Here is a 60948-nt window from a genome sequence, read left to right on the forward strand (position 1 = left end):
TACTATATATATATTATTTATTTATAATATATTATTTATTATTACTTTTTTCACATAAGTTTAAATTTTTGTAAAAACCCAATAATAAATAAAAGTGAGCTTCTTTTTGAGAAACAAAACAATTTTTAGAATTCATATTCAAAGAATCAATAAAAGCGTCATGTAGCTTTGGCGACTGTAGACAAAGTCCCCCCCCCCCCCAAAAAAAAAGAGAAAAGAAAGTGTAGCCTATGCCTGTGCTTTAATGTTATGTAGCTGCAATTATTTACAGATCCCCGCAATGATCTACTACTACTTTGTTAGGTGTCATTAAAATAGCGGGTACAAAATAAAAATAATTAACAACAAATTGGGTTTTAGTGGGGCTCGGGTCCTTTCAACTTGCTGATTTTGGCACGCGTGGCAAAGTTTGGACCCCGCTGGTGTAGCGTGTCAGGAAGCGCGAGACAGTCGGAGGCGGACTCGGCGCGTGTCAGCTGAATGGAGCAGGCAGGAGGAAGTGGCCCCTGGTGCAGTTCCACACCTTTCCGTTGTAGCAGCAGCAGCAGTGCGGATAGCTCCAGTTAAAGGAGGAAGACAAGAGCCGAGACAATTTACCGACTCTGCGCGAAAGTAAAACAGGTAAGTAACTTAAACGGAACACGCCTCTCCTACCACTAAAGCGTGTCGCTTATGATATTTTTTATGGAAACAGACATTTGTTGCCCTGATTCGGTTAGTTCACTGCAGCTAACTCCTGTTAGCTACTTAGCATAGCGTGCTAGCTAACGAGCTAACTAGCCGTCTTAACAGACAGTCTAGCAGTAGCTTGCTAATTTTTTCCACGGCTGACCCTCCCCCTAAATCTCTTTTCAGCGTGGCCAGCGTTTCATGGACGGCGCGTTCCTGCCCGCGGACTAGCAGGGCTTCGTTTTCCGAAGTCGTTTCCCAAGCAGCGCGGCGAAGTTGCCCGGCGTGAGCCGACGTTAAGCCGCTGTTTCTCCGCCCTGCGAGCAGCGGGGAGAACAAGGGCGCACCCGGTGAGGAGGACCCGCCACATCCTAACAGCAGAGGAAATCATCTACAAGTATCGCGGCTTTTGTTGGAGGTCCTGGTCACCCACGAGGGGAGGGGACCTGTGCGGTTTCTAGTCGTCGCGGCCTGTGTTCACCTCGTATCTTTTTATCTTCCTTTTTATTTTTACTGAACAATGAACGACCTGCAACAGCTGCTGCCAAGTTCTTAGTCCGATCGTGTCATGTTGTGTGTAGGCCGAGAGGATATTATCTGAGCATAAATGCCCCTGCACCTAACAAGATCCAGACAGACTTTGAGGTAAAAAGTCAAGCATGTGTGTATATTTTTGACTTTATTCCCTTTAGAAATCAAAATATCCCCCCCCCTCCCTCACCACCATAGGGCTCCACCTGTAAGCCTGTCATAGACTGTGAGCTGCATTCCAAGTGAACATCAAGACGTTGTCACGTTTTCTTATTAGGAACAAAGTATTTATGCCCAAGAGTTCAAAATGGGGAAAATGCTGTCAAAGATCTTTGGCAACAAGGAGATGAGAATATTAATGCTCGGACTCGACGCCGCTGGGAAGACGACGATCCTTTACAAACTGAAACTGGGACAGTCGGTGACCACCATCCCCACGGTCGGCTTCAACGTGGAAACGGTCACCTACAAAAACGTCAAGTTCAACGTCTGGGACGTCGGAGGCCAGGACAAGATACGGCCCCTGTGGCGGCACTACTACACGGGGACCCAGGGCTTGATTTTTGTGGTGGATTGCGCCGACAGGGATCGCATCGACGAGGCGAGGCAGGAGCTCCACCGCATCATCAACGACCGCGAGATGAGGGATGCCATGATCTTGATATTTGCCAACAAGCAAGACCTCCCGGACGCCATGAAGCCGCACGAAATCCAAGAGAAGCTGGGGCTGACCCGGATCAGAGATAGGAATTGGTACGTTCAGCCCTCCTGTGCGACCACAGGTGACGGACTGTATGAGGGTCTGACATGGTTAACCTCGAATTACAAGTCTTAATGATTGAGTGCTGACTGTTTTAGGTCAAAGCTACAATGTCGCAAGTAACAATTTACTCTTCAAAATGAGAATGCTTAAAGAAAAAGTTGATTATCTCAGTTTATTTTTATTACCTTTTATCTTTTTGACTAATTTATCTTTAACTGGGTTTGCCGGCTTAAAGTTTGCTTGTGTTCTGTAGCAGGCATTTATCCCATTCTTTATTGCTTGGGCTTGTTTGGAGGACGAAAAAAAAAATGGAGTTAACTGGTTTGTGAGGTCAAAGCCACAGAGATCACCATCTTTGCCTGTTATTTTTCTTTCTATTTGAAATCTTTTTTTTTTTGTTTTGTTTCCTAAGGACATTCTTGGACTTGGGCTGTTTCAAAGTCCTTTTGATTCTGTTGGGTTGAACTTTGACAGTGAACTCTTTATTGTCATGTAGCCTACTTGAAGGACACAGTACTGTGATTTATAGTTTTCCTTCTCTGGTAATCAAAAGCTGGGGTAAATGCAAGAAAAGAAAACATTGCCCATCTTTACATGTCCGGTCTGATTAAAACAACACATCCCCCCCCCCCCCCCCACCTCAAATACAATAACTTGGGCTTTTCTAGTTACTGATGGACCTGGTTCATGTCTCACTATAATGTGGGGGTGTTAAACAAAAGGGCCACCAGTAGCCTCAGCGCGGGCCCCTCAGTCTGACACCACAGCTGATTGGTCTCAGTATTGGGACCTCATATGATAGCTTATATCTGTAGCATGACTACATACGTACATTAATCCTACATCAGAGCCCATGTGTTGGCACGGTCAGATCAGAGAGCTGTTGAGAAGTGAGATGTTGAAGCCTGTGGTGCAGCTCCTATTCCTTAATTGACTGGGGGAAACTATGTACAGAACAATGTCATTGTAATGTCTTATTAAAAAAGTGATTTTAAATTTTTTTACGCCTCTTTTTTTTTTTTCTTTTTCTCCAAGGCTTAGCCCATCATTAGTCGCACTTGCATTGAAGACATTCTTGTGATGCTATCCACTACAATGTCGCAAGGCTTCATAGCTGATGTTTGGCTTTCAATTGTTGGCTGAAACCTGTCCTGCAGTAAGTCGTCTGATGCTTACCGCGCACTTTTACAAGGTGCTGAAGTGTAAATTTGGTGGGAAGGCACTCTAATCACGCTAAAAATTAAAAACAAACATTGATTCGATGCAGTGACATTTACGTTTTATTGGGTTTTTCACCAGCAGATGTTTCCGAACATCCAAACGTGTTTGTCTTGTAGCTGCAGGGAATGGTGTAGTAGCAGCCTTCTTTGAGCCAGCTGACTGGCAGTGCACATCTATGTGTGGACAAGGGCGGCAGTGTTCATATATACTGCATTCAGCCAGAGAAAACAAAGCTTACCGTGACACTTTCTCTGGAATCCTATTAAAGGGAGTTTAAGCTGCAAGTTTTTGTTTTGTTAATTTTCCAGAGTTTTTGCTCAATTCTAACCCTAAAAATATCATAAACACATAAATGTCAGATCTTAAATTTCATTCAGATACATCTTAAATGTGTTTATTTTCTCATTAACTGCTTTTCCATCAACTTTTCTGCCTAACAGTAAGCTAATTTCCCATTAAACTGCTTTATTGATGCTTTAGAACAATTGAAATGAAAACACTGGTGTTATCCACTAATAAATAAAATGCACATCTAAGAAGGTTTAGAAACTGGGAGTAGTGAACTTAAACTTGGTTATGAGTAACCCTTGTTAAGATTACAATATACTGAAGTTGTGTAAAAGCAAAGAAATCTAGACTTTATTCAAAGAGGCTGAACATAATTTCTAAAGCTGTTAACATGTTTGTAATCCATGTAGTTCTTAGCTTAAAAAGTCGTGCGTTAGATTTAAAACTGCCAGAAACCCTGTTTTAATATGTGGTTTAAAGAAAACAATATTGAAAGTGAGCACTCATTGGTTAAAAAAAAAAAAACCCTGCCTCAACATCCTCTATTTTTTTGTGAATAGTTAACGATTCAAGCACGGATTGAAAGCTGGCCTCAGTTCCCGCCCCATTCAACAGTGAAAATGTGGCAAACAGGAAGTCCAGTCGCTGTTCAATTTTCAAAAAGACACACATTTGTTTGCAAGAAAAAGCTGGATGGGCCTCGCCGATGTTCAGCTGAACTGTGGATTCTTTTTTAACGTTTCACGCTGGTGCCGCCGAGCCACGCTAGGGTTGGTGCCGGGCTGTCAGCTGCAACTTCCTGAGTTTGCCTCAGCTTGAGACGTGGCCTCACAAAGCAAATCTGTTGCTCTTTAGCGTGTCGTGCAAGGCCGCTGTTTGGAGCGGATCGCTTTCACAATGTGATCCTCACAGTATGATGACCAGCAAATACAGCACAGCTGTTTTTAACTGGAAAAGTTTGAGCCCAAGTGTTTTAACAAGACACAGCAGCAGCAATTCCTTTTCTCCCTTTTTGTTATTGATAATGTTAAATAAGTTTTGTATTGCTCCATTCGTTTTACATAGACCTCTAGGCAATGACAGAATAAACGATGTTTAATGTGTAGATCATTAACCAGCTTATCTTAGATTGTTGGTGGATCTTTCTGCTCGAGCAGCCATCCTGCAGTCACAGCATGACAATTGTGGTTTTTAAACCGTTTTACCTTAAGCAGAGTGATGGCTGGCACTCCTTTACTTCTCACACCACTCCACGTCTTTTTATGTTACCAAAAATATAAGCTATCAGTCTGCAGTGACAGGCCAGGGAGGGTCTTTGCTGGACTAGTTTATGCTCCTTAAAGCCGTAGACAACTGACACATTTTCTAACATCTACTTAAAAGTACTTTAAACCAGCTTCCTCGTGCATGTTGAAGAAAAGCTTCCCCACAATATGACGCTGCCACGTCTTCCTGTTGGGACTGTTTGTTTTATGCATTTTGTATGAAGAGTTGTGTTCTGGTCTCATCTGTACAGTGGACCTGCCTCCCCTGGCTACACCACTTAAACTACAAACAGAGGATATTGTTGTTTTTCTTTTGGCAGTTCCTTTCTTCTTGTCACTTTTTTTCCTTAGTACCGGATCCGAGGGGCACAGCTAGCAAGTGTCCTGCTGACAGATTGGATATTTTTTAGCACTGAGTTACTCTGTGATTCAGATTCTTTTGCTGCCAAGGACTTTAAACCATAGGAACGGTGTGATTAAAACCTTCAGTGGTTTTAAAACCTTGACATTGGTAACCAGCTCATGCCTACAACTGATCTATAGTCGTTGTAGTTCAGTTAAAGGTTATGCGTTTGGATCAGAGCCAGTGAAACCATATTTTCTGTGCCCCTCTTAAAGTTCTCAATATTTTTTATAAGATTTGAATGTTTAATAAATGATACTAAGGGGAGAATTGATTGAATATAATTTTGCTATTTATATTCTTTGATGTTTTGATAGGCAAGCCATTTGCGTTAGAGCATCGGAGCAATCAGGGTATGACCTTGACTGACACTTTTGATTAATTATTCTGATTGGATGAAGAGTGACACAAAAGGTGTTGATTGGCCAGGAGCACAGAGAGCTCCATCTTTAACCAATTAGAGAACAGCATGAAGTCACATGGAAGCCAAACTTTTAGGACGTACGTATTCATCTAGTGTGGAAACATTAAAATTATGAGGCCTACACCAAAAATAATATGCTAATTTTAATTTCATAGTTTATATTTACCCTCTATGCCCTTTTTCTGTAATTTTGAAAAAAAAAATAAAGTTAGGTAAAAAATTACCGGCCCCAGAGGGTTTTGCTAGATAGCGTTGGCCAGTCCCAGTTATGCCAGTTTATTAATTAAAAAGTTGTGTTTTCTAAACCCCTCAGATTTATTATATCAGTTCTTGGGTTTAAAGTCCCGTTAATGAGATACCAAAGAAACAGGGTGTCTGGATTTTTAAGTAATGCGGCATTACCCCTCCCCTGCCTGTTGCTGCTTCGTACTGCTTTGTTTACAAGAAAGACAAACCCAGCCGTTGGGAAACATTTCCGGTCATTAAAAACAGAGTCATAGAGCCAAAGCAAAATTAGCCAACTGTACATGCTGTGGGAGTAGATAGCTTGGTATTTATCCAGCTGATTTCGGCTTGATAGGGTTTTTTTGTCTAGAAAGAGCAGGTCTGCTTCTCTATGTAATAAACATGATAATTCTATAGTCTTAATTATGTGTGAAATCAATACCATGAGATGTAGTACACAGCAAAACTGTTTTAATTATCTTATATTATTTTAGCGCTAGTAAGACTTAAGATAAAGCCACAAATAGCACATTATGCCTGACCGTTTCTCTGTAAGCACAATGAAACTAGAACTTTTTACTCTGTTCGGTGTTTTGTTGTGGGTTATAAAACAATTTTTACAAAGCATAATAAATACAATTTTCACGATTACATTTTAAGCTAAAAAATACATACAGTATATGTAAACTAAGAGGCAACTAGACGAGCGTTCATCATATGTGTCCCATTCAGGGACATGGGAGTTTTCAGGCATTGCGTTTGTTGTTCGTAAAATCTGCTGCCTTAGCAAGTTGCTCATGAGGCGTCAGGATGTTTGCTTTAGCACCACAGAGGTTTCTGTCAGGCAGGTCAGGTGACACAGATTTGACTTCTAAAGATGCAGAGATTTAAGACTTCCTTTGGAAAAATGGGGTGAACACGAATATAAGCGGCTGCGAGTCAAGCCTAATTCAACAATCTGGGTTTCCACCGTTTCATTACAACCGTGTGATCCCCAAAGCTTTATTGGCAACACTGGTGCCCGACGGCTGGGGACAAAAACTGTGAGTGACTTTTAATGACCTCCCCTCTGTAAAGATAAGACCTCCTGCCCTTCAGTGAACTCCCTCTCTGCTCTGCTGGAATCCCACACGCTTCCCGAGAGGAAAGGTTAGGAATGGCTTTTAGGTCAAAGTAAGAAGCTCAGTAATGAGGAGCGAGGCCGGTCGAGACTGAACTTCATTGCTGCAGCAAAAAAAAAAAAAAAATAGTTCTATAAGCATCTTGCCATTGGAATTAGCCAATGAATAGTTCAATGATTTCCTAATTCACAAACCAAGGGCTTAAGGTCTTTCTTAAGTTGCTTGCGTGAGAATTCGTGACTAATTTGTCTTAGGCAGCGAATCAGTGCTTGTTTGTTGGGGTTGTTCCTATGACGATATGCCAAAGGGATCCTCGCAGTTACGCCCGGGTGTCTTCGGTGTCACAAACGTTGCCGATTTCGGTGCTCCCAGCTTTCGCTGAGATGTTCTGTTCTACTTGGAAAGTGTTTGAAAGAGAACAGCCTCCAAATGCTGAGTCAACAGCGTGTTTTCCATTGTCCCGCGATGACGTCTTCTAACTTATTATTCAGCCGCAGGAAAAAAAAAAAAAAGTAAAACAGCTCCGCCGTAGATAAATAGGTGAGCTACTCCCACGATTACAGGCCAAACCTGAACTGTCTTTGGGGCTTTTGTGGGTGTGGTTTCTCCAACTCACTTGTCTTCGTTTCCTCTGAACTCCCTCTGCAGAGCAGCATTTCTGCAGGTTAGTTCCAGTATAATACTCCCAACATAGTCATTGTTGGCTTAATGTTAGCCTACAATTTAGCGGACACACCCTCCTGTGTAATCACTGTAGGATTTGGGATGCAGTTCCACGCAGACAGCAGTGTCCATAAAGGCCTGGCACCATTATTACAGCGGTTTATTTATTTGCTAAATGAATGGGGGGGAACTCCTACTCCAAACTGCTCTTGTTACAGCTTGATTCAGGGCCCGCTTATTCTTGAGGGCACTAGGTTTGTCCCTGGTTTGTGAAACGGTTGCCTCTGCGTCCTGCTTCCTGCGCGCCCCCTCTGCAGCCTCTTCGAATGCGTCGTTAATGATGAACTCACAGAGAGCTCGGTTTAAAGCAGGTGCGGAAGTGGCTAAAAGTAGCTTGATTTCCTGCTGAGGGCACAGTTCCCCTGATAAAAGTTGCCGTTAGACAGACGGCGTCACCGAAGTGCTCTCAGCCCCCTCTAACTTTACTAGATTTTATCAAATAAAAACCACAAAATGTGATGTATTGTGTTGGGATTTTAAATGCAAGAGCAACACTAGGTATTGCATAATCGTGAAGTGGAAGGAAACTTCTATTTTTTCAATTTTTACAAAAACTGGCATGCAGTACTATTCAGTGGAAGTATAAATTTGTCTGCAGAGACAGGCTGGTTTTAATTTAAGTAGAAATACAATTGTCCTCTGAAGGCCTCAGAGGCGTGTTGGAGAACATCAGTGACTAAAACAATATCAAGGAGATCAAGCAACACGGTATACAGTAGTGGAAACGTTTGCAGTCGGGTTACAGGATAAAATAATGTCCCATGCTTTTTAATATCGCCCAGAGAACTGATGAGGCTGTCATCTGAAGGCTGCAAACCTAACAAGACATGGCCGTCCAACTAAACTGACATGCAGCACTGAGGCCTGTGCCAACTGTAGAGATTCAGAGAGCAGATGGCTCAGGTCGTTTACTCCACATGTCTGACTTTTATGGGAAACTGGTAAGAAGAAAAGGTATTGTTGAAAGGAAAAGCTTTAGAAGTCCTGCTTGTAGTTTTCCTCAGAAGTAAGGGTCAGATGGAACCAAAACTGAGCCTTTAAGGCAACATCAAACTGCTAAGTGTGGTACAAACAGCACATGTCCCTGGAACAGATGGTCCTCACTGTGAAATCTAGTGGTGGCAGCATCATGCTGTGCTGATGCTTCTCCACAACAGAGACGGGGGTGTTGGTCAGAGCTGATGGCAAGATGGACTGAGCAAAATACAGTGGAAGGACACCAGTTAGTGGTTGCAAAGGCTTGAGACTGGGTCGGAGCTTCAGCCTCCAGCACAGCGACCCTAAACATGCAGCCACAGCCACAATGGAGTGATTTAGTCCCTTATTTGTGTGTTTAAAGAGGCTAGTAAATACAGACCTAAGTCTGACTGTGAAGCTGCGACAAGACTCCACACAACCAATCTGACAGAGCCTGAGCTATTCTGCAAAGGAAATGGAGAAAAACTTCTGTCTTAATAGTCGCAGAGCTTTGGAAACAGCTTTCGTAGCAAGTTTTAGTACGAAAAAAAAAGTTTAAAGAATTTTAAAAGCCATATATCTTTTTTTCTTTCACTTGTTTAATTTTGCACTGCTTTGTGTTGTCCGTTACACAAGATTAAAATAAATGACATGGAGGTTTGTCGTTGGAACATGATGTAATGTGAAAAGTGGGTGTGAATACTTTTGCAAAGCTCCGCTATGAAACATTTTCTTTTTGTCACGTCGGCGTAACCTGAGTTTGTGTGACTGCAGACCAGAATTTTCCCACAAATTTTTATTTCTTTCAAAAACGGTTAGGATATGAACCATGCTGTGGTGTATAGACAGGCCAAATAAGGGTGAGTGTGTGAGGACTGTGAAGTCCAAGGTACACCGGGCAGTCGTCCAAAACACATTCCACTCATATCTGCTGCTGAAGGTTGCTCGCTGTGGTGAAATTACTCGCTCAGGGAACCAGAAAATGATTATGAACTGTTGGAAGTCCACCTGACATTTTCAATTTGTGTGTAACCCGAGACGTTAAGTGCTCACGGAGGCATAAAGTGCACTATACATGCTACAAATTTTATTTAACTTGGCTATAATCATTAGTTTAAGTATCATTAAATGTCTTAGATATGTTCTTGGGGTGCTCCTAAAGATTTGCATATGTTTAGAAAAGATTTATGAGTCTAAACCAGTTTGTTCCTGCTATCAGACACCAAGAATGCAGCTTGCATTCAGGTGAGAGGAAGGCTTTACTTCGGGGAAAGGAGGGGAAGGTGTGATTAATAGTGCTGCAGTTTCCTGAGTCTCCCTAATGCAAGAACCCCAACTGCGTCTGTTTCGGGAGAAAAAAAATCTGTTGTGATTCCTCTGCGATAATCTGCTCGGGGGATAGAACTGGCCGGTGCTTGTTCAGGCAGCACAAAGCTCAGCAACCGTTTGTCATGGGGCATCTGCTTTTCACTGAAACCAGGGAGGGTGATGTTATCACCTACAGCAGCACCGCTACAAGTCATTCACCCCCACAGCTGCAGACACCAGCTCTCGCACGCTGGCCGAGGATCCATGTGATGCAACCTCAACCGCTTCCTTTGAGCAGTTCTCCTACATGCAGAGTCAGGGTTGTGACGCTGCGTCTGGGTTAAACTAACTATACACGTTACACGTGGGAGAAGAAGAAGAAAAGGACAAATCCATAACACTCAGTCGGTCAGTCTGGTGCTGCGGCTCACTTACGCTCAGAAAAGAAGTGACTCAGGGAAATGTTTCAAATGTACACTGGTTTGGAATCCAAAAACCTTATAAGCAAAGCAATTTCCAGAAGATTATACAAGTATGGGAACGATCCACTACTGATGCCTTGATAGGAACTGAACAGTGTGCATAATATCCTTACAGTGCTGGATTTTGGCCCCTCACGACTGCAACACAGCTGTCCTAACAGCACACTAGCAGAGAATTAGAGAGAGAGAGAGAGAAGAGAAGCGGCAATTTTCCATCTAAACAGCAGTTGTTTTACAGTATTACGTCGCCATTTCATGCAGCCCAATCCACTGGCTGCGTGCTACAAATGCTCAGTGTTGCTGCATTCCAAGAGGGGTTGGGGAAAGTGTGCCGAAAGATAACACGGGTCACATGCTCTGCTTTAAAAAGTGAGCCTCAAGTTCAGCGAACTTCTGTGAGATAGAAGTGGAATCCATGTGTGTGTGTGTGTGTGTGCAGGGAGAAACGTTTTGGGCACCTTTTCCTAGGATCAGAAGAGGCGACCATTTATGCAGCTCTTCTATTTTTAAACAGCCCAGTTTGATGTCTATTCTCGAGCCACTCCCTAAGAGTTAGCGAGAAAATTAGTCTTCCTTTTTTTGGGAGCAGTGTCTCTTGGCTCCAGGCAGTGTGATGATGATGATGATGATGATGGTGACACAAAGGATCCTCTGTGTCACTTTTGGTTGTGATGCAGCAGAGTGGAGCACGCCACACAGGGCGCTCCGGCCCTCACAGAGCATTTAGGCCGCACGTGGTCCAGGGAGGAATTCAGCTTATTTTATGCAGAGCAGCAGAAACCGTGTGCATACAAGAGACCAGATATTTTCATGTCGTCTCATGATTAATGAACAGCCTCGTGCAGAAAATACGTTTCTCAGGTAAGTTTGAGGAACTCAACAGCGCCATCTGTTCCTATAGGAAATGGCCTCATTGTGTCTTATCGCAACGAGGACCGACACAAACAGGTGTTATGGTAACTATAATCCACTGTTATGTATACATGATAAAAGCAACACCGTGCCTTTCTGTGGATTGTCCCCATTTACAGTGAGGAATCCTGCGTTGCCATCTGGTGCAAGCCTAATTAGCTCATTTTAAAATTACAACTTCGCTTTTTTTTAGAGAAGACCAAAGTTATTTGTTCTGACTGGGAAGACTTTAAGTGGATGAAAACAAGCGGGGTTTGGCGTTTGCCTCTATAATCCCTCTAGTAACTCTGTCTGGGACCTGTCCCGACCATACAGGGGGACTTAATCCTTATCTGTGATTCAAATTAATAAGAAGATCAAAGGTGAGAAAGTTCAGTCTCAAAACAGCCCAAGAGTTTAAGGTCAGAAAGTGAAAGGATAATGGAGTGAATGGTAGTAATTACATTAAATCGTAGCAATTAAAATTAAATCAGCGTGTGTGGTTGTAGCGCCAACACGTAACAAATATTTCAAGGAACATTACTAGACAAACAGGCCAGATTTGTTTTGTTAAGGAGGAATATAAATATAATCAAATCTACCAATTTCTAACTATTCATAAAGATGGATACAGATTCAGTAACATCCACCCGGGTTCGATTGTAGATATAAAACAATATAGAAAATAAGTTGATCGCATACTATCAGTTGGTAAAAAGGTTTCCCGTCTTAAAAAAGCCAGGCTGACTTAAAAAAAAAATCCTTCCTCACAAGCAAGCATTAGTCACAGCGTAGCCGTCCATTTCTGTCTCTTTTTTTTTTTTTTAACAGACGGATACCATTTCAGTGCAGGAACCACCTTTTAACCAATGGGACGTCTTTTTGTTTCCAGTTATGTAACAATCACTCCTTTAGTTGGTATATGGATTACTTTTCTTATGATTTGGTACGCAGCTGCATGTCAGTAAACCAGAATATCATCAAATGTTTATCTCACTCACTTCAAAATGTAAAACCTGTGTGTAGATTCCTTGCATACAACTAGATTTCAAGTGCTACTCTCTGGCCTGTTGGAAAGCATGTCCAGTACACGCACTCAATACGTGGTGCTTTTGCATGAATTACTGGATCAATGCAGCGTGGCATGGAGGCGATTTTAAGGAAGAGCAGGCTGCTTTAATAGCAGCCTTCAACTCTACATTGTTGGCTCTGGTGTCTCATCCTGCTTTTGATAATACTCCATGCAGTCTATGGAACCTGGATGTAGGTCAGTTTGCTGGAGTATCGAGCATCTCCATGGCTTACCCCCATTATGAAGGACTAAAGGACCTGTCTGCTGGACTACCATCAAGTCAGCAGTCTTCCCAGTGATTGTGTAGACAACATATCATTTGTGTATTAAAAAGTCTATTTATCAGTTTGGGATGGCGATGTCGACTTTCTAACAATTTTATCATATTTTTTTCAGTAACTATATGGATGTGATTGGATGTAATATCAGCCCCACAAATACAAATTCTGCTCCGGAAAAACATTTTTAGGTAGGCTTCCTTGGAACACCACCTACATAGAGGTTTTATTTTTATCACTGAATGGCACGAAGTGCAGTAACTGCAAAATTTTACATTTGGTAAATGGCACGACGACCCTAAAGCGCTTTACACTACCATCAGTCATTCACCCATTCACACCCTGACGGTGGTGAGCTATGTTAGGAGACACAGCGGCCCTGGGGCAGACTGACAGAGGTAAGGCTGCCATACATCAGAGCCAACGGGCCCTCTGACCACCGCCAGGCAATTTGGGCGATTGAACCAGCAACTCACCAACTGCAGGACAAACTCCCTAACTCCTGTGCCACCGTCGCCCCAATATTTAATCATATTTTGAAAGTTATCAACAATCTCAAGAAACCAACAGCAGAGAAAATAGTTAAAAAAGCAATCCTGACTATAAAGACAGATTTGAGGGTTTTCAAACATAATTTGTTGTAATTGATTGTTGTCACGATAAATACAAATTCTTAAAGTAAGTCTTGCTGTCAGAGAAACTGAACTTAGGTGTTCATGTTTCCCTTTTCTAACCAGATTTCTAACAAACTTTCTGATGATATTCCAATTTACAGGGAAAAAGAAATGAAATCACATTTGAAAACATCAATAAACACTGGGGGATAAAACACCTTCCTGCTGATAAACCTAATAGATTTCAAGCATTTTAATTGTGCCAGAGGCACAGAGGAAACTTTTTTTTTATAAAGCAGTTAGTGTATTTATTCAGACTTTTAAACCTCACTCTGGCAACTGCAAGCTTATTTTATTTATCCTGTGCACTGAAGGCCACCCATGCTCTTTATGCTACAGTTCCCACCGTGTAAACAAAGCAAGAAAGGCTGTCTGGGGCCCCTGCATGCCTGTGAGAGTGTGTGGAGCGTACTTCATGGTTTTATGCTTGAATAGGAGCCATAATCTTCTTAATCTGGAGCTCTGAATAGAATTCCTCTCATATGGGGGCAAAACTTGGCATAGCGTGTTCACTTTGCTTTTCAAAGCCATGTGCTTTATCTTTTAGGTTTCCTCTTCAAGTTATTTAATGCCACACATAAACTTATTCTTCATAAATTATTTATGAGCAGATTAAATAGTTTGCTTGAGTTGACAGAATTAAGTTACCTTAGTTCTTAAGTTTTCTGCTGTGGAGTACTTATCGCCCCCCAGTGTTCATGAAGGGTGATTCTGTTTCACAAACAAACCATCGTCTTCCTGTTGGCAGCAGGTGAATAACCACAACGGTCTCAGATCAAAACAGTGTTTTAGAATATTTTTTAAATTTTTTTACATGAAAACTTTTCATTTTTGTAATGTAAAATAGTTTTTTAACACACAGACTATGCAGGCTTTAAGTCTTTTGTATGTCATAATCTGATATCTTTCTGAAACGGGTTTATATCTTGATAGAAAAAAAACAGACATGCTATAAAATCAGTCTTTTCTTCGGATGTGCAGAATGTGGATGTCTGGGCTGCTGAACTCTGGGTCCTGTTTGTCAGACGGGATCTTCTCACAACTGAAATGTCGATTCAGCAACTGGAAAATAAAAAAGCGAGGCAGAAATTCCCAGTTAAAAGAATCTATATAAAAAGGTAAAAACAATAAAATAAAGAAGCAAAAACAGCTTCTGTTCATACCTCAAAAAACTTCCTTTCCACTTCTGGATTAACGCCCTCGGTGCGCTGCTCATAGCAGCAGATAATGGAGGTCTCTGGTCCAGAAAGCTGCTTCAAGGTCTCCACCAGTGGACCGATAGACTGAGAAGAAATGACCCGTGACTTAAAATGGGAAATACAGATTTAAAAAAAAAAAAATTTTAGATTACATTTTTGGAAAATCTGGATTTTATTTTGCCAATGCATTCATTGGGTTTCCATGGATAAAATAGCTGGCAATGCTGAATATATGTTCAGAAAATTATATTGTCAAAATATAGTAAAGAGGAAACTTTTTTTTTTATCATAATACAAGTTCACTTTAATTTACTCATTGAAGTTAGTTTGAAGTTACACAAGTGAAGTAAAGCCTGTTCGTAGCTCATTGTGTAAAACCACTACCAGCAAACATTTTGTTATATTTTCATTGTTTACAAAGGCAGGGCCGCCATCTTGTTTTCTAAGCATGTTTCACATCTTATATTTAGTTGCACTTTGAATTAAGGTCAACTCCCAGTCCAAATGCTCACCATAAAAGCAAGTTTTTAAAAATAATTTATTTAATTTCTATTTGTGAAACTAAAAGGAGGGGAGGGGGGGGGGGGTCGATTAATCAAATTTGGTAAAATAAAATTTGAGATTTTATTTTCCAGCCGTATCGCTCAGCTTTAAAATGATCATTACAGTGCCTCGCGCATGTATTCATACCGCTTAAGTTTGTTCCCATTTTGTTGAGGCAGACAAAATGTGGCAGAACAACATGGCAGTTCAGAGTTGTGAAGTGGAACGAAAATAAGATTTTTTTTAAGTTTTACAAATTCATTTATATAAATTTGTCAAACCACCTTCAGTTGAAATTACAGCTGGAAGTCTTTTCAGGTATGTCTACCAGCTTTACAGAGCTAGAGGCTTAGATTTCTCCCGTTCGTCAGGAAAATAACTCTAAGTCAGTCCGATTGTATGGAGAGCATCTGTGAACATCCATTTTAAACAGCAAGAAGAACCTCTAACCCAGTCTCCAATCTCTGGCCTCAGACAGGTTTGGGTGGTGTGTTCAGGGTGAGTGGCAACATTTAACTTTCTACACACATAACTCACCCCTATACATGCAGGACAAAGAGTTCAATTTTTATCTTCACTGACCGGAGCACGTTCTTCTGCGTGTTTACAGCGTCTCTTCACAAAAGACTTCTAGTGGCTTTCTTCAAATTTGTGGAGTACACAACGAATAGATGCCATGTCAGCAGATACTTTCTCTTGGCAGCTCTTCCCAGCTCATTCAGCATTATCACGGGCCTCTTGGCTCTGATCAATGATCTCCTTGTCCAGCGTGTAAGAATAATTGGCAGCAGGTGGACTTACAGTAAAGCTAAACTCTTTCCGTTTTCAGATGATGGACCGTACAGTGCTCAGTCAGATGTTAAAGGCTTGGGATCTCGTTCTTATGACCCACGCCTGCTTTATGTTTCTCCACAACCGTGTCCCAGACCTGGCTGGCATGTCCCTTGGTCTTCACGTTGCTATTCGGTGACTAACATTTGGGATTTTATAACAAACCTCTGAGGCCTTCGCAAAACAGCATGAGGTTAAACTACACGCACGTGGATTCTATTTACAAATTATTTCTGCAGGAAATTGCTCACACTGACTGAGTGAAGGGAACTCCTGCAACATTTTTCTGATTTTTATTTGTAAAAAGATTTCCAGCTACTTTGTGTTGGTTAAGCACATACGATCCACATGAAGTCGTCGGTGGTAACAAGGCAATACATATAAAAACATTTAAACGGTATGAACTAACGCCGACATTTTTTTATTTGACGCGCGTTAATCGTGACTTTGAGCTTCTTTTTTCCAAAGTCGCATGTAAATTTCATGAGTCACGGGTTGCGTTTTTTTTGTGCTTGTTTCTCAAAGTGAAGTCGCTTATTTGGGCTCCAAAATAAGTGATGATAAATAGGAGTTTTAAGGGGACCGCTTACCTAGACGCTGAGTATAACCAGCTGAAATATCCCTCCGCCTCATTATGCGCTGGAGCACATCCTCCTCTTGACTGATATGAGCCGACGGGAGTAAAGGCAGAGGGAGCAACTCTGCCCATATTTTCTGCAGTTTACGGTGCAATAACCGGTGATAACTGCTGAAAGTAGATTACGCGGTGCAGATCACCATTTGGAGCTGAGATTGGTTCTGAAGATGAGTTTTTACAATCATTGCAGAAACCCAATCCATACACCATACTTTAATGCTTATTAATTTATTGTTTCTGAAAAAAATAACAATAAAACTTGTGACTTTATTAAAAGGTAAAATTAGTATTACTTTATATGTAAATGCGTAATACCATGTCTATCTTTGTTTAAGAGGCAAAATTAATATTTCGGAAGGAAATATTTATTTATTTACACATTTGTTTACACATTGTGTGAACATCAGCGCGTTATGATTAGTGATTTAGCCATTATTGGCCAGAGTTTATCATTTTAAGGCACCAGGATGTTATCATTCCGCTTCTGAAAAGTGCTTGAAAAATAAAAATAGTTCTTGTACAAGCATGGTTCTTACTAGTCATTTATTGCAAAATTGCATATTAGAATGCCCAAATAGGCTTCTACACTTTTGCGCTTTTAAAGATAAAATATGCAATTCATTTGCGACTAATCTCGAGTTAAGTTAATTATGTGATTAGTTGCGGTTAAAAAATTTTAATCGTTTCACAGTACTAGTATGAACACATTTGAAAGGCACTGTATTATTGCATCTTGTAAAGGAGTGAAAATGTGCACAATACCTGCTCATAATATATGCAATCCGCCATGAGAATATAATGTGGAGGAGGCAACAACTCAGACACATCTTCACCCCTTCGAAGGCAAAGGAATAAGAAGGTTAGAGTGTAATAATAACGCAGCTTGGGTACACTTTTATTAATCCAGTGCAATATTAATCAGAAGTACAAACCATTTCAGTACCTTGGCAGATATGGAGCCGCTTTTGATGAGTGACTGATTTTCTTGGATATTCGTATTAAGGAGGGTCTGCAAATCCTCCAGGTCTGTTACTATGACTTGAGCACTGTAAATATTAAAAATTAATAAAATATAAAATTGCAGATGCAAAGCAATACAGATAGATTTGAGGAGCAGGATGTTTTTTTTAAATCCTGTTTCGATCTGGGATCTCACCCTAGTGTTGCTGCCATCAGACCAACTACTCCTGTCCCAGCTCCTAACTCCACCGCAGTCCTTCCACACCACGCGTTGACTCCCGATGGCGGGTCATAAAACTCTTTAGTCTCTAAATATTTAGCAAGAACGATGGCTGCGTCCCACACCACGCAGCCGACATCCCCTATGTAGCTTTGGTTCAGTCGCAAGACGCAGCCGTCATTCTTTTCAATCTCTCTCACAAAATACTTACTGTTGTCTATTTCCGCCGCCATGTTGGCAGAAGACGGAAGTGGAACCGTTGGCATGTAGACAACTTCCGGTATGGCTTCAGTTTTCAGGATAAGGCTACAAACATGTATATATATATTTTTTTGTTTTCTTTTTTTGAATGGTTTATTACATGTATAAATTATTATTAAAGTTGTAATTGTTAAAAAATCAAGTTGCTTTTTAAAGTTATTTGTAGTTTCCTGGTTACTGTTTACATTAAACCATGAAATTAATTAGAAACGCCACCGTGGCTCATTAAATAGCTTCTAATATGTTATTGGATTAGCCCAGATCAGGGAGAGGCAGACAGACAAAATTATTTCGTAATACTGAAAATTATTTACATGGATTCAATGTGTTTTGCAAATAAATAATGCATAATTTTAGTTCAATGTGTATATAAAACTATACAAATATTTACAATTTCATTTACTAAACATTCAGGGATCTATTGTTTCATTGACCACTTCTGGCTCTTAAAAATATGGAGTTTTAAACCTGCTGTAGTTACAGATAATTGGCATTAACTTTAATTTAGTAATACGTTAATTGTGCAGGTTAAGAAGCAGATGCAGGCTCTTGTTTACAACCCACATTGAACGTTCTTTTTTAGGGAGCAATGAATCACATGAACATTAGCATCATTAAATCAATATGCATTTATTAAAATAATATTTAAGTGTAACGGAGTCAGGTTTGTATTTTTTTTTTCTTTTTAGATCAAACGCTAAAGTACCTTTCAAAATAAAGTTCTCATCAGAAACGACAGCATCCCATGCACAGATGCTAACTTCCGGTCAGAGTAGCAGTCTTTGCTAGCTGCTTGAAAGATATTAAAACCGTTGCCTCACTGTTTGTTTAATGCTAAGAAATATATAATTTTTTTTACATGTATCGTAGGCAGTTTTCTATCACTATAATTGATCTGTGAGACATTAAAATGTACCAGAGCAGCACAGAGGAGGTAGACGGCAGCGAGACCTCAGAATGTGGACAAACCTGTGGCAGAAGCGGCCGGAGGGAAACCACCGCGTCATCCTGTTGTCCTGCATCTCTCTCTTCTGCTCGGTCTTACTACCAAACGTCTGATGTTCACACTCCTAGTTCAAGCCATACTCCATCCATGCCAGGAATGGCCTCAGGTGATTAAAAAGTGCCTTGCAAACGTGTTCATACTCCAGATTGTCAGCTTACAACCCTCTCCTATCCACACTCTACTGGTATCAACACCACGGCACATAATTATGAACTTGAATATAAAGGAAACATAGTTTTCAAAACTTTATACAAATAATAAAAAAAAAACTAAAATAATCATGGGTAAGTCTTTAGTTGCTGGAGACTGAATTTTATGCGTCCTTGCTTGCATGTGAGACGTGTAACTTTGGCTTTATTTGACGCAAGCACATGTTTGCCATGTCCCACGCGTGGTTTACGGAAAAATGGAAACAAAGCTTCTTATGGCTTTCAATTAATAATAAATTTCATCTTAGCACTCTTACATAAAGGCTCTAATTGTAGGCTGCTCAGCTAAGTTTCAATAAATTGTCTAACCTGAGCAGCGAGTCTCTGCAGCTCCTCCAGGGCAGCCAATTAGCTGCTGGTCTGAGTAATGCTGTCCTCACCCAGCCTGCCACTTTAGGTTGACAGCTGTGTTTTGTGTATTTGCACGTGTGCCCTGATTTTAAAACAAACAAAAAAAAGGGTATTCTAATTATTTTTGTAAAATATAATAACCAAAACATAACGTTTGTGTTAGAGTGATACATACAATCTCAATAAAATCAATGGTGTCCTTCTAAAGGGAGAAAAATAAGAATGTCTGTGGGGGTGAATATTTTTGTAAAGCATTCCAGCCTATAGTTAAGGGCTGCGACAGTTTTATTTCATGGAAACTCAAATTAAACACTCTTGCCTAACTGGTTTAGTATTCTGATGGTCAGTCATACAGTGGGGGCACTAGATAAATCTGGTCTTTGACCTCTGTCCTCTTGAAGGTCTGTGCCAGAATGGCATCAGGGTGGGAAGGACAACATCGTCGGTCCTCGTGTCCTCCTCAGACAGCTGCTCCGCTCACTTCCCTGGAGAAACACCGAGGTTCAGAAGGACGCCGGGGTCTGCAGGACCAGCAGGTCGACACCCTACACACAGTCATTACTGACGGAACTATTTTTCATATGGCAGGAAACTTTTTAAAATGTAGCTGTTTTTTTTTTTCTGTCAAAACGATCACTCTTTACAGGAACAAGTGGATCGTCTGTGTCCACAGTCTCTGGCGCCTCTGTGATAGTAGCGATAGTTGAAGGGCGCGGTTTGGCCAGAGGAGAGATCGGCATGGCCAGCATTGACCTAAAATGTCCTGAACTTGTACTTTCTCAGTTTGCAGACACAGGGACATATGCCAAGGTAGCCTCTTCATTTCTTCCTCGAGTAACGACAAAACCTAAGTGAATAACATGACACACACAGAGTTGCCTGTTATTTATTCCCCCCCTCCCGAAAGGTTATTACCAGGATTCACATTTTGATGCCAGTGGAAATCTTGATGCCAGACACGGCCAGTGAGAAGGGGAAGGGGACAAAACTCTTCAAGCTCATCTCAGAGAACTTTCCGGTATAAATACGTGAAAGAACTTTTGACTAAAAAAAAATGTTTTAAATAAAAATCTATCAATCCCTGCTAGATGTACTTTGGTAAAGTTAGTTTGGATAAGTGAACATTTTTAGTGTGAAGAAGTTTTTATATAGCGCTTGTCTTTTCTTTTTCAGGGTGTAACTTTCACTGGAGTCCAGAGAAAGTACTATAATGAGAAGAAAGGGCTGGAGTACATACAGCAGCTGTGCGCTCCAGAGTTTGCAACTGTCTTAATGGAGGTTCAAGCAAAGTAAGCTGCAAAGTCCACGAAGGTGCAGAAATACAGGTCCTAAGTTTGCATATATTCATCATTAACGTCAGTGTCATATTAATTTTGAGCTTTTTAATCATTTATTTGAGCAATGTAGGTGGTATCAATTGAATTCATTTCAGAAGCAAGGATTAATAGTAGATACAAATGAAAATTTGCAGAGACTCAAGTAGATTTTTTTTGGATAAAAGTCACTTTGCAAATTAGAAACAAACCAATCACTTTCTGTAGCCATCAGCAGAGTGCCAGTATTATTCTGGTTGAACATGTTACCACTCTTTATTTCCAAATAATTATACCTTTTTAAAATTTTAAGCATATTCTATCAATTTTCAATAAGATTAGGGTCGGGCCATTTTAGAAGGTCAACGTTGGGCTTCTTTAGTTATCTAAAAAAAACAGTTTAAATGTGTGTTTGCGTTTCTTGTCCAGTCGGTAAACCCAGTTGCCTCCATGTTTCATTAATGTGACCCAAAGCGTCCCACTCACATGAATGGAAATCAGTTTGTTCAGGAACAACACAGGAACTACTCAGGTTCAAGCCGATCGTGAACTGGAAGACGCTGGAAAGCCAGTGTTTCTGTTCAGAGTGAGGCCAGTTATAGAAAAATCTTTGTTTGTAAAGTTCAGGGATGTTGTTCTTTATGTTTGATGTAAGGTGACCTTGAGTGTCAAGAAAGGCGCCTATAAATAAAACGTATTATTATTACTCTTTTCCTAATAACAGTTAAAATGGCTTACTTAAAACTGAAAATGAATGACATTCACGCTGATGATGCGTATATGCAAACCTCCGGCACAGCAGCTCAACTGTAGCGCTGCGCTCTTTCTTTACCCAGTATTCTTACTATTTTAGGTATTATTGCCTGGCAACCGCTGCTGCTTTGCTGAAATACCTGGAGTTCATCCAGAGCTCTTTTTACGCCGTAAAATCTCTAAAGGTGATCTACAAAGGGAGCGAACAGACGGCGATGATTGACTCGGCGTCCGCGGCTAACTTAGAGTTGGTTGTCAATAACAGAGACCACAGGTAAGAGTGGAAGCAACTACAGAAGCAGGACTTTTTTATTTTTTTTGCAGCGACTGTGTAACTGAATGCACTTTCAGCTTGTCTTTGTTTGTTTTTGGGCAGAAGTGAGCATACTCTGTTAGGAGTGCTCAACCATACGAAAACACCTGGCGGAGCGAGGAGGCTGCGCTCCAATATACTGGAGCCTCTGCTTGACGTGGATTCTATAAACACGCGCTTAGACACCATACAGGAGCTGCTGCAGAACGAGGAGCTCTTCTTCGGCCTGAAGAACGGTGCAGGAGCCACCTTTCTTTTTTTATTTCTTTTTTTGTTAAATCATGCGTGCAGAGTTTGAACGCATAGAAACAAAACAATGGATGACGTGCGTGTCTTCTTTCCCCTCAGCCGTAGGTTATTTCCTCGACATCGACCGGCTGCTCTCCGTTCTCGTTCAGATCCCGAAGCAGGAAACGGTGCATGAAGTGTTTTTTTTTTTTTCCCTCACAGATTTAAAAGTCAATCAAACTTGCAGCAAATGCGTTCTACAGAAATGTGTTTTTTCTCACCTTTTTTTTTTGTGTGCATTTGTCATTTGCGGTACGTTTACTCTTGCAGGTTCAAGCTGCCGAAGCCAAGATTACGCACGTCATCCAGCTGAAACACACGCTGGATCTGGTGCCACAGCTAAGGGTCTGTGCCCGCCGGTAGTCACGCAGTAAACATGCAACGTAACGATAAAAAAAATAAAAAGACGCTAACTAAACGTCACAAACATTAAACAGGTGGTGTTAAAGACGTGCAGCACAGCTCTGCTCAAAGCGTACAGTGCTACGCTGGAGGACAACAGGTGCAAAGCCTTTTTTTTTTTTTTATATTCTAAATGTGAATATTTACCGTGCCAGCGACTTTTACCGGAACCCTCGCTGAAGATATGTTAAAAAAAAATCCTCAAAAGATGTTGATCTTTTATTGCTTCATCATAACACTGAAGTATTTAGGGGAAAAAATTTTTTAAGTTGGGTAAATTTCGTAGGACTCTGAGATTTGTCAGACACTTTGGTTTTCATTTTAAGTATTTTTACGTTTTTGTATTTTGATGCCTTTAGGGTTCTGTCATAGTTAGCCTAGTGTTTTGTCTTTAGTTTGGTCTTTGTTTTCAGTTTTACATTTAGCAGATTGTATTTGTTCTGGTTTCCCACATCCCTTTCTTTCCCTTTGATGTTTAATTTGTCATTTCTATCCTTTCTGTCCGTGCTTCAGCCTGTGCTCTCCCACCGCCGCTACATATTCACTTTGCTGTTCTCGCCTACTGCTATCATTTTATGTCCTTTTGGTTTTTTTTTTCTCCCTTAGATACAGTCTTGCCTACCTCCTTCCCACAATTGGGTTTTTCTCAGCTACATACCCGAGAAACCTCTTGATGATCTGCTCTGATTGGAAATCGATCTTCTTCTCCTTGCATTGGGACAAGATAAATCTTGTTCCTCATCCAGCCAAAAGGCAGAGAAACTGGAAAACGTCATAATATTTGTGCCCCAGTGACACATAAATACTCAGCAGAAGTTCACAAAATGTTTGATCAGCGTAAATAAGTAAAGAATATCATTAAATGTGTTTTAAAGGGGTTCTTAGGTGTAGAAATGATTGCGTGATCAGTTAAAAAAAAATGTTTTTCTTAATATGGTATCTTATCCCCAATGAATGAATTAAAGGCCAGATTAGTCTACGTTCTACAGTGTGAGATGATGCAACTGCTAATAAAAGATCTCTCCCTTTTCAGGCTAGTTACACATCTTTACCGGGGGTGCCGATAGATTTGGCCGGAGCTACACACGTGTCACCTGTTCTTTATTTTTCAAACCAGGGTGTTTTTGTTCTCCGTCAGATTCGACACGATCCTGGAACAGATCAAGACGGTGGTAAACTGTGACACCACGTATCTAAAAGGCAGCCTGAACATGCGGACCCAGAAGTGTTACGCGGTGCGGCCCAACATCAACGGCTTCCTGGACATTGCGCGCAGAGTTTACACTGAAATTGTAGACGACATTGCAGGTGCTCGTAACAGATCTTTATAAGAAAAAAACTTTTCTTGCATTGTTTGACTGGCTATGTGTGTCTCTGCTGTGTACAGCGCTTGTGAACAGTTTGGGGGAGAAATATGGCATGCCGTTGCGCACCAGTTTCAGCACGGCTCGGGGATTCTTTATCCAGATGAAGCTGGACGGAGGGGTCTTACCTGAAGGCAAACTCCCCCCAGAGTTCATCAAGGTAGGATCCTTTAAGGACGTGTGTTGTATCTGGAGCAATGAAGCACTGTTAGGTGGTAAAAGAGGCAAAACTAACTGGTAAAGCCGGCTCTATGCTAACAGAAAACCTCTGTCAGGTCACCAAGCTCAAGAACAACTTTGGCTTTACCACTGCAGACCTGATGAAGATGAATGGACGCTGTGACGAGGCCCTGAAGGAGATCTTTCACATGTCCTATGTGTGAGGAGACGTCTATCTAATTTATGGACATATTCATAATTGAAAGTTTACACCACTGACTGATTTAAAACATTTATGTAAAACATACTTGTTATGTTGGAGAGGATTCTCAGTCTTCCAGGTCATGATCGATCCAAAAAAAGTAAAAAAAAAAAAAAATCAACTGGACTTCTATTCTGAAGCTGAAGATGTATCCAGTTGTTTTATTTTTTAACTTTTTTGGATTAAACATACTTCTTAACTTTCTATTTTGCCAAATGACCTTTAGAGACTTTTATTTTACAGCATAATAATATTTATTATAGCCCCCAAAACCTCAACCAGTGACACATTTGTAGTGTTTCCATCAGAAAAGGCAATTCTGTCTTAAATACAGACGTTTTAGACTTACTTTGAGCATATTTATGTCCACTAGATGGTGCTATTTATAAGGAATGATTTCCTTTATGTATGTTTCAATAGGGTGATATGCCAGCTGCTGACCACCGTCCATGAGCATGTCCACTGCCTTTATAAACTTTCTGACACTGTATCCATGTTGGACATGTTGCTCTCGCTGGCCAATGCATGCACAATCTCAGACTATGGTAAGTATAAACCAGTTCAATGACAAAAGTATTAATGCCCCTTAAACTTTTTAAACATTTTGTCAAATAGCAGCCAGAAATTTTCATTGGGATTTTCTTTTTGTGGTAGATCAGTTTTTGTGACCCCACAAATCTGGCCTCTAAAGAAAAAACTTTTGGACTTGATGCAAAATGCTATGTGTGGCAAAGACACTTCACATCCCCCCTGAACAGACCCTTCCCACGGTGAAACATGCCGGTGACAGCATCATGCTGGGAGGGTCTTCAGGAGGGACAGGGAAGCTGCCCAGAGTTGATGAAAGCATGAATGGAGTTAAATACGGGAAAGTACTGAAAATGTACCTGCAGAGTGTCGAGACGGTGGCAGAAGTTCACCTTCCTGCAGGACAACAACCCAAAGCATAAAGCCAGTGCTATGATGGAAAAGTTTACATCAAAGCATATTCATGTGTTAGAATGGCCAGTTAGAATGGCTCACTGTGAAAAATGGTGGCAGCAGCATAATACTGGGGGTTGCTTTTTTTCAGTGATGGTACAGAGAGCTGAATACAATTTTTTAAAGTGATTTTAAGTAATTTCCCCTCTTTTTCACAATTATAAACTACGTTGTGTTAATCTGAAACAGGGCTTTTAAACTGGTGGCCCACGGCTGGTTGCCATCCGGCCCACGAATAACGTCTTTGTAAAGAAAACATCAGAAATCTGTTAAATGGCTCCAGGCAAGAGGCAGGGATGATTTTTTTTAGAGGCAGGGTTGACTAGTCATTGTTTGTATGCTGTTCATTCACTGCCCTCTAGTGGACAGTTATGATTTAGGTTTCATTTTTCTCTGAAGAAGGCCACAATCATGGTTGCCTTGGAGTAAGCTACGTTTGTTATTGTGTCATGACGTTGGTTTGAAGAGATATTTGAGTTTGCCCAATCTGCTATAATGTTTTTGTATCAGTTGCAACTTTGCTGTCTTTTAGCTTTTAATCCAAGGACACCAAATGAAATGGAAACAGCCTTATATGTTTGTGTTATTGTCTGTGCAAACAGAAATGAGTCAAACGGCCTAATGGTTTGACTGAAATGACACGAGGTTTGTGCTTTTTCCTTTAATTTGTGTGTTTATTTTGATGTGAGAGGTAGAAAAATGTATGCATTTTTTCTCAGTTCTCTTTTTCAGGTTTACCTAATTTTCAACACTTTTTCAGCCTTTCTTTGAATTACAAATTTGGGTTCTGCTAATTGCATGCATGAGTTGTTTCAGTAAAATAAAACAATTTAAAAGGTATTAGACAATTGTAATAATTTTTTATTTATCTATTTGACATAATAGCTTTGGTTGGAGAATGTCCGGCCGGTGAGCTGTTGACCTCCTGTACCTGTGGCCCCCAAAGCACTTTAGTTGAATATCCCTGATCTGAAATAACAGAAATCCAAATGAAAGAGATGAAAGTTTGCAGGTTGAGATTGTTGGGTGAAAAGCTAGTGAACTTGACGGATTTTGGTCTGTCGTCAGGAGGCGGGTGGCTCCATCAGACGGCCGTGAACTGCTCCACTAAGCTTGAATCTCTGCTGGGCTCAGTCCTTTTTGTGTGCAGCTCTTCCCCCCCATCAGCCACGTGGGTGGCGATTGCTGGCCCTCAGCTGTCTGAAACTGTCTCTCCACTGATGCATGCTGACTGCCTGCCCCCCTTCTGTCTCAGCCAGCTTGTACTCAGATTACCCTTCTTACATAAGCGCTCACTGAGGTGCTGCATTTGCAGAGACAACTGCAGCCGCCAACTGTCTGTAACCAGTGCGTGTTTTCACTCAGAAATGGCGTGTTTTATGACACCGGGGATCTTTGCACAACCAGCCCAGCAGCTAATCATGCATTTAACCAAATGCACCGATGAGATGGTGGTTTAGCATGCAGCGTTGATTATTGCAGACGCTTTTAAAATATCAAAAAAAGATAAGAATGACGTGTTTGTGCTTTGCCTGGCAGTGCGGCCAGAGTTTACAGACACCCTGGCCATCAAGCAAGGTCGTCACCCCATTCTGGAGCGAATGGCCCGACAGCAGCCCGTCTCCAACAATACCTACATCTCCGAGGCCAACAACTTCGTCATCATAACAGGACCCAACATGAGCGGCAAGTCTACGTACCTCAAACAGGTGGCGCTGTGTCAGATCATGGCCCAAATAGGTCAGCGGCTAATATTCTAACCTTACAAACCACGCGGCGCGCTTACCTTGACGCCGCGTCACGACTTCTGCGTTTGTATTCCTTAAGGCTCTTTTGTGCCAGCTGAATATGCCTCTTTCCGGATCGCCGATCAGATTTTCACCAGGATCGGCGTTGATGATGATTTTGAAACCAACTCTTCCACCTTCATGTTGGAAATGAAGGAGGTAGGTGTTTTTTTTTTTTTTATTGCACCATCATTGCACACATTTTTGCGCTTAATCCCTAATGCAATGTTTGGTTTTCTTTGAGATTGCCTACATAATCCACAATGCGAGTGACAGGTCGTTGACCATCATAGATGAACTGGGGCGTGGAACCAGCGCCGAGGAAGGCATTGGAATCTGTCACTCGGTTTGTGAGTTCCTCCTTGGCCTGAAGGTAAAATATGTATCAGCACAGTTGAGCCACTCCTCTCCTTCTGAACTGAAAACCAGACAATTCAGATTCCTTTTATGCTCATTAGGCATTTAATTCCTTTCATCTCGCTAGTGATCCACCTACCTGGTCAACACGCAGCAGCAGAACAAAGAAAGGCATCCTGCATAAGTGTGTTCTTAAGCCTGAAGGTTCGCCCTGTTTCTTCTCTTCGCTTGCAGACGTTCACTCTGTTTGCCACACATTTTCTGGAGCTCTGTCAGCTGGAGTCTCTCTATCCCAACGTGGCGAACCAGCACATGGAGGTTCAGCACACCCGCAGCAGAGACTCTGGCCTAGAGCAAGTGGTGTACACATATCTGCTGAGTCGAGGACGCTCTGAAGAAAGGCACTATGGTAACCAGTCGGTGTATTTTTGGAACCGGCTTGTTAAAGTTTGCCCGTGAAAGCGATCACAGCGTGCACTTCTTTCCATTTTAGGCCTGAGAGCAGCTGAGATGACCGCACTTCCTCCAAGTATAATCGAAGAGGCGAAGTCTGTCGCCTCTAAAGTCAGCCAACAGCTTCTGGTACTGTTCGTGAAGATTAGATTTAAACATTTGGCTCTGTCAGGGCCTTAATAATCAACCAGTCAATCAAACCTTTATTTATGGGGCACTTCACATACCCAAGGTGACCCAAGTGCTCAACAGGTCCGTAAATTCAAGAGAAGACAAACAGAAGAAAACACTAAAACATGATTAAAAATCATGTATTCATAGCGCTCAAACTGTTTAACATCTTATTACGTTACAACCACAAACTTCAGTATATTTATTGGGATTTTAGATGATAAAACAAAAACTAGTTCATATTTGTGTAGTAGAAAACAAAAGGTATGGTTATCAAGCTTATACAAATAGAAATCTGGTAAATCTGGTAGCTCCCTTCCGGTCAGTGTGTTGTAGAACCACCTTTTGATAATTTAATTACAGCTGTTAGTCTTTCCAGTTTTGTGCTTGTAGGGACTGTAAATGTTGGCCCAGTCATTTTTGCAACATAGCTCAAAATCAGCCAGACGAGATGAAGAGAATCTCTGCACATCACTTTCTTTTGCCACCTCTGAATGTTTTGTTCCAGGACTGTCTGGTATTAAGCGTCATTCCCATCTGCTCTGGCCTGCTTCCTTGTCCCGGATGCAGAAAAAACATCCCCGCCGCGGGGTGGAGCGACGCCATGTTTAACAATAGGGATCATGGGTTCAGGAGTGATGGGCAGTTTTAGTTCTGAGTTTACATGGAGGGACAAAAGTTATCCCACCGAAGCACCTTCATCTACACGTTTGCTGTCTGCCCTGTTTGCTTTGTGGCAAAAACACTAAAGGGTATTTTTTATGGCTTTTTAGCAACAAGGTAACAATCACGTTTTTTGGGTTTTTCTTTGCCTCATGAATGCTGGGTTTTTGATAGGATTCTTCCACCTGAGCTGTGTACCTCTGCAGCTCCTTCAGAGTTATCATTGACCTCTTGGCTGCTTTTCTGATTAATGCTCTTCTTGCCTAGCCTGTCAGTTTAGGTTGGGTCGTATTCTTTCCGTTTTAAGCTGATGAACTGAACAGAGCTCTGTGAGATGTTGAAAACCTGGGACATGTGTTATAACTTTATCCTGCTTTAAACTTCGCTTCTACACAACTTTATCTCTGACCTGTCTGGGATTAAGATCCATACAGGTGAACTGTGTTAGCTTATTAAGTGACTTCTGTAGGCCGTTTGTTGCCCTGGATTTTCTTGAGGGATATCAAAATTAAATAAGCCGAGTACAGAGGCACAACAAATAGTTCACATTTTAGTTTGTTAAAAACAACAGGACAGCCATGTATCACTTTCCCTCACCTTAAAATTATGCATTATTCCATCTTGTTCTCCCACCTAAAATCTGTTGTACGGTGACGAAATGAGTACAATTTTGGGGGTTAAGAGTGTGGATTCTCCTGCAAAGGGAAGTCTGTCCTGATACATTATTGCTGTTAAAAGTAACACACTAGCCACAGAGGCTAAAATTAAACCTTAAACTGATCCAATGCTAACAGTATTATTCCAGTGTGCCGCTGATAACTGGAAAATTCAGAAAAACATTGTAAGAAGAGCCTAAACCCATCATCTGTTTGACACTTTCAGGCCAAACATCCCACCGATCCAGAAACGCAGAGACAGAGAGCCGTCTACCACCTGGCCACTCGCCTTTTGCAGACCGCCAGAAACTCAAGACTTGACCCAGAGAGCCTGCGCATGTATCTGAAACGACTAAAGAAGCAGTATGAGGCGGAGCTGCAGGCTGCCGGCCCAGCCGAGCCCGCCGGCTCTGGGAATTAGAGTCAGTGGGTCGGACTCTGGCAGGAATGAAGAACTCTGCCTTCTATTAGGGAGAAAACTGCAACAAAACACAAATGTGTCCACTCATTGTTCCTGGGCCACTCTAAATTGTCCTCAACGTTATGAGTGTCTGAGTCCAGGGTCGTATCTGTTGCCCAGTGATGGACTGGAAAACTGTCCAGGGTGTACCCGACCTTTTGCCCAATCACCGCTGGACATAGGCAACAGCCTCCCCTGCAAGGACAAGCAGATAAAGACGATGGATGGATGTTACCGGGCATACTTTATGCATTTGATACGTTTTTTTTTTTATTCTAATGGTTATTTATCTGAGAAGTTATCCTGTTTGGACAATGCAACACAGCATAATTACTGTGTTGATTTGTTTTCGTTATTCTGTATTTCTGTGAAATTATACCAAAAAGAGATGTTTTATTAAAATAAAAGCTAGCTAACCACACAAGGTTTATCAGCAACATAGAAAGACTACACAGCAGTTTTATTTTAAGCTATATGGACTTTACAGGAGAATGATCTCCCTGTGCCAATGTTTCACCTGATTTTATTCTGTTGATTTTACAAACATCCCTTGGCAAAATGACAAAAACCAAATATATTTACAGCCAGCGTTAAAAAATTGAAGTAAAAGTTAAAACAAGGATGATTAAAATGTCTAATTAGCATTTAGCCTGGTGTTTTCCACAAAATACAAAAAAATTTAAACCAGCAACAAAGAAAATCCCATTTGTGCAAAGGACTTACATCTTACATGACACACACCATAGAGAGAATGAAACGCAACTGTTCAGTTTTACCTGACCGTGTCTGTGTTGCAACAGTGTTTCATACATGTTTTAAACTCTTGTTAATGAACAATAAAGAGGTTCCTTTATTCAGAGAACGTGTAGATGTGCAAAAAAAATGTCCAGCATGGTCATTAAATTAATGATGAATGCCTTTTCATTGATTTTCTTTTATTGATTTTATTGACTATAACAATGAACAATTAGAGGAAAAAATCTTCAATAATTTTGTAACTGTTGTATTTCACAGTTTGTTTATTTCTGCCCATTTTGATCATTTTGGCTTAGCTACTGATAACCCAAAATTCAACACAGAGAATTTGAATATTGCATAAGATTTAATAAAAAAAAATTAAATTGTCTGGAGCACTTAATGCTTGATGAGGTGTATTTTATGATGAACTGGGTATTAGTGGGAAAAAAAACAGGTATGAGTTATTGATATTTTTTAACCTATACAGCTTCTCAGCTCATGGAGGCATGAGACAATGGAGAAACATAAGCAGATGACCCTCACAGAAAGGGGGGGGGGGGGGGGGGACTTTTATCTCATTAGGTCAATGTCATTTTTGGACAACCAGGCCTTTGTTGTTCTGCCCATGAAAAACACATCCAATATTGTCTAGCTCGGGAGTGACTTAATACAAGAAATTCAACATTTGTGGCCTATATCCTCCATATATCTGAGTGGTGGTGACTCCTGATACTCCAGCAGCAGTCTACATCTTGTTACTTTGCCCCAAACTTGTGAATGACCTTTGCTTCATCAACCTTCTCAAGGCTGTGGTCATCTTTCTACCCAACTTTCTAACCAATCTGCTTGGATACAGCATTTTGTGAACTGCTATCTTATTTAGCAATGGCCTTAAGCGGCGTACTCTGTTTGTGGAGGGCGTGTAGATCTTAACAAGATCATAACAAAAAATTTCTGTAAAAAGAAAATCTTATTGGTCATGTGTAGTATTCTAATAGTTTCAGAATGTTGGGTTTTTATTGGCAATAATCATAAACATTACCAGAAGTTAACACTGAAATATATCAGTATGTTTTTACTTGATCAACTTTGTGTATGAGTTTCACTTTTTAAATTGTATTACAGAAATAAGTTAAGTTTTCGATGATATTTAATTCTTTGAGAGGCATTTCTGGTAGGGGTGGACGCTAATTTTATAACAATATATATTGATCGATAGACGTATATCGATCATAAAAAAAAGGGTCAGTAAAAAGTTCACTAGAATAACAGCTTTCCTTCCTTTTGCATTCCAGCCAATCATGTAGATTAATATTACAGTCACGACATCCTCCCAACCAATCACAAACACAGAGCCAGGAAGGCTCCGTCACCAAGCTCCGCCCCCTTGTTCAGAGAGCACCTGTTCTGTTTTAAAAACTTGCAGTTTTGATAAAAAGTTGGTTGAATAAAGGGTTTAGTTTGAATTCAGTGTTTGTGTGTTCTGTATCTAAAAAAGAGTCGCTAAGCAACACCAAAGAATGTCCAGGGCTGCACTTAAAATATATATTGAAATTATTGATAATTATCGATATCGATCAATATGATTTCTATTTTCTTCTTCTATTGTGTTTTCTGGCAGTTTACATACTTTGTGCATTACCGCCATCAACTGGACGGAGATGTAATTTAGAAATATATTTCCTATATATCTTTATATCTTAATGAAACTAAATTATATCTTACACACTCACACACACACACTAAATCCTCCCAGCTAATTCTGTATCTTTTAAATATCTAATAAGTGTTTTCATTATTTTAATTGATTGATGCTTCCCTAATAAATCAACCATCTTTACTGAACTCCCCAATACCCTTTCCAGTTCTTTCCTCTCTTGTATATATTTTTTCTACAATAAATCAAAACATGTTCTACTCCTTCGATTTCTCCACAATAAGAACAATTACCTGTTGGATGTTTCCCTATTATTTTTAAACCAGTATTTAAACTAGTATGCCCTATCCTCAACCTGTTTATCCATATTTCCTCTCTTCTATTCATTATACTGTTATATCTTGTGATAATATCTTTCTGTATTTTATATAAATGTCTTCCTTTTTCTTCTAAATTCCATCTCTCCTGCCATATATTATTTATTTTATCTTTAATAATTACTTTTATTTCTGTTCTACTTAGCGGGACATCATATTCAATTTCTCTTCGATATGCTTTTTTTTCTACATATCGTCCATCCCTAATCTGCGGTGATTTGCGCTCTCGGTGTACGCCGACTTTCTAAACGAGCGCTCCCTGTCAGGCAGCTCATGACCCGCCCCCGCAAATCACAAGCAGCAGAGCAGAGTGTGAGCGACGGAAAGCGGCGGAGTAAAGCCAGGCTGGAACTGCCCTGGGAAGTCGGGAGTCTGCCAGAGTCAACGCAGAACAACGCCGTGTCATCGCCAGCTACGGGGACAGACGACTGAAGCCACAGGTAACCACGGGGCGGCAATCCCCGCAGACGTTAGAGGCCAGCCGTTGGCCGGAGGAGCCGCTCGCCCCCGGTCAGAGCGGCTCGTCGGCTTTTTTTCCACGCAGGCCTGGGAACGGGCCGCAGCGGAAGAGCGAAGCCGTACGCCGGGTCAGAGGTTTCGCGAGTGGGAGGCTGAGACGCTACGAGCCACCGAGGCCTGTCGGGGGACAGGAAGGAGCGTCCTCGCGAGGGAACCGTCGCTGCCTCGGCCGGCTCGTGGCAAACGTTTCCGGCGTGTTTACGTTGACTGACCGGCTCGCGCTGCGGGCAGCCGGCCGTCAGTTAGCCCCGTTAGCTAGCGCGTCCACGGCGCTGAGCTGGAAGTCTCCCCCCGGAGTCAAAGCGGTTTGCTTTTAACGCGAATATATAGACGGCGAGGTCACTCACGACGTCCGGGTCACGGCCAGGCGAGGTTCGACCGGAACGTTTTAGGGAAGTGCCACTCGAGAGCACGCTTGTCTGCCGCTTCTGGTGACTAATTTCACTAGTGGGCTACGTGTGAGATAGAAAGTACCACCCCGCAGGAAAGGTAAGACCCCCTTTTTTTTAGGGTTTGTTCGTTTAAGAGTTTGACTTGGCGTGGGACCAGCAGCCATTACTCGCCCCCTGCAGCCGTACGTGTAGCATGACCAAGCAAGCTAGCACTCTTTTTCTGCTCCACCTGTGAGTGCTGAGGTGGCGTAAATGACACCAGCCTGTGTCAGAGGCAAGCTGAGCTACAGTAAACTATTCCTGGTATTTACACGGGCTGACATCCGCGCTGCCAGCCTCATCATATCTGAATTTGCTGCTCTTCCTGTGTCCTTGTGACATTTAGGCCAGTCAGACCGTCGTTGATGGCAGGACTCGTTTCAAGATCTGTTTGCTGGGAAGTTTAAGAAACTTTTAAGAGCACAAAAAGTAGAAAGTTCCTCCTTTCTGACTTGCCAAGTCTCCCTTTAACTGAGGCCCATCTAACTGGTTATATCTCAAGGCTGTTTTTGATTTACAGCTTGACCAGGAAGAGCAAAAAAATTAAAGCACCAGCACCTGGTTTAATGTTTTCCTGCGTAACCTAGCACAGATACTGTGTTCTTTGATTATTATTTTTTTTTTTATGAACAGGATTACTGATAAGAGTACCTTTTTTTTATCAGGTTTATTTTTTAATCTTACAGCCTTATCACTGACTCTGGTTCTTGTCTCTGTGTCGATCATGTTTTTATGTTTGGAAGTAGGCATTGACCTCATCTGAGTTTCTCATATTGTGATAGCTTTGTGCAAAAAAAAAACAAAAAAAAAAACGGCAACACTGTTTGCATAAAGATTGGGCACAAAATTGTGTAACATGATCTAAGTTAGTGCCTTTATTTAAAAGAGAGAAGCACAAAATGCCACTACAGTTATACTAATGTGTTTTGTTTATCATTATTCAAATACATCTGCTTACAAAAAATATAGAAGGGCTGTAAAATGTAAGTTAGTTCTTTTAAAACAAAAAAGTAAATCTAAGATTTTTGAAGCAATTTCTTCTTTATTCATCGGTTCAAGTCACTGTCACATGCATTTATTGATATATGTTTTAGTGTGTGCTGTTAAGCAGCTTGCTGTCAACTCAGAGACATTAACTTCAGGGTGTTGTGCGGCCTTCTTTTGGACTTCAGGCTTAATAGTTATCAGGACTTCCCTCCGTGTCCTCGCCTGCCAAATCAGGAGGCCTGGCCAGCCAAGTGGGTAGATTCCTGGGAGGCAACAGCCCAAGAGGGCTTTGTCCTCCAGGCTCATTTTGATGCTGGAACGAGGCTCGAGCTCCATAAGGGAACGCACGAAACCTGCACTCGGATTCCCAGGACTGAGAGAAAGTGGAAAGAAAATGAAAGGAAACATTCCTGAGCCATTTACGCCACTTTCTCCAACCGTACTCTGTGTGTCGGCAATTAATGTTGCGTCATGGGTTACCGACGCTTTCAGAGAATTTTACGTTACAAGAAGTTACGATTGAAAGGTATTTTCTGCAGAAGGAAGTTACGGTTGCATCAACATCAAGAGGCCATCTTTTTGTTCAAGTTCTCTTAGTACTTTGCAAGGTCAAGGCTTGATTTCATTCAGTTTTCTGTGATGGAAATTAGCCTAATAAGGTTGTCTGTAAGGATGAGCAGAAACCATTTACAATTGAAACAGCCCTTTATGAGATCACCAGGATGATAAGCTGTAAAAGGCAAATAGATCACAGGAAAAGAAGTACATAAAGAGCTATAGATGGACCAGTAGGTCATTTAGAGTTCAGAACTGGCCAAATATTCCATGATCATCTGTAACTGGTAATTATTAAAGTGAGATACTGAAAAAAATCTGATTTATTCATATTTTATATTTTCAATAAATACATTTTAAAGCTATATACACATCAAGCATTGAGAAACACTTCTTTAGATGAATAACGATCTGATAAAGGCTGGGAATATGTGCTTTTGGTGCCTAAATGGGAACAAGTTTGTAATTGTTTGTTGACTCAAACCGGCTGAATTGGCAGGTCAGACCTCAGAGAAGATTGGCTTTGGCCGTGAAAAGCCTGATTGGTTCATCTCCGCACAGAGCTACAAGTCAGCAGTGAGTTAGACGGCTATCGATGTCCTGCATCAGGATTTGCGGTATCTGCCGACGTTAAGCTCGCAACGCGCCTAATTGTTCATTTTATTTCTGTTGCGAAATGTGATCAGAGGTTTTCAAGGCAGGAGGGAAACCCAGTCGGCGCTGCCCTGTGAGACTAAGCCTGTCGGTGCTCAGGAAGCCCTGCAGTGGAAAGTTATTCTTAAATCTATTATCATGGGTAATCTTCTTAATCCACGTTACTAAAGGCCTGCTCTACGACGCTGACTCCTATACTGAACGGCGGCAACAGCTCTTTGCTGGATTGTGCAGAATTTCAGGTCACTTCTCATCTGCCTCTTTGCACTGTTGACGGTACAATGCTGATTCAGGCTTTAACTTGTCCCCATTCTCAAACTATTGGGCTTTAATTTAATATTGCAAGAGTATGCTTGATTCCTCTAATGCAGCAATGCTCAAAAGATGTTTTATTTATATCTCCTTCCTCTATTACTGCTTCTCCACCTCAATGAGGTTTCTAGCATTGTGGAAACAGGAAAACCTGTAATTTAACCAGTAATATAAAATATCCAAACAATTATAGGTACCGCTTATGTGCGTTGGTTGCATCCTCACACACCCGAGGAGCAGGATCTCTGAAATACCTTTTTTGTAATTTTCCGGGCCTGGTTAAGCTTGGGCAAACAGAGAATGCAGAATTATTTGAGTTTCTAGACAATAATCTCTTTTCTAAAACCTAAAGACCAACATCAGAATTTCAAAAAAATATACATAAGGCACATTGAAAGTCTCATTTACATTGAATTACATTGAAATTTCTCAAACTCATGCACCATTTTGGTTTGGGTTATTGAAAAAGAACCCAGCTATGAAGTAACACTCATTTAAAAATCAAAACAAGGGTTGTTGTCCCCGCTTTTTAGGAATCTAGAGCCTTTTACATCAGGTTTTTTTTTTTATCCCAGACCTGTGGTCAATTAATATTTATAAGGATAATAAAGCCATCAGAAATCACAAACTGCTTTAACAGATGCGCATTTAGTGCAGGTTAAACCATTTAGATTTAAAAGATCCAATGTTGTGTAATTCTACATAGAAATCATCTAAAATTTGTGCAACACCCTGTGACCACACTGCTGGCCGGGAAGCTGCCTTCTGCATCATGTTTCATGGTTTGTAACGAGAAGCTGAGTTTAAAAAAAACATCCAAATTCTAATGTAGAAAATATGTTTTAACCGGGGAGGAGCAACGCCCCATTTTTCCTAAGAATGTGTTTTTGCCGGTAGTGAATTGATTGAGCCTGAGGACAGGCTGTCCTCAGACATATATAATATGTGACAGATGAGCGTCCTCTCCCCTTGCTTCAAGCACCAAAGGGCCGAGCTACAGCTGGAGCAGTGATCAGCCTCTGACACTTGGGCACGTGGGTATATTTTTGCCCCTTTCAAATCCAATCTAATGTAAGTTTAGACCGCCGGGGGCTTGTCCTTACAGGGGCCGAGCTGCGGGGAAGTGGCTAAATGAGAAAGTAAGCCATCTTCCTTTTTAGCCTAGTTGCATTTTGCATGCTATTAACCTATTTTGTTCCTGATAAAGTCAGTCTGAACGAAGCCGGAAGCTTTGATTCTTGGCTAACGTCTTTGGTTGCAGCAGTCCGGCATCAGTCCCTGCTGCGTTCCTCTCTGTCAACCTACAGTAATATAAAGAGGATGTTAAGCTGTCTGGCAGGGGCAGTGTGGTCTAATTGGATCATATTACTAAGATAGGGTAAGGTCAGTTCTCTCTCACACCCTCTGAGCTTAAACAAAGACCCACCACTCATGGAGAAATCTTGCCCTTCACATTTACAGCCGTTTTGGACAAGACTAGCAAGCGAACCAAGACTTTCAGTGGATAAAAAATCTGCAGCTGTCTAAAAGCGTTGATCCGGGTTCGAGTCCCGGTTGCGTCAGGAAGGGCATCCCATGTAAAAACTTTACCAAGTCTGCATGTGAGCTGTAATGACTTGCTGTGGCGAGCCCTGAATAAGACGTATGGTATGATTTGAACAGCTTTTCTTTGGATGAGGCAGGAACAACATACTTTTTAAAAACAAGAATTTAACGCTCAAGCTTGATTTAAAATGCAGATTTTCTCTAATGCGCATAAGTTTAAAATGATATATGCCACTCAAATGTTTCTTAGCAAATTGCCCCTTGACTGAAGGCTTTGTTGTCGCTGTCAGAAAATGTGTGGCATCCTTCCGCCTGCATATTCAAGCCTGGGTTTTAACCACAGTCCTTAGTGGCCTGGTTAGTTTTTATCCAATCCAAAAGCTGTTTTAGTGTATTTTTCTTTTATTATTGTTGTCTTGTTGGAAAACCTGACCGTGTCAAAGTTTCTCTCGTCCAAGCCAGACGGTCATCTCTTGAGGGTTCGTTGGGAGAAACTCGCAGAGCCGCCAAAGCTTAAGTCACCTTAAACCGGGAGATGCCGAAGCTTCGCTGTCCACAGAGAAGCAAAGGTTGTCCAACGTGTAGCGAGCGGGTTCTGACCGAGAAAAAAAGTAGCTTGCTCTAAAAGCAACACTTTCAATCTCCAGCTGACATTTGCAGCTGGCCACATGGAGACGAGTCGAGTTATTTGGCCTCGGTGACCTGGGAGAGTCGAGATGAAGCTGTCAAGCATAAGAACACCACGCCGCTGTCAGTCATGGTGGAGGCAGCATCATGCTGAGGGCCAATGAGAGAAGACAAAAAAAGACTTCACCTCAAATCAAAAGTTAGATGGGTGATGGTTAGGCACAGTTGGATTTTCTAATAGACGTCGAAACTAAGTTGAAGTGTATAAGTATATATTTTTTCAATCCGATACGATACACAGGCTGAGCTTATCGCCTGATACCGATACGATACTACTGTTTAACGAATGAACCGTCTACCTTACCATGTGACTGAAGGCATCAGGCTTGACAAAAAAAAGTGTGCATGCTCTTTAGCTTGGTGCTTATTTAAGTTTGCACTGTTGAATTGACCAACTTTATCACCACCCCTCGCAATTTTTACGTTGCAGATTTGCATGTTGTCGTCAGACTATCCAGACGTGGCTCGGTCAGGTGTTTTCTACTCGAAGCTCTGCGTGATGACACAACCGCTGTTGCAAACATAGAATTGAAGTAACTAGATCGTTGTTTCTGTATTGCTGTGTATGATATTTAAAAAAAAATAAAAAATTAGATTATCTGAATGCCAGATCGGCGTCATTCATCTGATATCCCATCCAGCTAACTAGTCAATACCGTAGCCGATATCCAATCCAGGTATCACATCGGTGCGTCTCTATTTAAGGTTTTTGAAATAATCCTTGTTGCTTCAAATAAGCCACTTAAAGGACAGAGTTGACATAAATGCCCATGATGATTGCATGGAAACGTCCATCCAGGACTATAGGTGGATTAAGCTTTCGTTAAATCTAAAATTATCATTATTTTTATTTTATTGGAGATGAAATGTATCAACAGATTCACCCTGCAGTGTGAGTTTTAAAGACTAAGTAATCGCTTTGTTCCTTTCCCCAGAATGGCGATCGATATCTACGACTCTCAGTACCTTCTCATCCTGGCCCCCTCCCTGGTCATCGCCCTCATGTTCCTCTTCTTCTGGCTCTTCATGAAGGAAACCTCTTACGACGAGGTGCTGGCTCGCCAGAAACGAGACCTCAAGCTGCCGCCCACCAAGCCAGACTCTCGCAAGAAGAACGAAAAGAAGAAAAGCAAGAAGAAGGAAGCCGCCGGCGGGGGAAGTGGCGGGGGCGGAGGAGAATCGGAAGACGACCCGCGAGATTTTGACATGTCGGACGGTCTGGTCTCTAACGTGGAGGCAGAGGAGGAACCTGAACCCGTGGTCACGGCAGATCCATCTCCACCTGCGCCTGCTGCTGAAGTTTCGGCCTCTCCAGAGGCTCCTTCTGGTTTAAGGGAGAGGAAGAAGAAGGAGAAGAAAGCTGCCAGGGCGGCCGCCGCCGCTGCAGCAGCAGCAGCTTCAGCAGCAGTTTCGGCTTCAGCAGCTTCAGCTTCAGCAGCCTCCCTCTTGGAGGAGTCAGAGATAAACGACACAAAGCCAGTCGGCCACAAGACGGAGCCGTCTCCAGCCGCAAGCAAAATAATAAGCCCACCTTCTTCACAAGTGGAGACGCAGATTCTGGTCCAAGCTGCTCCGGCTCCTGTCCAAACTCACACTCCACCTCAAGCCTCCGGGAAGAAAAGAGAGAGGAAGAAGCAGAAAGTGGAGTCAGGTCAGTAGATAAATCAGTGTAAATACCACGGTGTCACTGCGTCACAATACCAACACAAAGATGCGCAACACGACTTGTTTTTATTTAAAACGCACAAGCATTTTTATTATTAATTTGACTTTTAAGATTAAGACAAAATCAGATTCAAAACGCCACAACACGCGTTTTCCTCCTGTCCTGTTTTGCACGACGATGCATCTTTTTCTCAGTCGAGTCTTCAGACGACAACTGGGAGTAAATCTAACTCTGATGAATTACAGTCCTGTCTGCTCGGGCAGAGCCGATGTTTGGCTGCTTCCCAGCACGACTGCTCAGGTCCTGTCCTTGAGAGCTTTTAGATGGAACTCTTCTCCAACACCTGAATCAAAAGAATTACTTCTCTCATCAGCCCTCAGCTCTGCACAGGCCTGGTAACGAGCCATTTATTTGAGTCCGGTGCATAAAAGTTGCAGGATAGTAGCTCTCAAGGACTAGTCTTGGGCACCCCTGCAACAGAGATGCCATTCATTGCTTGCCAAGCTGTAGATTTAAACAGCTTTAGATAGGTGGCGCTCCTTTAGTTTTCACACGCTGAGTGGCCGTGTGTTTCCTAATCTAAAATATTTCCAAATTGGATTAATTTTTCTGTGTTAGAAATGATTCAAAAGTGTAAGTGGCCCTCTTTCAGTCAAAACATTTTATCTTCTCCCACCGAAGCAGACGTCCAGCAGCTCGAGGTGAAAGCAGAGCAGGCTCCAGTTCAAAGCAAAAGGGAAGCGCCTTCTGTGGCTGAAACCAAAGTTGTGGACGGCGTCACCCCGAGCGCCGTCGCTGGCAAGAAGAAAAACTCTGCCAAAAAGCAGAAGACGGAGCATGGTAAAGCCGCTCTCAGAAACTCACAGTTTCAGTTTCCCTTAGGCCCGTGGGTTAAGATGAGGCGTGTATCTGTAATAAATCTCCCCCTCTCCTCCCTCCCCCAGTAGAGGAAAGCCACATTTTGGCAGATATAGCGACTTCCGCCAACCACCAAGAAACCCACAATGATGACGTGCCTCCTAAAACATCTGGCAAGAAACAGAAGAACGAGTATGATAAAGGTAAAAAGCTGTTTGTTTGGGTTTACTTCTCCGTCTCTCTGTGGCTAGTAAAGTTACTTTATCTCATTTAGGTTTAGGTAATTTAGGTTAATATGTTCATATAGACATATTGCATACAGAGTGATACATTTCAATTGTTTTCCCCTCTTAATTTAGGTAATTATGGCTTATAGTTAAAAAAAAAACAAATTGGAACGTCAAATGAGATTTTTTTTTTAATACAGTAATATATTAACATCAGCTTATGGACTGCACAGAGTATGTCATGTGGGAGGATTCAGTTCTTCATTAGGCTGCTCACAGACTTATTCAGGACAGGAGCTGCGACTGTCACACTTTAAGCTCCTCCCACATCACAGACTAGACTGTTGCCCTGTGCTAAAGTCATTTATTTATTTATTTATTTTTAAAGCAAAGTTTTGCATTTCATTTGGAGATACATGTCTTAGAAGAATATTAGAGAAATACAAAGAGCTTGAGGTCCAGTGTGAAGTTTCTATATCCGTAGATGATTTGAGGGGAACCGTGTTATTTGCTGGTTTCAGTGAACTTGGTTAATCCAAGGCCAGCTAGCAGGAAATGTTTGAGCATATCCTGCTTCCTTCTGCAGACGAGCTTTACAGAGAAGTATTTACCGGTCGTACTGGATACGGTCCATTGACATACTTTTGGGTGGACTTACATTTTCTGTATGAAAAGTCCTTTTTTTCCATTTTTCCACCACCTATTTTCCTTCCACTCAACCTTCTGTGAAAATGGAGCAGGCTAAGCACTCTGCGACCAGTCAGTTTAGTTAGCTTACCTTGTAGAGAGAGTCAGTGACTAAAGTCAGGTCAGCAGTCGTGCTCAAAGGGCCTGTCACCTGCAGAACATTTACAGATTATTATACCAATAAACTGCATCACCAACCTTCTGTGAATTACCAGGGAACACAGAAGTGAAACTGAAGGAGCTGCTCTCTGGCCTGTCCAGCCTGGCTTTGTCAGAAGCCGAAGCGCTCAGTGTGATAGCTCTCCTCCGAGAAAAGAGCCCCAATGCCCTGGATTCTTGGCACAAAGTAAGAGCCGAATGCCTCACAAACCACACAGTTATGACCAACCGCATGTCCTGAAGAGCTCGTGCATCTGGCAGGAAACCTTAAAATGATTATGGCGCTTCCCTTGACCGCTTTTCACTTCTCCGTCTCTTTGACTGTCAGTCCACAGCTCGGCCTGACCCGGCTGCCCAAGAGCGAGAGAAGCTTCTCGTAACCCTGCAGGAGGAATCCTCCATTGCCAAAGACAAAGTGAAGCAGCTCAGTCAGGTCTAGAGAGTCACTGTGCTTTTTATTCAGTCATTCAGACTTGAAAGATATGGATTTCTTTTTTGTATTGAGCTTTTTTTTCTTGGTGACTTTTGTTATTGGGCTTCAGGAGCTTCAGCTGGAGAAGCAGAAAACCGGCAGAGTGGAGGCCGTGATGAGGGAGCAGCGAGCGGCCATGGAGAAAGAGCTGGGAGGCATGCAGGCCAAAGCGCAGGGCAGCTACCAGGAGGTGCAGACGATGCAAATCAAGGTGAGCGCTTTGATTAGCTATCAGTCTCTAAACAAAACGGTGCTTTAAAATAGAAAGTGCTGGTAAATGTAAGGATTTACTTTCTGTTTTTGTAGTTTCAGCAGATGAGGGAGCAGATGGAAAGCCAGATCACTCGGCTGCAGCAGGAGAACGGGATCTTGAGGGACGCCGTCAGCTCTGCCACCACGCAGATGGAGAGCAAGTCAGTGTTGCATTACTGGGTCATATCTTCATATTTATACTGTCAGAATTTAGGTTGGATTTGTATTATTATTATTAGATGCTTCAAGATATTTAAAAAAAAGATCAGATTTCTATGATAATTTTGCAGCATTGTTGGCTTAATGCCTTGCTGAAGTTATTAAATGCTTGTTGAAACGCCCTTTTGCATTTTTTCCCTCATGTATAGAACGTCCTATACAGCCACGCCGTTGTTCCTTTCCAGTCTTGTGTTGGTTGTTTTTAATTTGCCTCTTCAGCAGCTTCCCAAAGTTTTGCCCCATGAGCTGTTTTCATATCGCATTCTTGACAGGAATTCGGCAGAGCTGAGCAAGCTGCGCTCCGAGTACGCCGGCCTGATGAAAGAGCTGGCAGACAACAACAGCAAGCTGCAGCAGGAGGAGCACCAGAGGAAGTCACTGGAGGTCAACTACAAGCAGAACGTGTCCCAGCTGGAGGTACGCTAAGCCAGATGTGTGTGTTTACCTTGGGCTTCAGGGTCCACCAGCTGGGGGGAAAAAGAAAGAAAATGAACCGAGTCGTATGAGAGCTCAGTACGCAGCGTAGCTTCAGGTCTGGTCAGTGGGTGTGGCAGCAATAGGAGGGTTGTAAAAGTCTAAGGGTGGGTTGTGGGAAACAAAACCTGAGACGGGTGGGTGTGCTTGCTTAGAAAGCTGGAATGTTTGAAGCTTTGTGCTGTGTATAAACACGACTTTTCCTGTGAAATACTCGGATCAGCCCTTCCTGTTGGCTTGATGCAGACAAGTCTTTGCAACAAACGTCAGAGGTGTACCGAGCTTCGGGTTTCGCAGTCTTACACCTCGATAAAGCAATCTTAAAGAGTTTACATACAGTTCCAGTCGGAGGTTTACATTTATCATTAGGTGTGAATCTCTTTATAGATTTGTAGCACTTTGGGATGCGTTTGAGTTGTTCTTTTTCTAGGGTTTAATGATTATGCTCTGGAAGCACGAGATATCGGCATTAATGTCGGTATCAGCCAAAGTTGACTATTTGGAATTGATTGCAGATTTTTTAAATATATCTCCCACAAGTTCAAAATCACACATACAGACTGCTTACACCTCCACTAGTATTTTGATAAACATTTTATTTAACCGGTTTGCATTATTCTACCTGAATAGTTCTTGAGAGAAATAGAACTTTTTCAATAGTTTTCTGTTTCAGAAGCTTGATGTTGGCGTTCGTAGGGCAGCCTGGCTGTGTCCGTTTCACTTATTCAAACCAAATGTTCACCTCTGATGAAAATAAATGTTTATAAAGATCTCTGTAATCAAAGGCTAAAGCCTATCATTAACCGAAAGTTGCCAGAAAACTTTCCAAAGTGAAGGGAATTTAACATCAACACGGACTGAGAAGGTAGAGGAGAATCTGCTTCAAATTTATAAACTTAAGGCTCGACTAAAATTTGCAGCCAAGTCTTGTAGATAATAATGTTAAGTCTGAGGGGGCTATGATTTCTGGCCCCAATGACGAGAAGTAAGTTTGCAGGAGTGAAAATAAGGTGCTTTTTGAGAAGATGTGGTGTTTGCATCTTGCCAAGGGTCATTTTTGCTGCTAGTGGCACTTTGACATCCTGAAAAATGGGAGAAAGTATGTTTTAAAAAAAAGGAGAAACTCAAAGTTTGGTGGTTGAAACCTGGACTCAGTTGGATGCTGTAACGGGACTATGGTCCAAAAAAAAAACTGGGTTTGGTATCGATAAAGCAGACTGACATCAAGATCCTGCAAAGGTCACGACCTAAGACCTATTGAAATGTTATCGGCTGTGCTTTAATTCTGTGTGCATGGGAGGAAACCAGCCAGTTAAAATGATCTCTAAATCTCCAGGCTGAGTTACATAAGAATCATGTCTGGTTTGTTTCACTGCAGCTTGGAAAGGGAGATTAATCCAAACAATAGTGGTAGTGTATGCGTTTAATTGAACCTCACCGGCCCTGTTACCCAGGTTAGCTCATTAATAAAGACAAAGATGCTGAACACCTGCTATATTTAGGAAAACTTGTACATAATCCCACTACTATGCCAGCTGTTGTCATGTTTCTTGGTTGCTCTTCGTCTCCAGGCCCAATTACAGGACGCCAAGCGACGCTGGGAAGAGTTGCAAAACTTCCTCCACACCGTCAACGCTGAGAGAGAGAAACTTCAGGCCTCTAAGCAAGGTCACTTAAAAACCCCGTTTCCCAGAAAGCTCTGTTTTCTCAGTCCTATCAAGTTGAAATAACTTGGTGTCTTTGTCCTTTTTTTTTTAAAAGAGCTCCACAGCCAACTCCTAGCAGCCGAGACGGAGATGAACAACAAAAACAAGGAACTCCAGACTCTACACAACAGTCTGACTGAAACCGTGGTCTCCAAAGAGCAGCTGGAGCGCCGAGTGATGGAGCTGATGGAGATGTCCCAGCGCAGTGTGCCCGATGAAGCTCTGCAGGCCCAGGTTCAGGTAAGCGACGCCCCGATCCGACCAACTCACAATAAGAATGAAAGCCAAGCCCACGGTCTTATCTTGAAATCATTATTACAATTTGTTTTATTAGGAACTCATGAATGAGAACAAAGCTCTTCAAGTTCAGAGCGAGACACAAAAAGTCCAGAACGAGAACCTGCAGGCTCAGATCTCTTCACAGGTATGGGTCAGCTTTACCTATCTGTTATATCTCTTTTTAAAAGCACGATCCAAACCTACATATCTAACAAGTAGGCTAATGAGATTTCTCTGTTCAACATGTAGGCCACCCATGTGTCCCACATGGAGGAGCTACAGAAGCTGTAAGCGAGCGTTTTTATCCTTACGTTGTACCACGTGTGTTACTATCAGAGTTTATGATGATTATCTTATGTGTGTGCACGTATTTTTACCTCGCTACCTAGGCTGGCTGACAAGGAGCTGCAGCGGAAGAGTCTGGAAGATTCCCTAAATGCTGAGAGGAGCAGCGGAGCGAGCAGAGAAACGAACATGCAGGTATGTTTTAAAGACGCCCTCAGCTTCAGTTTCCTGCACTAACATGTCAATGTTAAGTCTCTAGGCAATTCAGAAAAATGTTCCTTACCATGATGGAAAGACATCAACACACAGCGCCTAGCAAGAATATTAATGTCTCAAGCTTTTTCACATTGCCCCATGGCTGTTTGTTGGAATATCGCGATGAACCGGCACAAAAAAAAGCCCTAATTGTGTACTAGGAGGTAAAAGATTCATAGCAATATTTTTCTACAGATAAATATCTGAAAATTGTGGCAAGAATTTGTGTTCGGATCCCTTTAATCTGATACCCCTGGCAAACCCAATGCTTTCAGAAGGCAACTTATTGGTAAATGGAGTCCACCTTTGTGCGGTTTAATCTCTATAAATCCAGCTGCTGTTTGAAGCCCTCACAGGTTTTCTGGAGAACATACCAGCAGCTCCGGATTAAAGTTGTAGAGACGTCTAAAGCTTTTAACATCTCACAGAGCTCGGCTCAACTGCAACCCTGCTAAGGCAGCTGTATCCATGACCAGACAGATCCACTCCTCACGTTTGGAGAATCTGTTGACATGAAAAATATCAGTAATCAGAATCAACTTTATTTCGCTTATGTTCCAGGGTACAAACGAGGAATTTGACTTTGGATTCCAACGCAATAAATGACTCCACAAATGTGGCCTTTACGGAGTGGCGAGAAGAAAGTGTTTGTAGAAATCAAGCCGTGAGAATTTCCACTGGCCGTTTGACAAAAGCCGTTTAAGGATCACAGAAAACGCGTGGAACAATGTGCTCAGGTCCGATGAGACCAGAATGAAACCTTTTTTGGTTTTGGTGTGGAAAAGTAGAACAGCGCGTTATCTTGAAGACGCTTTCTCCATGGTGATGCATGGTGGGGGCAGCATCATGCTGTGGGCGTGCTTTTCTTCACCTGATCAGACCTTATGGAGCTAAAACAGGGCAGCACTGGACTAAACCTGTTGGAGACAGGTAGACAGATTTCAAAAGCCAGACAAACAGGTTCAAGACATAATAAAGGACATTATTAAAATACATCATTAAAATACCGCTCTGTTGCAGCCGCCATCTTGACTAAGGTTACAGAAAAGCGCAGCTGCATTGTGGGTCTAGCTATTACTGGCCCAAGCCAGTCTGGCTGGCCAGGCTTCCAGCAGGACCTGACCCGAAACTTTCAGCTAAGCTGCAATATGATGGTTTAGATCAAAGTAGTTTGAACGGCCCAGACCAAAATTCCACTGAGAATCTATGTTCACAAACGCTCTCCATCCAATCAGACTGAGCTTTGAGAAATTCAATGAAAAGAACCTGCAGCTGTAATTTGAGTAAAAGGTGATTGTAGAAATGTACTATTTTGTTTCTTTTGTCTAAAACAAATCTGACATGTTTTGATGGTGACCCCCGTCGTTGTCAGAGGTTTATTCAGTAAAATGCCAGGTATGTTTTAGACAAAAAACAATGTCTGATTATAACACAATAGTATATTTAAAACATACGTACTATGAACTTTATTTAAATGTGTTTGTACAAAGTATTGATTTGGTGGGGCTGAACATAAATCACTATTTTCAATTTTATGCTGTTTATTTATATAGAAAGACCTTTCCTTCTACTTCACAATTATGCACCTCTGTGTTGATCCATGCCATAAAATCCCAATAGATTTAGATTAGATTAAACTTTATTGTCCCCATGAGGAAATTAGTTTTTGACTCCAATAGAAACATAGTTGTGGTTTTACTGGGACTAAATTTTAAAAAGTCAGGGGAACGAGTGTTTCGTCCACTGTATTTTATTATTTATTTATATTGACAGAGGATGTTTCTTGTCTTTTAGGCTTTGCACAATGAGAACATGTCGCTGAAGACCGAGATCCAGAATCTGCAGGCACAGATTGCTGATCAGGTTAGTGCCATGCCTCTTTTTTTTCACACTGGGGAAAAAAATAAAATATATATATATACACCCAAACTTATCAGCTTTGTCTCTCCCCCTTTCAGAAATCTTCCCAGCTGACCTTGGACCAGATCCAGAAGAGGTGGGTGTTGGAAAACCATATTTGATCTGCCAGTTAATTTGTCTATGAAACAAAAGATCTGTAGTTAAACCCTTTTTCCTCCCCAGTGTCCTAGAGAAGGATGAGAACATTAAGACAGTTGAGGGGCTGTTGGAGAAGGGGCTGATTGAAGTGGCCAACAAAGAGGCGGAGCTGAAGGTAATGTCTCTGCTTGTGAGAAATAAATATTTGTAGTAATTGAGCATTTTAATTGCTGTTTTTTTAAATCATAACTTCAGCGACATTTTTTCCCCTCCAAAACGCAGACTCTAAGAGAAGATAACGAGGCACTAAAACAAGAAATTGAGGACCTTAATCGAAAGAGAACAGAACAGGTAAAGTCTGGATTATTTTTTTAGGATTAACATTTCTTTCCCTATTACATAGTTATTGTGTTGTTTTCTAATCACAGGCGTCATCAGAGTTGAAAGTGGAAGAACTGCAGCACGAGTAAGATTATTCAAGCTAATTCCAACATTCCTGGTTTGTAACAAAGAGATTTTTCCGTAATAACTCAGTTAAGCCACACATTCCTTTCTGGTAATCAGATGAGAGCTGAATGTGTTGTCTTCATGCCCAAACCTGTTTAACGTTAGCATAAACGTTATAACAGCAATCCTGGCCTACTAACGTTTACTTTTTCAGTAAGTCCGAAGTACTAGTGTAGGTGTAAACCAAACATCTAGCCTCAGTGGGTCTATTTCTTGCCCAGCACACATAACCACTTACTCCCCGGTCATTTTCAGCGGATATTCGGCATGTTTTCAGAAAATGACCTCGGTCTGTGTCCGTGGCCTTACAGATCAGTCAAAAATATATCACAATCAGCTTTCTTTTTTGCAAATAAACAAAGAATTTGACTTTGGCTGCACTCTGTTCTCAGTTTACAGCCTTATAAAATATACATATTTAAATTTGGTGGGAAATACAGGATTTATTTAGTCAGCAGCAATTGATGTAGATAATAAAGTCCCTTCTCCAGAATATAATCTAAAGCTACTGAATTGTTTAGAGACCTGTTTATTCATCCACACTATAAAAATGATGTTGAGTTTTACATCATGTGGTTTGGCTAATCTGAGCTTTTAAGGCATAATAATCAACGGATTACTTTATTTTTGCTTTAAAATCTGAACGTTGAAAGTGTTTATGTACTTACATGCTAAAATAATATTAGGAGATGGTCTGAGACCTCTGGAAGTTTCTTATTAGCGGAGCTTTGTGTCACTGTCTATGTTCAGGATCCAAGAGAAAGACATGAAGCTGAAATCGATGGAGGAGAGTTTACAAGCAGCACAAGTCAGCAGCTCCACCAAAGAGAAGACGGTTGAGGTACGGGCCTCCTCATGCCAACTAACGAAGCGTTTTTTTTTCAGAAGATGGCAATCGTTGATGCTGGATTGTTTCTGTTTGTGCTCGTTTTCTTTCGTCTCACAGACTCTGGAGCAGCAGTTGTCTGCCGTTCGGCTGGAGTTGGAGCAGCTAAGAAAGGAGCAAACGCAGAAAGAGACGGCCAGTTCTGGTGCCGAGCTTCAGGAACTCCAGGCTCAGTGAGAAAACCTCCATGTTTACCGCGAATGTCTCTTTCCTTCCTTCTTTTTTTTCCCCCTCCAAATCAGAATGTAACTGGAAATTGTGAACTTCAGGTTAGCGGCAAAGGACCAGCAAATTCAGATGCTTCAGGCTGAGGTGGAGGCAAAGACCAGGGATCTGAGTGAGAAGGTGGAGCAGATTCAACAGCAGGTGCTGGAAGGGTTCAGAAGCTGCTTGGCTCTTCAGAAATACAAACATCCAAAGTTATTTTTGTTCTCATTTCTCTCTTGTTTATGCAGCAATCCAGCTCCGCAGCACCAAGCCCTGAGCTTCTTGCAGCGTAAGTGAAGCTATGCCACTCTTATCAATTTTTAAACAGTCTATATAATGCGTAGAATAGTTTCTAATCGCGTTACGATGAATGATTGTTGTGTTTGTCAGGTTGTCTGAGAAGGAGAGTCAGGTCAGCAGTCTGCAGGGTGAGCTGGCAGAGCTGAGGGACTCATTGGAGCTTCACAGAAAAAAGAACAATGTAGGTTTCCTGCAGCGATCGCATATAATGCATTAACGCTAAACCTTTTTCCTCTGTCCTCTGAATGTTTCCACTAGTCGTTCCCCAAACCCCACTGGTGTGAACACTGCATATATCCACAGTCCCTGTTCTCCACTGCCACTTATTCTCAGCTGGTCTCCTCTTTTTGTTGTTGTTCTGTTTAGCTAGAATCTTTCTTTTGGTAGCAGGAATACGCTCTGCAGAAAAAGTAGGGAATCCAGCATGATCGGACACATCGGTATCTTGTATGCCTTGATTTAGATCGCTTAAGCGGAGCTTTGCCAAAGAGCTTCCAGTCTACTCGTGTTGTGCTCACCGTTGGATCCGGTCTCAGCTAGCTCAATTGTTGTAGTGACTGGCTCAGTTTTAGAAACACGCCTCACTTTTAATGATAAACACGTTACTTTTACTGCAAGAACTCCATGTAAATACAGCTTTCATACTCTGTTCACCTTTTATCACATTTCAACCGCAAACTTTAATATCCTTCTTTGGGATTTTAAGGAATGGAACAACTCAAAGTAGTGCATAACTGAGACGCGAAAGGAAAATGGTACATATTATCTCGATCATTTATTTATTTTTTTATAAATTTTAATTTGAAAAGTGTGGCATACATCAGAACATGGCTCCTTTTTATCCTGATACCTCTAAATAAAACGCCCCTTGTGTCCAATTTAGCCTTAGAACCAATCCAGCTGCTCTGTGAAGGTTTTAGAGGGTTATTAGAGAGGTTTGTTGAACAAACGGCGTCATAAAGACCAATCACCGCTGTTGACAGGAAGAGGGAGAAGTTTGAAGCAGGGCTAGGTTACATGTGGTAGATCGCCGTTCAATTATTTGGCCAGACACCCAAACTAAGTGGCCGGTGAAGGAAAGAAGCTAAGATGCCTATTGGGACTCTAAAGGAGAGTCCATCTATGGAAAGGCTGTTAAATCTGGCCTTTATCAGAAGAGTTGCTGGAAAAAAAAGCCATAAAAAGCGTCATCTGCAAATATATGTGGAAGAACGCTTCTGTGTTTTAGAGAAATGATCGTTGCACGCGGTGACACATGGTGGTGGCTGCGTCATGCTGTGGGGAGGGTCAGAGAAACCAATCAGTTTAATTATGCACTACTCTGTTGATCTATCACATAAAATACGTTTGTGGTTGCAACGTGACAAAATGTAAATGGGTTGAATCAATGTGAATACTTTGAAAGGAACTGAATTATTTCTTTAGCGTAATTATTTTACTTTATAAATCGTCAACATTATGATTATAGCTTTTAATCGCAAGTAATGCGAGAGCAGAGTTCCTGAGGGATTGGCTGCATTCGGGAAGGTTGGGGGTCTCTTCCCCGCTTGTGGCTGTAGCAGTTGGACTGATTTTTTTTAATGTAAGAAATCATTTTGGATCCGGTTGTGTTTAGGGGTCACTAAATGCTTTTTCCCTGGGGGCTAAACTGAAAGTAGTATCTTTCTGGAACTGACTTTGTAAAACAGGAGCTTCGGGAGAAAAACTGGAGTGCAATGGAGGCTCTGTCAGTCACCGAGTCCATGCTTCAAGGAAAACTCAGCAAAGCCGTCAAGGTTCGACACCTCATCTCAGTCCTGCTTCACTCTAGAATCCAATCTGATGCATTCCCCTCCAGAAATTCTGTGTTTTGTCATAATTGACCCTGTATACTTTCTTTTTGCACCGTCATCCATGACAACACTGCACACTCATTTACCTTCCTTTTGCTCTTCCTCTCCTGGCCTCCAGATCTTTGATTGGCTTTGTTTGGAGCTGCCTGAATCGGTCTGATCCTCTTGTGCATGTCGTATTTCACGCATATACGCTGACGCACGCCGCCGTCTGAGACTTAGCTGAACCAAAAGACGGGGAATGAGTGTGCAGTGATCATTTTCTAGATGTCATTAGATCAAGGTTCATGTTTCATTTCTGTCTCCTTGTCATTAAGCATGGCATGTTTCCCCCCCTCCCCCTCATACTGCCAATATCGCCAACTAATCTAAATAACTCTTTATGATGCAGTTTCTTCTGTTTTTAATGAAGTTTAATCTTTCAAACATGTTTAATCCATAAGCAACAGCTCTGTTTCCCGACACTCTGTACTCATTAAGAAAGCATCTCTGATCACCATCAGGACCAGGAAGGGCAGCTAGATGTATAACTACATTTTAAGATAAGATATGCTTTATTGATCTCACAATGGAGAAATTCACATGTCATGTCGGCTCAGAATCAGTAATCATAGGAAGAGGGTGTCAAGTAGGACGAAGTGCATTATATATATATATATATATATCCATCCTAATGTTTAGTATAGTTGGTCCGTTTGGAAGCACAAAGCACTTTGTATTTCCAGCTGCACTGAAGAGTGTATATTTTTGGTGCTTTCTTGGTTGCTGTCGGGTCTTCTTAGGTGGAGCTTCTTCTACACTGCAAAAACTGATCTAAAAATAAGTAAAATGTTATTAAAGTTAGTGTATTTATCCTTTATTTGAGCAGGTAAATAAGATTATCCGCCAATGGAATGAGTATTTTGACCCCTAAAATAAGATATTTAGACATCCTGCACTTGAAATAAGATGATTGAAATGAATTGTTCCTATTTTAAATCCAAAAAATCTTATTCCATTGGCAAATCATCTTATTTACCTGCTCAAATCAAGGACAAATACACTAATTTTAAGAAAATTATTATTTATTTCTTATTTCTAGTTCTGTTTTTGCAGTGTATTCAGCGCCGCAGTTTTCAAAGTGACCCGTTCACGGTGTTGCTTTGAAAACTGCACCGGTTGGCGGTACTTCTTTCAGTGCTCGACGTGAAGGCAAGCTTGTTGCAGGAGTCCGGTTGGTGTGATGCCTCGTTCTGCATTGGTTAAAAAGCCTCGAGGTACTTTTGGTCATTTCAAGGAAGCAGAATCATTTTATTTACTGATGCAGGAGCACAAAGTTATGAGAGGCTTAAAATTTTTGTCTGTAGTTACGGCCACAAACATTTGAAGACATGACAGAAATGTACTTGTTTTACAAATGTTTCTGTTTTTAGGGCTCTATCTTATACTGGAGTTCATCTAAAAGTATTTCAAATGTTTCAATGGCTTTTATTTAGAAATACATCAAGTTCATGAAAAATGTCAGTATTTTTTTTTTATTATTTTTTATTATTTTTTTAAGGCGAAAAATGTAAATGTTTTGATCCCTGTGTCACCTGGTTTTCACTTTTACCACCGTGCTGAAAATAGGTGTTCAGTAAGACGATGTTCATGAAAAGTTAGAGGAAATGTTTAGTACAAGTGTTTGTCATTGTTTTCAGGCAGTGATTCCACTACCTTGAATGACGAGCAACTCCACACAGGAATAGTCTCAGGATGCTTCGCTATTGGCATGACACGGGACTGATGGCAGCCTTTATGTCTTAGACATACTTTCTTTTTTTGTCCAGATCTGTCTGAACTTGGTGTCGTCAGTGAAAATAACTTTGCCTAAAGTCTCTGCAGTGTGACCTTTCTGCTTCATGCAGAACCTCAGGCTGTTCTTGATGTTTCGATCATAAAATGTTTTTTTCTTTTCTTTTTCTTTTTTGCTGCCCTTGTTAACCTGGAGCCGCCATTGAAACGTTGTCTCGCGGTGCAAGTAGAAGTGCTTAGGACTTCCTGCTGCCATTCCCAAGCAAGCTCTTCACTGGTGGCAACTCAGCCTCTTATGCAAATCCACATTTAAGGACAGCACTTGCCAGAATTTCTTACACCTCCTTAAATCTTCTGAACGTCACTCACTGGAGGTTTTGATGGTTAGAGAAAGTTGGGTTTTTGTGATTAAGTTAATATTCAATTAAGTTTGTAATTAACTATTTACTCAATGTAGATTGCCTACATAAGGCGATTTTTGTTGGTCTCAAAGCTTTTGGCCTGTCTCTACGCAAATAGAGGCAGGAGTAGGATGACAGTTATTATATGACACAAGTTGAGTGTCGTTAAATCCTTCCTGACCTTAGCTTAGGGAAGCCTGATTGAACAAATGATTTGGTTTAAATCGGTGTAAGAGCAGGAGCTTGTGGTGCTGTCGGCTTGTGTAACCACTGGAGTCTGTTGCCACATCATCTGCATCAAATCATCCGATTTCTCAACCGTCTTTTTGTCTGCATGTTTGTTTCTGAACTTTTCGCTTTCTAGGAAAGCCAGGCAGTGCTAGCAGAAACTCAGGCTGAGTGTCGAGATGTTCTGCACAGACTGCTGCCCCATGTGCCTCTGCCCTCTGAACAGGTATGAAAAGCATTGGATTTGTGCCTTCAGACTCATTTTCTTTCAGAAATGACTCTTTTTAAACATGCTTCTCTTGAATTTTCTCCATACATTGTTCCAGAACCATCAGGATTGGCTACAGAGATTCGAGAGTGCAGTGGCTGAAAGCTTGGTTGCACAGTCTGGCCAAGCGTCACAGGAGTCGGAGGTACAGTTAAAAGTCGACAATATTTCCCAGCAGTCCTTAATGTTCTGAATGTACAAATAAATGTTCTCCTTCCTGCAGGAGTTGGCCGAGAAACTGAAAGAAGCGGAGGAAAGCCAAAGGATTCTACAGAAAGACTGCGAGACGTACAAGAAGGTTTTGGCGGAGACGGTAAGATTGTTCTCACCGAAAGTCGTCGTATTTAAGTCTTGGGGATCTTTTCCCAGCTTAAGTCTTATTCCTGCTCCATCCACAGGAGGGCATCCTGCAGCGCCTGCAGAGCAGTGTTGAGGATGAGGAGTCGCGCTGGAAAGTTAAGCTGGAACAGTCGCAAGAGGACGTTAGAGAGGTGTGTATTCAGGCTCAGGGAGCAGCAAGTATTATATTCTCAGAGTATAAATACAAACATAAACATATTGATTTAAAATGTCATTAAATTCTGGTGTTTGGATCACTTTTATGGCTGCAGGTGTATAAATTCCTGCAGCTAATTACGCAGACCGCTTCTGCAAACTGGGATCGGATGGAACAAGTCCAGCCATTAAATGTCATCACTTCCCCACTAACCATGGTGACGGGTTAGTGGGGTTACGATAAAATAAAAGCGAACACTTCAGTCACAACGTTTATGGCCATAAAAAAAAAATCACATAACCTGAAAAGTGTATTGTTACAAGGCAAGTTTATTTATATAGCACTTTCCAGTAACAAGACAATTAAAAGTGCTGTAAATGAGCAGAGATATGTTAACAAAAGGAATAAGATAAGCAAATCCTTGACTAGACGTCTTTTATACATTAACAAACATACAGAGCATAAAATCACAGTACTTAATTGTTTTTATTCATAATAAGAAATAATCTTAAGTATATCCTTGGGGATTTCTGATCTAAAGTAATTTTGTTCAACTTTTTTAAAGCTACTAAAATAGCGTCTTCTGTTTCGTCGTTTCACTTACGGTCACCAACTATCTGCAGTCTGTAGCTACAGACCTCCAAGCATTATGTGACCTTCAGATCAGCTCCAGAACAGAGTGAAGAGCGGCTCAAAGATTTGGTTTCCCGGGCCGAACAGCTGCATCTGAGCCTAACCTCTCAAAGTGCACAGAAGAGTTGAAGCTGTAATGGCTGCAAAGGGGTTGGGCCGACATCCTATCAAGTCCTGCGGATCATGTGTGTGAAGACTAGTGTTGCGCTGATGCCATTTTTTTGGCCTCGATACCTAGTTGTGCAGTATTGGCCGATACCATCTGTTTGAAATTGATGTGTGTGTGTATATATGAAGAACTGCATACTACTTAGGGTAATATAGAACGTTTTATTGCATACCTGGAATAGGTGACAATAGTTGAATACAATTTTGGCTCTCAAAGGCCAAAATAGTGCAACATTCGTGAAATTATAACATGTATAATAGTAGTGCAACAGCAAGACAGTAAAATTACATTAATAATTGAATAATCTTTTAAACCCTGAGTTTTGGCTCTCAATTTCCAAAATAGTGTAACTTTCATGAACTTATATAACATGTATAATACTAGACGGGAGAGAGAAGGCTGCGTTCAAGTGACATACAAACATTAAAATGGTATCGGTGCCTATTTGTTGATACTCGCCGTTACCGATACCACCATTTTAGTGCTGGATCGGGGCCCCATCCGGTACTGGTATCGGTATCGGTGCAACACTGGTGAAAACTGCTAAATACTTTGGCAGGTGTGTTGTAGCTGTGTGTGAATAGTCTACCTGTGTTCTGACTGGCCTTAATTCACAGAGCAGAGCTGGATAATATCTGTCAGCTTCAAACCACGTCTTCTATCTGAACTTCCACGTCTTCTGAGCCCTTTTATGACAAGCGGTTTTAATCGTTCTGTAATTCTGTCTGCAGCTGAGAAGAGAAAAGCAGCACTTGGAGTCAGAGCTGGAGAGGGCGGAGCGTGAGAGCGCCACCTATGTGATAGAAGTGAGAGAGGTGAGCGAAGACTGAACCGAACGTCCCTGCGTCGTGTTTAACTCGTCTCTGAAGATTGTTTTCAAGGTTTTTTGTGGCTTGGCTGCAAGAAGCCGTTTTCCTCCGTCATTCATTGTCACCGCGTCGATTGTGTTGGTTTCCTGTCCTGGATCATCCCCCACAGACCAAAATTAAACAACATGTCAAACTTAATTACAGCTCAAAGATCTGTTGACTGAATTGCAGACCAGACTTGATGGCTCATATACAGAGGCTTTCAGACAGAATGAGGAGCTGGCTTTGGTAAGCATGGACGATCCTGTAGCTAGAGCTGCTTTAACGCCCAGCGTCCTGCTTCAGGACGGGGTTTCACTGTCTGCTGCAGAACCGCGGCTCATCATTCACAACCTCTACAGACGTGCCTCTAACGTACGGTGCTTTGCAGAACTACTCCAAGTTCAACTACACAATAATACGTAGTTGTAATTCGATTACAGTGAACTGTCCCATAGCTATAAAAGTGTTTTGTTAACTGAAACATGTGGTGTGCATTTGTATTCAGCTCCCTTTTTCCTCTTAAACCTTTAAATAAAATCCCGGGTAACAACTTGGGTTCAGAAATCATCTCTTATAAACTCTTCTTGTTAAACGTGTTTAATTTATTTTCAGTGTAAATCCAACTGTTCTCTGAAGGAGTCTGAGTTTAAGAACATTACTGAACAAAAAAGGTCAAAGTCAAATGAGTAAAAATTAAAAGTGGATTAAGTAATTGTATTTTTAATATTTCAAGCTTAGAGCATCTCAGAGGGAAAATCATGCTGGGAGAAGCTAGTTGGTGGCTCCTGACAGCTTGAGGCCGGCGTAGAGGTTCACCTTCCTGTGGGACAGCAGCCATAAACGAACAGCCAGAGCTGCAGGGGAATGGTTTAGGTCAAAACATATTCATTTTAAGATGGCCTAGTCAAAGGCCAGACCTAAATCCAAAAGAGAATGTGGGTTCAGCTTTAAAACTGACGTTCAGACACTCTTCTTCCAATCTGAGTTTGAGGAATTTTATTTCAGCTGATGACGCAAGAAAGCCTGCAGATGTAGTTGCAGTAGAAATATTTCTACACGGTATTAACCTGGGGAGCTGAATGTAAATACATGCTGACCACCCATTTAAAATACGTAAAATACATTAAAGTTTGTGGTTGTCGCATGACAAAACATGAAAACGTTTAAGCAGCTTGAGAACTTCTGCAAGGCGCTGGAACGTTGAACTAAGATCCTGAATGATGATCCTGGATTTTCCTGCTGCATCACTAACTTTTCCTTTTCCACTCTTTTATTCTACGGATGTCTTCTTCACGCCACTAAACTTTCTAACTTCCTCTCTGCAGATGCTTAATGAGGGTCACATTTCCTCAGCAATAACAGACTAAAGCTTCAAACGTTTCTCGTGTCTGTTTTGTCTCGGTCTTTGTGTTGCTTACATGGAGCTGCAGAGTTTTTTTGTTTGTTTATGGTGATAATGGTTAAATCAACCATCTGTTTTGACCTATAATGGCTGAGTTTAGATCAGATGTGAGCAACTTCCTGACAGCTGTTATCGTTTCACTGATGCGACGACCCTGTTGCAACAAATTAACACGACTTCTGTTAACTGGGGAACTACAATCATTACGTCTTAGCTGTGAAGGACAAGCAAAAAGTGACTTTTTTTTAGTTTTTTCTAAATTGCAAAGACTGAAAAGTTCTCCTGTGAGTCGGTGTGTAATGTTAAGGTGTCGCATCGGTGTGACTTACTCTGGACTTTTTGGGTTGTGACACGTCGGCCTTTTTGCTGCCTGTTGCCACAAGATCACACCACCTTATTAAAAGACTCACATCATGAGCATTTGCATTTGCAAACATGCATTTTAGTAAATGCGAAAATCAATAAAAAACCTTTTACTTCAACAAATAAAACCTGTATCCTATATATGGATTATAGTATCCACGTTAGAAACGTATCACTCTGTGTGTGATCGCCGCTTTTAGTGTTGAGCTGTTGAACTGATCTTCTGGATCTTTTCAGCTGAAAACCCAGCTGACCGAGACACTGTCCAAGTTGGAGGCCGAGGAGAACGAGAGGCAACGAGTAGCTGGCGACCTGTACAAGGTAGCGGCTCAGATTCTTTTTATTATTCATGTTTCTGCTCAGACGGGTTAAACCACGTCTTCTGACTCTAACAAAACGAACTGTTCCTGTCGTTGTTGTTGTTGTTGTTGTTCTCTCAGGCCCAGCAGTCGCTTGACCTGATCCAGGGTGAGCTCTCCAAACTAACAGAAAGCACCGACGACCTGATCGAGAACAGCAGCCTGTCGTCACAGCGAGTAAGGCTTTTAGAAGACTTTGGGTAGGGGTAACATCCAGTGGTCTGTTTTTTTTAAACCAGCTCGTTTGTGTCTGACAGGAGGAGATAGACAAGAAGGAGAAAATGACCGCAGGACTGAAACAAACGGTGAGAGAAATGCAGCAGCTGCTCCACATGGTCGGCCAGCAACTGGCAAAGGGACAACAGGGGGTGAGTTATCTTTACTAAATATCATACTGCATCTGAAGCTTTAATGAGCTGTGCCAAACATAAAATAAATCCAGATTCACACTTAGGAAACTCACTGAGGGCTTAAACACACGTCCAGGTCTTGATAAACAAAAACATCTTCAACCAGCGCTGAACGTAAACAGACATTTAGAGCAGCCGCGGTCGGCTAAGGTTGATCACCACTCGGCCTCATCTGGCTTCTTTGACGGACAAATGTTGCTCTGTCTGTTTGGACTTGGGTCCAAGCAAGCCTCCCGTCTCCTGAACTTGTGCCAAGTCCACCTGGGAAGAGACAGAACCGGTCAGATGTAGAGGAAAAATTTGAAACTTTTCAGTAGGGGTTACAAAGTCAAGTTTTCCTGCAACTTCTAGAGAGGGAAGTTTCTGCTTCAACACGCCTGAATTAAATAATTAGGTCCTGAACAGGACTGTGGAGGTAAATCAGCCATTTGATAGAGGAGTTGGTCCTAGGATTCCTGACATTTGCAATACAGCAAGGTCAGAATTGCTAGGAATCATCAACCTGTTATTTTTGTTTTGTTCCAGCTTTTAACAGCACGTCTGAATGCTTAGGCTGAATCCGTCTCTGCTCTCCTTTCAGGAGACTGACACAAATCAACAGAAGGTATAACAAGAGGACGACGGAGCGCCACGCAGACGCACTGACTGCAAAACAGAGACAACCCGCGAACTTCAGCCTCCTCACTACCGCACTGCATCATACAGTCACTCCCGCTCACCTTCTTCTCCCTCCCCAACGCTGTCCTCTTCACCTGTACTGTAGACGGCCTCCGGTTCAGACAGAGGGGCTTTGGTAGACCACTGCTGTCTACGCAGGAGCAGGCAGCGCTTCTGTTTTATTCCTAACACTCCAGGCACGGTACCAAAACTCCCAATACTCTACTCCAGCCACATTCCTCCTCTTCTGCAGCTTCACTGATTGATTTTGTTAATTTTCTTTTCTTTTTTTCTTTTTACTTTAAACTTTAAAAATGACTCCGGCATTATTTAAACTGTGTGGCAACCATTCCTCTGTTATAAATCCACCTGTATAATTTTCAGTGAGATACTTTTGAAAACTACAGTAGTTTTTTTTTTTTTTTTTTTTTTATGTCTGGAAGAGGGCATAGATAAAATGTCCAAACTTAAATAAAACAAACGTTGGGGGTTTTCTGTTCTTTTCCTTTTAACTTAAAGATATGTATTGTTTAAATGTACCACTTAGGACCTGCTGAAATACTGTTCTGTTGTTTTTGCTCACTGACCAGAGAAACCACCGCGATTGCTCCATGCATAACTTGGCTCAATGCTTCCTCGCCAAAGAGGGGAGTCAGTAGAGCTCTCAGCATGTGAGATGGGTCACTACGTGACTAACCATGGAGACAAATTATTGTCCAGCCTTTACTGCGGCTCCACAGAGAAGGGAGTCAGGAGGGGGGGGTGGGCAAGATCAGGCTCACTTAAGAGGTTTTTAATCCTACTGCAACCACTTTAGAAACGAGCGTCCCATATCGTGTGTAATCAACACTTACTATATTGTTGCTGAGTCCATTAACACTGAAGATTTTGTTCTTTTTGTAATGGGTGATGTTAATAAAAGGGATGCTTAATAAATCTGTCCTTCTGGGTTTTTTTTTTCTCTTCACTGCAGTCTTTGTGTTGGCCACAAGGTGGCAGCACATCAACGTTGTTGATGACCGATCATCATTGAGTTATAGGCTGGAAAAACCTGACTGCTCCATGAAAATATTGTTTCTCTTTATGTGCTTTTTATTTCTGCTGGCAACTTTGGAAAACACATCACACCGTTTTGACATGCAGAGATGAAAGGACCCATGACTCTAAAGTCTCAATAATGGATTATTAGGATCTGATTAGTTTGTGCTTGTATATTCAGAGGCACGTTTAATGAGGCTTTAAGGTTTGTTTCATTGCAATCTAACATCAATAAAACAAATGACAAAACAAATTTACATTTTAACAAAACAAAA

General features: G+C 41.6%; 4 protein-coding genes across 10 annotated transcripts; 3 read left to right on the forward strand and 1 right to left on the reverse strand.

The window, feature by feature from the left end:
* The first annotated feature begins 447 nt into the window (after window positions 1-447).
* LOC105917616 (ADP-ribosylation factor 6) lies at window positions 448-2963 on the forward strand. Its single transcript, XM_012852475.3, has 2 exons — window positions 448-621; window positions 856-2963. Exon 2 carries the CDS (start codon window positions 1508-1510, stop codon window positions 2033-2035), a length of 528 nt encoding a protein of 175 aa, XP_012707929.1. The 5' UTR covers window positions 448-621; window positions 856-1507; the 3' UTR covers window positions 2036-2963.
* Window positions 2964-14100: 11137 nt separating this feature from the next.
* On the reverse strand, window positions 14101-17952 carry vcpkmt (valosin containing protein lysine (K) methyltransferase). Of its 2 annotated transcripts, XM_012852464.3 has the most exons (5): window positions 17662-17950; window positions 17438-17551; window positions 17268-17340; window positions 14459-14578; window positions 14101-14357 (listed from the first exon to the last, which is right to left on the reverse strand). In XM_012852464.3, the coding sequence occupies exons 1-5, from the start codon at window positions 17916-17918 to the stop codon at window positions 14253-14255; spliced, it is 669 nt and encodes a 222-aa protein (XP_012707918.3). In that variant the 5' UTR covers window positions 17919-17950; the 3' UTR covers window positions 14101-14252. The 2 variants fall into 2 exon arrangements, with proteins under 2 accessions (XP_012707918.3, XP_021166304.2); XM_021310629.2 differs by lacking the exon at window positions 17268-17340 and having other exon boundaries at window positions 17449-17551; window positions 17662-17952.
* Window positions 17953-18707: 755 nt separating this feature from the next.
* On the forward strand, window positions 18708-31024 carry msh4 (mutS homolog 4). Of its 2 annotated transcripts, XM_021310615.2 has the most exons (20): window positions 18708-19058; window positions 19914-20048; window positions 20159-20322; window positions 20420-20530; window positions 20686-20801; window positions 21679-21852; window positions 21955-22127; window positions 22240-22307; window positions 22450-22524; window positions 22617-22681; window positions 23720-23889; window positions 23969-24105; window positions 24221-24324; window positions 24787-24911; window positions 26887-27087; window positions 27175-27293; window positions 27379-27507; window positions 27726-27900; window positions 27985-28073; window positions 29661-31024. In XM_021310615.2, exons 1-20 carry the CDS (start codon window positions 18857-18859, stop codon window positions 29853-29855), a joined length of 2727 nt encoding a protein of 908 aa, XP_021166290.2. In that variant the 5' UTR covers window positions 18708-18856; the 3' UTR covers window positions 29856-31024. The 2 variants fall into 2 exon arrangements, with proteins under 2 accessions (XP_021166290.2, XP_021166295.2); XM_021310620.2 differs by lacking the exons at window positions 27985-28073; window positions 29661-31024 and having other exon boundaries at window positions 27619-27802.
* A 1921-nt stretch (window positions 31025-32945) lies between these two features.
* ktn1 (kinectin 1) lies at window positions 32946-60574 on the forward strand. 5 transcript variants are annotated; one of them, XM_012852410.3, is made up of 35 exons: window positions 32946-33106; window positions 39292-40007; window positions 40704-40862; window positions 40967-41083; window positions 42010-42140; window positions 42282-42386; window positions 42496-42636; window positions 42732-42838; window positions 43169-43313; window positions 44942-45038; window positions 45132-45316; window positions 45411-45500; window positions 45605-45642; window positions 45745-45835; window positions 47690-47758; window positions 47854-47891; window positions 47978-48068; window positions 48176-48244; window positions 48322-48359; window positions 49151-49241; window positions 49347-49459; window positions 49556-49652; window positions 49742-49782; window positions 49884-49974; window positions 51482-51568; window positions 54164-54253; window positions 54354-54440; window positions 54519-54608; window positions 54694-54786; window positions 56325-56408; window positions 56607-56690; window positions 58447-58530; window positions 58650-58745; window positions 58826-58936; window positions 59559-60574. In XM_012852410.3, exons 2-35 carry the CDS (start codon window positions 39293-39295, stop codon window positions 59586-59588), a joined length of 3795 nt encoding a protein of 1264 aa, XP_012707864.3. In that variant the 5' UTR covers window positions 32946-33106; window position 39292; the 3' UTR covers window positions 59589-60574. The 5 variants fall into 5 exon arrangements, with proteins under 5 accessions (XP_012707864.3, XP_012707879.3, XP_012707873.3 ...); XM_012852425.3 differs by having other exon boundaries at window positions 40970-41083; XM_012852419.3 differs by having other exon boundaries at window positions 40707-40862.
* The last annotated feature ends 374 nt before the right edge of the window (window positions 60575-60948 follow it).

This window comes from Fundulus heteroclitus, chromosome 19 (assembly GCF_011125445.2).
Source record: "Fundulus heteroclitus isolate FHET01 chromosome 19, MU-UCD_Fhet_4.1, whole genome shotgun sequence".
Taxonomy (NCBI): domain Eukaryota; kingdom Metazoa; phylum Chordata; class Actinopteri; order Cyprinodontiformes; family Fundulidae; genus Fundulus; species Fundulus heteroclitus.

Bases quoted from the DNA above. Each gene is read 5' to 3' on its own strand.
- msh4 (XM_021310615.2), top strand. From the start codon at position 18,857: ATGTACCAGAGCAGCACAGAGGAGGTAGACGGCAGCGAGACCTCAGAA. The intron at 24,106-24,220 runs GTAGGATCCTTT...AACCTCTGTCAG, and splicing joins TCCCCCCAGAGTTCATCAAG to GTCACCAAGCTCAAGAACAA. The intron at 27,088-27,174 runs GTCAGCGGCTAA...GTATTCCTTAAG, and splicing joins TCAGATCATGGCCCAAATAG to GCTCTTTTGTGCCAGCTGAA.
- LOC105917616 (XM_012852475.3), top strand. From the start codon at position 1,508: ATGGGGAAAATGCTGTCAAAGATCTTTGGCAACAAGGAGATGAGAATA.
- vcpkmt (XM_012852464.3), bottom strand. From the start codon at position 17,918: ATGGCGGCGGAAATAGACAACAGTAAGTATTTTGTGAGAGAGATTGAA. The intron at 17,341-17,437 runs GTTTGTACTTCT...TTGCCTTCGAAG, and splicing joins TCTGCCAAGGTACTGAAATG to GGGTGAAGATGTGTCTGAGT. The intron at 14,579-17,267 runs GTATTGTGCACA...ATTTCTTCTCAG, and splicing joins ATTGCATATATTATGAGCAG to TCTATCGGTCCACTGGTGGA.
- ktn1 (XM_012852410.3), top strand. From the start codon at position 39,293: ATGGCGATCGATATCTACGACTCTCAGTACCTTCTCATCCTGGCCCCC. The intron at 41,084-42,009 runs GTAAAAAGCTGT...GTGAATTACCAG, and splicing joins GAAGAACGAGTATGATAAAG to GGAACACAGAAGTGAAACTG. The intron at 54,441-54,518 runs GTACAGTTAAAA...TCCTTCCTGCAG, and splicing joins AAGCGTCACAGGAGTCGGAG to GAGTTGGCCGAGAAACTGAA.